The 66,826-nt window shown below is 36.8% G+C and overlaps 5 protein-coding genes, 1 long non-coding RNA gene and 1 pseudogene across 11 annotated transcripts; 5 read left to right on the top strand and 2 right to left on the bottom strand.

Moving 5' to 3' along the window:
- Nucleotides 1-1,194: 1,194 nt before the first annotated feature.
- LOC149002950 (putative aldo-keto reductase 2) lies at nucleotides 1,195-5,792 on the top strand (annotated as a pseudogene).
- A 5,029-nt stretch (nucleotides 5,793-10,821) lies between these two features.
- LOC149002949 (putative aldo-keto reductase 2) lies at nucleotides 10,822-12,804 on the top strand. Its single transcript, XM_089136138.1, has 5 exons — nucleotides 10,822-11,076; nucleotides 11,175-11,375; nucleotides 11,519-11,691; nucleotides 11,773-11,875; nucleotides 12,216-12,804. Exons 1-5 carry the CDS (start codon nucleotides 10,864-10,866, stop codon nucleotides 12,552-12,554), a joined length of 1,029 nt encoding a protein of 342 aa, XP_088992264.1. The 5' UTR covers nucleotides 10,822-10,863; the 3' UTR covers nucleotides 12,555-12,804.
- A 4,249-nt stretch (nucleotides 12,805-17,053) lies between these two features.
- Nucleotides 17,054-19,514, bottom strand: LOC149002948 (uncharacterized). The gene is made up of 3 exons (XR_016170105.1): nucleotides 19,392-19,514; nucleotides 17,726-18,064; nucleotides 17,054-17,634 (listed from the first exon to the last, which is right to left on the bottom strand). It is a non-coding gene; the product is annotated as an uncharacterized LOC149002948 (long non-coding RNA).
- Nucleotides 19,515-28,183: 8,669 nt separating this feature from the next.
- Nucleotides 28,184-28,612, top strand: LOC149002947 (S-protein homolog 24-like). Its single transcript, XM_089138786.1, has one exon. It carries the CDS (start codon nucleotides 28,184-28,186, stop codon nucleotides 28,610-28,612), a length of 429 nt encoding a protein of 142 aa, XP_088994912.1.
- A 4,681-nt stretch (nucleotides 28,613-33,293) lies between these two features.
- LOC149002946 (auxin-induced protein PCNT115-like) lies at nucleotides 33,294-35,416 on the top strand. The gene is made up of 5 exons (XM_089136139.1): nucleotides 33,294-33,753; nucleotides 33,853-34,053; nucleotides 34,178-34,350; nucleotides 34,441-34,543; nucleotides 34,874-35,416. The coding sequence occupies exons 1-5, from the start codon at nucleotides 33,541-33,543 to the stop codon at nucleotides 35,210-35,212; spliced, it is 1,029 nt and encodes a 342-aa protein (XP_088992265.1). The 5' UTR covers nucleotides 33,294-33,540; the 3' UTR covers nucleotides 35,213-35,416.
- A 769-nt stretch (nucleotides 35,417-36,185) lies between these two features.
- On the bottom strand, nucleotides 36,186-39,320 carry LOC149002945 (uncharacterized). The gene is made up of 3 exons (XM_089136140.1): nucleotides 39,103-39,320; nucleotides 37,551-37,885; nucleotides 36,186-37,459 (listed from the first exon to the last, which is right to left on the bottom strand). The coding sequence occupies exons 2-3, from the start codon at nucleotides 37,878-37,880 to the stop codon at nucleotides 36,893-36,895; spliced, it is 897 nt and encodes a 298-aa protein (XP_088992266.1). The 5' UTR covers nucleotides 37,881-37,885; nucleotides 39,103-39,320; the 3' UTR covers nucleotides 36,186-36,892.
- Nucleotides 39,321-50,549: 11,229 nt separating this feature from the next.
- Nucleotides 50,550-56,028, top strand: LOC149002944 (zinc finger CCCH domain-containing protein 18-like). Of its 6 annotated transcripts, XM_089136137.1 has the most exons (9): nucleotides 50,550-50,632; nucleotides 50,735-50,829; nucleotides 51,819-52,821; nucleotides 52,917-53,090; nucleotides 53,188-53,367; nucleotides 53,812-53,888; nucleotides 54,367-54,534; nucleotides 54,634-54,760; nucleotides 55,003-56,027. In XM_089136137.1, exons 3-9 carry the CDS (start codon nucleotides 51,833-51,835, stop codon nucleotides 55,070-55,072), a joined length of 1,785 nt encoding a protein of 594 aa, XP_088992263.1. In that variant the 5' UTR covers nucleotides 50,550-50,632; nucleotides 50,735-50,829; nucleotides 51,819-51,832; the 3' UTR covers nucleotides 55,073-56,027. The 6 variants fall into 6 exon arrangements, with proteins under 6 accessions (XP_088992263.1, XP_088992262.1, XP_088992259.1 ...); XM_089136136.1 differs by having other exon boundaries at nucleotides 50,565-50,829; XM_089136133.1 differs by lacking the exons at nucleotides 50,550-50,632; nucleotides 50,735-50,829 and adding an exon at nucleotides 50,836-51,721 and having other exon boundaries at nucleotides 52,923-53,090; nucleotides 55,003-56,028.
- Nucleotides 56,029-66,826: the final 10,798 nt, after the last annotated feature.

Below are 66,826 nucleotides of genomic sequence, written 5' to 3'. Positions count from 1 at the left end.
CATAAGACATTACTGCTTCATGATTCATGTTCTGCATTTCATGTTTCATGCTTCATGCCTGTCTCACTCTTATTTAATAACTTTTTACCCTACAAGCAACAAATGGAAAATTAATTAAACAAGAAAAAACTTACTCTTTGCTACTACAGAAATCGGCCTCCTTCATCTGGCATAGACAACAGGATCATTAGCTACATGAGAAAAAGGAAATCAAAACAGAGTGAATGTCTAATAAAAAGGCAAAGATTTCCCAAACCCATTTTAGAGATGTCTTTTTCAATCCAACTGAGTCCTCACAAACCGATACAGATTTCATTAATTCCATCAATGATCAAATCTTCAAGTTCTATAAGAATTATACAAGCAAATTGATAAGTACCCGAATGAGGCAACTTAACAAAAATTGAATAACTCAAGAAGATGATAATAATAATGGACTTTAAATAAAAGTTGAACGAGAAACAAAACACACTACTAGCAATAGCTAAATCCTACGGCTACCCAAGAGCAATAGCTCTCACCTAAACTTTCCCAATAACTCAAAAACCTCCTTTTTTTCATCTCTTCCTTCCCCCTATTTATATCAATTACGTTCCTACAGTATTAATCAACAGAATCATCCCAATTCAAATAGGACTCTTCAAATCTGATCCTAAAAAGTAATTCGAATAGGACTTTTCAAATCTAGTCCTAAAAAGTAACATAGAATGTAATATGACTCTTCCAATCTTCCAATCTTCCGATCGTTTCCTTTCCTAGATTTTAGGGATTTGCTTCCAATCGTTTCCTTCCCTAGATACAAGGGGCTTATCACAAATCTCTTTCCATGTACCAGGTGGAACTATTAGCATTTAGCAACACATCCCCATCCTGAAATCCAATTCAAAGTTGATTTTTTTTCAAATAGAAGTTGGACTAGTGCCCAAACTGTAGGGGTGGAAACGACCTCTATTTTTCTCATTTTTCTAAGCTTCTAGGATGCTTAGGGGAGGTAATGACGTAGGTGCTGGTGTGTTTCTTCTCATGCTATGTTCTGGCTTCTGTCATGCATTACAACAAGCAGCTAGTGAGTTGACCAAGTGTAGTGTTCCCCAACTTTATTTCTATATATAATGGAAGGTGGGTGCTCGAACAGAAGAAGAGAGTGTCAGTATCAGTTCTTTAGTAGTGCCTAAGATTACTGAAAACGAGACGATGGCAAGTATAAGGAGGATCAAATTGGGGTCACAAGGCCTGCAAGTCTCAGCCCAGGGACTCGGTTGCATGGGCATGTCATCAGCTTATGGTTCTTTAAAGTCTGAAGAGGAAATGATCACCCCTTGTCCACCACTCCATTAACAGTGGTGTCACCTTCCTTGACACCTCTGATGTTTATGGTCCACACACCAATGACATCAAGTCTCATTGTTTCTTTTTGTGATTCAAAAAATTAACCATTTGATCCATTCGACGGGAGCTAGTGATCAGTTGCTTACATTCCATGTATGACATCAAGGGATTCAAAGCTTGTGCTTTCTGTTTTGTAATTAAAAAATAAATATAAATTCAAAAAGAAACTTGTATATCATATTAACCATCTTTGGAAGAGCATGGCTGCAAGCAACTTGCACATCAGGCAGCTTGTTGGGAGCTTGATCTGGTCGATGGATGAGTCTTTGTTATCGTGTTGTTTTTTGTGCCTTTGTACTTGCTTTTAATCAGTAACTTGATGAGAAACCTTTAGAGTTTAGATGGGTCAAGATAGAATGATACCATAGTAAGCTTAAATCAAATCCTTGAAGTTGTTCAATTAACCCAGATTCACTTATGGAATTCGAATTCCTTGTAACTAGTTTCTTTCTATTGTGCATGATGTAGAAAACATACAAAGGGGCAAAGGGTTGGGCAAAGAGAAGTAACATAGTGTCTTGTCATATGCTTACTGTAATAACTTAGTAGGGTTTAAACTTTAAAATAGAATTACAAAAGACTAACCTTCAAAACGGTACAAAAACAGTATTCGGTAATTCGGTATGGTATACAAGATATACCGACAGTACACAGTTTGAAACCAAGACTGTAGCTTACCGAATTCCAGAAAACGGTTTCGGTACAAACCGTAGCGAATTTGAAACAGTGTGGTACGGTGCGATTTTAAGCGGCGCGGTTCTGTATTTTTAAACGATTTCGATACCATATTTATACCCTTATTAGGAAGTTTACAATTAGTATTTTGCATATCTTCAATTTTAGAAAGTCAATTATTGTAATTTGTATATATCTTACATTTAAGTAGATTACTCATTGTAATATTTTCTTAAAATCTTCAATTCTAAGTAGATTTATTACTCATTGTAATTTCTATTTTAAAAACATTGTTTTTCTTGGGGGAAAAAATCAATCTTCCATTCATGCATTTATATGCAATTTTTTTCCAAATCTAGTCTTAACACTTCCAATCCTATAGAGAAAGAATATTGCTATTTTAAGAAGGTTGTTTGTTTAAATGGAAATGTATTCTGAATTTCCATTTAAACAAAATGAAAACATACCTCTCTACCAATCATCAAAACAGATCTAATAATACTGCTACCAACAAAAATCAAACTTACAACTTCTTTATTAAAAGCTATTGATCCAACCAACTGAGCAACCATGCAATGGTATTCAATTTATGTATTAAATTTAAGCTTTAAGTAAACTTTAATCAAATTAAACTAACATAGGGTTAAGTTGGCCAAGGGCTAAACCCAAACCCGACCCAACCCTGTCAGGGCTCATTGTTTTATAACCCAAGCCTGCACTTCGGGTTGGAAAAACCAGGATGAGATTGGACCGGGTTCAAGGTGGGTTTAGCCTAGTCGGGTCAACATGGTTTCTTGACACCCCTAATATTATTCTCCATATCTTCAATATTAGGAAGTTTACAATTATTATTTTTCATATCTTCAATTTTAAAAAGTCAATTATTGTAATCAGTATATATCATATATTTAGGTAGATTACTCATTGTAATATTTTCTTGAAATCTTCAACTCTAAGTAGATTTATTAATCATTATAATTTTCTATTTTAAGAGCGTTATTTTTCTTGTGGAAAAAGTCAATGTTTCATTCATGCATTTATATGCAATTTTTTTTCCAAATCTAGTTTTAACACATCCAATCCTACAGAGAAAGAATAGGTTTGGAAAGAATAAGACTCATCTATTAATAGTTAGGAGGGGCGAAGAAGCTTAGACGGAAGAACAAATTAGATAGAGCAATGGGTAGTTTTACGAGAATCGTTCTAATTCTTGCTGTGATGATGGTGCACTTCTCTTCCTCTTGGGTTTCTGGGTGTTTCTTCGTTTCTAAAGTGCATGCAAGAATGCAGAACAAGATGGGCAAAGGAATTCAATTGCATGCGCACATTAGATCAAAGGAAACTGATTTCGGACCTAAGGTTATCAACAACAATGGTGTATTCCATTGGGTTTTCTGTTCAAATTTTGTGGATACTACTATGTACTGGGGTGATTTCTGGTATCAAGCTGGTGCCAAAAAAGGAGTTACTTATGCACATGTTTATGATGGATTTCGAGATAATTGCTTTAACTGCACTGCGGTTGTTAAACTTGATGGGATCTACATTATAGATGAAGCTAAACCAGAGCATCCATACCGGGTAGCAGTATGGCATTATTCGTAGAGAGAGAGAGAGAGAGAGAGCATGGATGGCTCGATGGATTGCTTTAAGCATTCATGTTATTGGATCGTTGGTCTAAACTCTTCTTTTTTTTTTTCCCAGCTACTTCGTGTGAATTTGATCCCCAAGTAATAAATCTTTGAATCTAATCTTGTGTTGATCCTTGGCATTTATGAATATACATCAGGACATGGTTTTCAAGTATTTTTAAAATTCAAAAGAAATATATTCATGCTCTAAACTCCACGAGGAGTGATGAGTCCTGATCCCTCCCCAGAGAGGAAATCAAAACAGAGTGAATGTCTAATAAAAAGGCAAAGATTTCCCAAACCCATTTTAGAGATGTCTTTTTCAAGCCAACTGAGTCCTCACAAACCGATACAGATTTCATTAATTCCAGAAATGATCAAATCTTCAAGTTCTATAAGAATTATACAAGCAAATCTCTTTCCATGTACCAGGTGGAACTATTAGCATTTAGCAACACATCCCCATCCTGAAATCCAATTCAAAGTTGATTTTTTTCAAATACAAGTTGGACTAGTGCCCAAACTGTAGGGTTGGAAACGACCTCTATTTTCTCATTTTTCTAAGCTTCTGAGGATGCTTAGGGGAGGTAATGACGTAGGTGCTGGTGTGTTTATTCTCATGCTATGTTCTGGCTTCTGTCATGCATTACATCAAGCAGCTAGTGAGTTGACCAACTGTAGTGTTCCCCAACTTTATTTCTATATATAATGGAAGGTGGGTGCTCGAACACAAGGAGTGTCAGTATCAGTTCTTTAGAAGTGCCTAAGATTACTGAAAACGAGACCATGGTAAGTATAAGGAGGATCAAATTGGGGTCACAAGGCCTGCAAGTCTCAGCCCAGGGACTCGGTTGCATGGGCATGTCATCAGCTAAGCTTCTTTAAAGCCTGAAGAGGAAATGATCAGCCTTATCCACCACTCCATTAACCGTGGTGTCACCTTCCTTGACACCTCTGATGTTTATGGTCCACACACCAATGAAATCCTTCTTGGAAAGGTAACTGTTTTTGGATCTTTTTCACCAAGTTTTTCAAATTTTAGTCTCTTTGTTATCAGATTTGAAGGATTTTTATGTTCTTTCATACCCATTTTTAGGCTCTAAAAGAGGGAAAATAAGAGGGAAGGTGGAATTGGCTAATAAGTTTGGGAATCAAATTTTAGATGGGAAATGGGAAATCAGAGGAGATCCAGCATACGTGAGAACTGCTTGTGAGGCAAGCTTGAAGAGACTTCAGCTTGATTCCATTGATCTCTACTATCAGCACCGAGTTGATACTCGAGTTCCAATTGAAGGCACGGTGGGTTATTTTTCTTGCATTTTCTGTATGTCTTTCAGACAAATTTGAGGTGTTATGGAGATAAACAGAATCCAAAGTGGATGGATTGAAACTAATTAACTAAACCTTCTTATCACAAACTGACTTTGTGTGTCAGATGGGTGAACTGAAAAAACTAGTGGAAGAGGGGAAGATTAAGTATATTGGATTATCTGAGGCATCTCCTTCCACAATAAGGAGAGCTCATGCTGTCCACCCTATAACGCAGTGCAATTGGAATGGTCCTTGTGGTCAAGAGATGTAGAGGAAGAAATAATTCCAACTTGCAGGTAAGTAGTTCAATTATGTTCAACTGTCATTCTTATTTATCCAATATTAAACCCATGAAATTTCTGATGTCATTTTCCTTGATTATCAGGGAACTTGGAATAGGTATTGTCTCTTACAGCCCTCTAGGTAGAGGCTTCCTCTCTTCTAGACCTAAACTTGTAGAAAGTATTCCTGACAATGAACACAACAAACACATTTTCGAGCGAATAACTGAAATTTCTGCAAGAAAAGGGTGCACTCCTGCTCAGCTTGCATTGGCATGGGTTCATCATCAAGGAGACGATGTCTGTCCCATACCAGGCACCAACAAGATTGAAAACTTCAACCAGAACATCGGCGCTTTGTCTGTGAAACTATCCCCTGAAGAAATGGCTGAACTGGAATCCTTGGCTTCAGGTGTTAGAGGGGATAGATATCCGTCCTCTGCATTAGTAAACACTTGGAAGTTTGCAAATACTCCTGAGCCATCAACTTGGACTGGTCAATGATTTTACTATTCCATTATCAGCTCATACCATGAAGCTACCAAAAGCTATTAAAATGTAACATCAATTTCTTTCTGAAGTTGGAATTTCAAAGTGTAATGAAATAAGGTTAATGGGCTGTCAGAATACTGATAATTAAAGTATCTCCATTGTCGCTCAAGATGCAAATCAGATAAGCTGTCCAATATATTTTGATTATTTTCAATGCAAGCAAAAGTCTGAGCATTCTTCAACCAGCTTGACAGGGTTCAAGGCTAGGAACAAATTGCAAAGCTTCTTAAAAAAATATCAAGATCTTCAAGCAAGATCCTTTAATACCCATTACAATAACATTGATTTCTCCAAATACCACCACAGCATTTGAACATACTAAGTAGAGTCCCCACATCAAACTTATGTTTCCCAATTCCCTCTCCACTTTAGCTTCAACGTCATCAGTTTGATATTGGAATTCAGAAGAAGACTAATATGATCTATGCAAGCAGAGTAACTTTTGGTAACAGGGTACAGAAATGATTCTGGAACAGAAGAATAACAGAAAAAACATTTGGAAGGAACACTGTAGTCACTACTACACTAAACTCTGACAATTATGAAAATCTCATTGTCACTTCTGGTTCTCATTGCATCGTAAAACTGCTAAAACAACAGTGCTGCACCCATTGCGTTCTGCTCATGCTCCCTAACGTCTTTGATAGAGGGTTTGTTTTTCCCTACAGTATTGGACAGTAATACTATCACATAATGACACTAACATAACCTTAACGTATACAAGGTTCCTATTTTAGTGACAACAAACTAGTGTACAAAATTGTTAGAGCTAGAAAACTGTTCGCAGCCAAAAATATTCAAAGTGCATTAAGTATGAAGGCATAAAGTTGATGAGTCAATACAATAAAACTACGGAATAAAACTACGGGAGAGGGTTAGTGAAACCCAGCTTACATAAGGAAGGCTCAGTAGTAGTTTTTTTTTTTTTTTTTTTTGTTGCCAACCCCGGTTTTCAAGGCTTTGCCCTGACTAATCGGGTGTTCGACCCGGGATCGCACAACTGGCTGTGGTGGGTGAGTCTCCCAGCAAGGGTTTTTTGCATCCACAAGGTTTTGATACCGGAACCTTGTCTTAAGCGAGCAAGCTGCTTACCACTTGGACCAACCCCCGTTGGTTAGTAGTATTTATTTTTTTATCTACTGAAAATACCATCCGGAAGTAACAACTAACAGCATCTCCCGAGTGCTGTAACCTTTCTTTCTTTCTTTTTTTTTTTCTTTTTTTTTGGGTAAACGCTTTAACCTTTCTTCAGTTGCCGTATTTCCAGCCTTCCCTTGACTTGCATGCAAAAAGATACCATAAGTTTTTGAGAAAAAATGCCACTCCATAAATTCTTCAGAATATCAGTTCCACACTATCCCATTTACCCATTCAACCCCTTGTTAGACTCACAAGGACAAACATTATGTAGATACGAATATACCTAGATTACAATAATTGACTTTCTAAAATTAAAGATCCTTGAATATTAGGAAGCTTACCGTTATTATTTTGCATATCTTCAGTTTTAGAAAGTCAATATTGTAATATGTATATATCTTATATTTAGGTAGATTATTCATTGTAATATTTTCTTGAAATCTTCAATTCAGGTAGATTTATTAATCATTGTAATTTTCTATTTTCCAAGTGATAAGCAGCTTGGTCCGCTTAAGCCAGGTTCCGGTATCGAAACCTTGTGGATGCGAAATCCCCGCTGGGAGAGCCAAGTGTGCGACCCAAGTCGAATACCGAATTAGTTAGGGCAAAGCCTTGGAAACCATGGTTGACAAACCAAAAAAAAAAAAGCATTATTTTTCTTGTGAAAAAAGTCAATATTTCATTCATACATTTATATGCAATTTTTTTCCAAATCTAGTCCTAACACTTCCAATCCTATAGAGAAAGAATATTGCTATTTTAAGAAGGTTGTTTTGTTTAAATGGAAATGTAATCTGAATTTCCATTTAAACAAACCGAAAACGTACCTCTCTACCAATCACCAAAACAGATCTAATAATATTGGTACCAACAAAAATCAAACTCACAACTTCTTTATTGAAAGCTATTGATCACCAACTGAGCAACCATGCAATGGTATTCAATTTTTGTATTAAATTTAAGCTTTAAGTAAACTTTAATCAAATAAACTAACATAGGGTTAGGTTGGCCAAGGGCTAAACTCGAACCCGACCCAACCCTCTCAGGGCTCATTGTTTTATAACCCAATCTTGCACTTTGGGTTGGAAAAACCGAGATGGGATTGGACCGGGTTCAGGGCTGCCTTTGGCCGTTGTCGGGTCGGTTCTTGCACCCTAATATTTTCTCCATATCTTCAATATTAGGAAGCTTACCGTTATTATTTTGCATAATTTTCAATTTTAAAAAGTCAATTATTGTAATCTGTATATATCTTATATTTAGGTAGATTACTCATTGTAATATTTTCTTGAAATCTTCAATTCTAGGTAGATTTATTAATCATTATAATTTTATATTTTAAGAGTTATTTTTCTTGTGGAAAAAGTCAATGTTTCATTCATGCATTTATATGCAATTTTTTTCCAAATCTAGTCTTTAACACTTCCAATCCTACAGAGAAAGAATAGGTTTGGAAAGAATAAGACTCATCTATTAATAGTTAGGAGGGAGAGAGAAGCTTAGACGGAAGCACAAATTAGATAGAGCAATGGGTAGTTTTACGAGAATCGTTCTGATTCTTACTGTGATGATGGTGCACTTCTCTTCCTCTTGGGTTTCTGGGTGTTTCTTTGTTTCTAAAGTGCATGCAAGAGTGCAGAACAAGATGGGCGAAGGAATTCAATTGCATGCGCACATTAGATCAAAGGAAACTGATTTCGAACCTAAGGTTATCGACAACAATGGTGTATTCCATTGGGTTTTCTGTTCAAATTTTGGGGCTACTACCATGTACTGGGGTGATTTTTGGTATCAAGCTGGTGCCCAAAAAGGAGTTGCTTATGCTCATGTTTATGAAGGATTTCGAGATGATTGCTCAAACTGCACTGCTACTGTTAAACTTGATGGGATCTACATTATAGATGAAGATAAACCACCTGAGTATCCACCCCGGGTAGCAGTATGGCATTATTCGTAGAGAGGTAGAGCAAGAGAGAGAGAGAGCATGGATGGCTCGATTGCTTTGAGCATTCATGTTATTGGATCGTTGGTCTAAACTCTTTATCTTTTCTTTTTTCACAGCTACTTTGTGTGAATTTGATCCCCAAATAATAAATCTTTGAGTCTAATCTTGTGTTGATCCTTGGCGTTTATGAATAAACATCAGGACATGGTTTTCAAGTATTTTCAAAATTGAAAATAAATATATTCATGCTCTAAACTCCATGAGGAGTGATAAGTCATGATCCCTACTCAAAGAGGTGTGTGTTCACTTTACGTGTTTTACCACACAATAGGGGTGGGGTCCATGTGAGATTTACTAAAATTCTCACCTATAATTCACATACCTTATCTTGACAAGTGGAGGATTTAGACCCGTACTTTCTTGCAAAAACAGTACTCATTGATAAAGCAATTAGAAGCATGGAACTTTCGAGAACTATAAAAAAAAGTAATTTTAGAGGATAAGAAATCAACGAGCATACAACAAACGCCTTAGCTCACCAATCATCCGCAGTTAATTTCAACCATTTTGACTTCTGTCACCTTGGATGGTCCATGCGCTAATTTAGAGATATACATAGATACCCCTTATCTATGTACTATCTCTAACACTACTTAAGCACAAGCTTAAAATACTATAAAGCCACATAAGTTTGGATCCTATCGAACATTGCATCTTCAGCATCTAGAACAACTCACATTTTCCCCCTTTGGTTGGGTGCGGAGGGGTAACAAAGACATCCAGCCAGCTTATGCACGCTTCAACTAATCTTCAGAAAGAAAGGGGAGAGATCAAAACTCATGAGCTCTCAATACTCGAATTTATTTGCTGATTCAATGATCTCTTACTTGGATTTAGTAGGAGGGGAAGAATTTCCATGTGATTAAGCTTCTTGATTGGAACTGACGACCTTGTCTTTGTCATTCATGCTGAACTGACCTTGCCTATGTGTTTTACAAAAGAAAATCCTAACTTGCTGTTAGGATTGAAAGTTCCAGCATAAGGCTTATTTAAGCTCAGGGTGATAGGGTAAAGGCTCCTAGTGCCAAGCTCTTCTTGTAAAATACCCAGAAGAACAAAGACCTGATTGGTGAAATTTAAGATAGACATAAGACATTACTTCATGATTCATGTTCTGCATTTCATGTTTCATGTTTCATGCTTCCTGCTTCCTGCCTGTCTCACTCTTGTTTATTAATTTTTTACCCTACAAGTCAACAAATGGAAAATTAATTAAACACGAAAAAACTTAATCTTTGCTACTACAGAAATCTGCCTACTTCATCTAGCACAGACAACAGGATCATTTGCTACATGAGAAAAAGGATATCAAAACAGAGTGAATGTCTAATAAAAAGGCAAAGATTTCCCAAACCCATTTTAGAGATGTCTTTGTCAAGCCAACTGGTCTCACAAACCGATACAGATTTCATTAATTCCAGAAATGATCAAATCTTCAAGTTCTTTAAGAATTATACAAGCAAATCTCTTTCCATCTACCAGGTGGAACTATTAGCATTTAGCAACACATCCCCATCCTGAAATCCAATTCAAAGTTGATTTTGGAGTATTCAAATAGAAGTTGGACGAGTGCCCAAGCTGTAGGGGTGGAAACGACTTCTATTTTTCTCATTTTTATTAGCTTCTGAGGATGCTTAGGGGAGGTAATGACGATGTAGGTGCTGGTGTGTTTTCTCTCATGCTAATTGCTATGTTCTGGCTTCGATCATGCATTAAATCTGGCTTCTGTCATGCATTACATCAAGCAGCTAGTGAGTGGACCAAGTGTAGTGTTCTCCAACTTTATTTCTCTATATAAAGGATGGTGGGTGCTCGAACACAAGAAGAGAGTGTCAGTATCAGTTCTTTGGTGGTGCCTAAGATTACTGTAAACAAGACGATGGCAAGTATAAGGAGGATCAAATTGGGGTCACAAGGCCTGCAAGTCTCAGCCCAGGGGCTTGGTTGCATGGGCATGTCATCAGCTTATGGTGCTTTAAAGCCTGAAGGGGAAATGATCACCCTTATCCACCACTCCATTAACAGTGGTGTCACCTTCCTTGACACCTCTGATGTTTATGGTCCACACACCAATGAAATCCTTCTTGGAAAGGTAACTGTTTTTGGATCTTTTCCACAAAGTTTTTCAAATTTTAGTCTCTTTGTTATCAGATTTTAAGGATTTTTATGTTCTTCCATCCCCATTTTTAGGCTCTAAAAGAGGGAATAAGAGAGAAGGTGGAATTAGCTACTAAGTTTGGGAATCAAATTTTGGATGGGAAATGGGAAATCAGAGGAGATCCAGCATACGTAAGAGCTGCTTGTGAGGCAAGCTTGAAGAGACTTCAGCTTGATTCCATTGATCTCTACTATCAGCACCGAGTTGATACCCGAGTTCCAATTGAAGTCACGGTGGGTTATTTTTCTTGCATTTTCTGTATGTCTTTCAGACAAATTACAAATTTGAGGTGTTATGGAGATAAACAGAATCCAAAGTGGATGGATTGAAACTAATTAACTAAACCTTCTTATCACTTATTGACTTTGTGTGTTAGATGGGTGAACTGAAAAAACTAGTGGAAGAGGGGAAGATTAAGTATATTGGGTTATCTGAGGCATCTCCTTCCACAATTAGGAGAGCTCATGCTGTCCACCCTATAACAGCAGTGCAATTGGAATGGTCCTTGTGGTCAAGAGATGTAGAGGAAGAAATAATTCCAACTTGCAGGTAAGTTGTTCAATTATATTCTACTGTTATTCTTATTTATCCAATATTAAAATTTCTTATGTCATTTTCCTCGAATATCAGGGAACTTGGAATAGGTATTGTGGCATACAGCCCTCTAGGTAGAGGCTTCCTTTCTTCTGGACCTAAACTTGTAGAAAGTATTCCTGACAATGATCGAAGAAAGGTTTGTATTTCTTTATTTATTTAAGAGACCCTATTTATTCATGAATCACACACTGAATGACAACCATATGGAAGCAATTTCCATGCCTTCACCAGAAAACAGATTGGCCAGCCCTGGAGGATAGGGCTGAAGAGAAAAAATGGAGAATGCCATGAGTATTGGCGCAGCAGAGTTGGGTTGGGTTGGGCTAGGCTAGGCTAGGTTTATGAGAATCAAGCTCTACCTGAGATACCCAGTAGAGATAAAATCAAGCCGAGCGCAGCTCAGCTGGAGAAACAATGGACAAATTTGATTTCAATGGAAACCTTTAACAAGAGAGTGCTTTTCTGATGATTTGTAGATGCATCCAAGGTTCCAACCTGAGAATGTTGAACACAACAAATGCATTTTCGAGCGAATAACCGAAATTTCTGCAAGAAAAGGATGCACTCCTGCTCAGCTTGCATTGGCATGGGTTCATCATCAAGGAGACGACGTCTGTCCCATACCAGGCACCACCAGGATTGAAAACTTCAACCAGAACATCGGTGCTTTGTCTGTGAAACTATCCCCTGAAGAAATGGCTGAACTGGAATCCTTGGCTTCAGGTGTTAAAGGGGATAGATATCCATCCTCTGCATTAGTAAACACTTGGAAGTTTGCAAACACCCCTGAGCCATCAACTTGGACTGGTCAATGATTTTACTACTCCATTATCAGCTCATACCATGATGCTACCAAAAGCTATTAAAATGTAACATCAATTTCTTTCTGAAGTTGGAATTTCAGAGTGCAATGAAATAAGGTTAATGGGCTGTCAGTATTCTGATAATTAAAGTATCTCCATTGTTGCTCAAGATGCAAATCATATAAGCTGTCCAATATATTTTGATTATTTTCAATGCAAGCAAAAGTCGGAGCATTCTTCAACCAGCTTGACAGGGTTCAAGGCTAGGAACAAATTGCAATGCTTCTTAAAAAATATCAAGATCTTCAAGCAAGATCCTTTAATACCTTTACAATAACATTGATTTCTCCAAATACCACCACAGCATTTGAACATGCTAACTAGAGTCCCCATATCAAACTTATGTTCCCCAATTCCCTCTCCACTTTAGCTTCAACATCATCAGTTTGATATTGGAATTCAGAAGACGACTAATATGATCTATGCAAGCAGAGTAACTTTTGGTAACAGGGTATACAAATGATTCAGGAACAGAAGAATAACAGAAATAACATTTGGAAGGAACAATTTAGTCACTACAACACTAAACTCGATAATTATGAAAATCCCATTGTCACTTCTGGTTCTCATTGCATCGTAAAACTGCTACAACAGTGCTGCACCCATTGCGTTCTGCTCATGCTCCCTAACGTCTTTGATAGAGGATTTGTTTTCCCTACAGTACTGGACAGTAATACTATCACATAATGACACTAACACAACCTGAACGTATGCAAGGTTCCTATTTTAGTTACAATAAACTGTACAAATTTGTTAGAGAAAACTGTTCGCAGCCAAAAATATTCAAATTGCATTAAGTAAGAAGGCATAAAGTTAATGAGTCATACAATAAAACTATGGGAAGGCATAAAGTTAATGAGTCATACAATAAAATTATGGGAGAGGGTTAGTGAAACCCAGCTTACACAAGGAAGGCTCAGTAGTAGTATTTGTTTTTATCTACTGAAAATACCATCTTGAAGTAACAACTAACAGCATCTCCTGAGTGCTGTAACCTTTCTTCAGTTGCCCAATTTCCAGCCTCCCCTTGATTTGCATGCATAAAGATTGCTATTTATCCAACAGAATCACTATCATGTAGCCAACTACAACGTTTCATTAGATACCATAAGTTTCTGAAAAAAATGCCACTCCATAAATTCTTCATAATATCAGTTCCACACTATCCCATTTACCCATTCAACCCCTTGTTAGTCTCACATCCTTGCATCGCTAGCTAGCATGGAGAAATTCAGAGAAATACGTAGCAACGAAAGCTTATTTACAACCTAATTCAGCAGTTCATATGGGATACCATAATCAATTTCACTTGCAATTACTGCAACATATCTAGGACTCAACACTAGTACAGTTAGAACTCATTGTATTATTACAAAATATATTACTCAAATTAATTTTTTTTAAAAAATTTATAGCAGTTCTTCATCAAGAAAATTTTAAAAAGAAATTAAAAAAAAAAATCCACATGTTTTAGAAATATCTAACCAATATGGTCATCAGTCATGAATTTAAAACATAGTAGGAACATCCACATGAATTTAAAACATAGGCAGTAACATCCCCAGATACAGAAAAACAACTACAACTACAGTCACCTATACTAAAGTATAAAAATCCACATTAGCTCACGATCATCTATTCTATGAACCAATGGCACACATCGGTTAGATACAGAAAAACAACTACAACTACAGTCACCTATACTAAAGTATAAAATCCCATTAGCTCCGATCATCTATTCTATGAACCATGGCCCTGCGGTGATAACCTCGTTTCTTCCACTGTCGACTCCGCCGCTGCGGTCGTTTGTTCTCTTCGCTTTCCCCACTCATCTCTCAAGCCTTCCATCAACATTATCAGCAAATTTTCTCCACACAACACATGGATTGTCCTGATAGTTATTTCTCCCCAGTTCAGGGTCGGGTCCCAAGTGCGGATTGCTCTTTTCTTCTTCAACCTGTTTCAGCTACGGAGATTAAGGCGGTATTCTTCCATGGCCTCGTCCCCCGGCCCGGATGGTTTCCCGGTTTTTCTTTCAACACTCTTGGGAGCATCTTGCTGGTGACATAGGCAACATGGTGCGGGTTTCTTCAATTCCACACTCTCCAAGCCAAGGTCACCCCTTTCATTGCCCCGATTCCGGGTTGTCCCCCTGGAGATTACCGGCCTCTGTAACCACCTATAAAATCATCTCCAAATATTGGTGACGGTACATATCATCCACATCTCATTTCCTTCCAACGAATGGATTTGTCAAGGCCCACTTCGGGACAATATTCTTATTGCCCCGGCTCATGCATAATCCGACTCATTCAGAGGCCTCTGCATCGCTCGATATGGCGGCTTATCGTTTGTGGAGTTTTGTCGCTTCTACTTTCGCCATTTGGATTCCCTCCACGTGGATAGAATGTGTCTGGTGTTTACTACCACACACTCTCGGTCTGGTTAATGGATCCCCCTTGCCGCCAATTACCCCATCACGGGGCCTTCGCCAGGAGATCCTTATCCTCCTATCTTTCGTCCTCGCGTTCGACGTCCCATCCGGATTTGGCCCTACACGCAAAGGCTCCATAGAATTCAACTATCGCGTGGAGGTGAGCATCTTTCCACCGGCCTTTGCTGATGACTTAATTTTATTTGGACATGCCACCTCCGTTGAGGCTCGTTGCTTCCATCGGCTTCGGAGGAATATTGTCATTATTCGGGTCACAACTCATATCCAACACGTGCCACTATAGTCCAAGTACATCAGCGTATGCGTACACTCTCCTCCCACTTCCACTTACCCCCTCACGGGCTGGACATCTATCTCGGGATTCCACTTTTCGGGAAGATCGAGAAGCTTGTGCCTCTTTGCTTACTCGGGTCAATAGCCGACTTCAACCTCCTCTCCTCGCGGGGAAAAGGTCCTTATCCAATCCACTCGGCTGCTATGCCCAATCCTTCTGTCGTGTTTTCGCTTCCTATCTCAATCACAATACTCTTGACAAGCTCTCTCGGGACTTCTTCCGGTCAGTGGCAAGCAGGCTGTTCCCTATCTCTTGGGATCTCATTTGTCGTTCGACTAGAGAGGGTGGTCTCAACCTTAACGGCAGCTTTACCTCGCTCTTCGTCTCAAGGCATGGATTCTTAACCCCTCCCAATCACTATGGGGCCGTTTGATGAAGCCGTCTTTAGGATAGTACCTTTCTCGAGCCCCTCCCCCCACGCTCGTGGGGTTGGAAATCGCTAATTGGCGGAACTTTCGTCGGACTTTCCTTCGGTTGGGGACGTTCCCAAGCAGCCCTTGGAATCTCAATTGGGTCTCGAATCCCCCCGTCCGGGATGCTTTCTGCAGCCTCCCTTCCTCTTAAGTTTTGACTTCATCTTTCTCCCTTCTGGAATAGGGATAGGTGTTGGCTTGGTGGCTCGTGATATCGCGCCAATATTCTCAGCATCCCTATCCCGCTCTTCTCTCGCGGATCGCCTCTGCCCCTTCCTCGGCTTTCTTGTCGCGCTTGGCACTTCATCTTTCTCCCCCTCCTCCTCAATCCCCGCCTTAATTGGCTTCGGTTCATCTCCCCTTCCCCCTAGAATCCTCCTTTTCCTCCGGAAATCTCTTCTAGGCAAATTCCCCGGCCGATCTACTCCATGCGAGGGCCGTCCGCTCCGGGGGGTGGGATCATCCTTTCTCGACATCATCTCTTTATCTTGTGCCCTTTCACTCCCATCTCCGGCATCCCTTACCTTCATCATGGGATCCCCCTCCTTTGATCTCCACTTCGACCTTGTCATCCTTCCGTTTGCCCTTCCCCTAACCGAATGTAGTTTGTTCATTCCCTTTCGCTCCGTAGGCTCTTTGGGGCTTTCCCCGTTATCCTCTTCCGAACCTCCCAGCTTCAGGATGTCTGCCGTTTACTCTGCGATCCATGTTCCCCCTCCCTCCGCTTCTCATTCACCTAGGAACACTTCCCCACCGTTCGGATGGGAACCTCCCCTCCGCAGGATCAAACTCGTGGCGGCTCATCTTTTATCGATCCCGCTCGGCATTGGTGGTCTCCCCCTCTTCTTCGGTTGTGTTTGCTTTTGGCCGGGCCGGGCTGTCGACTCCTTCATTGCCGAGGCACTGCCTCGTCTGGTCTTCGTCTTGCCCCGACCTCCGGATCCCCCATATCCGTGGAGAGCGACAACCATCGCTAATTCTCACTCTTTGTAGCCTTCATCATGCGGTAGCTGGAAAATCTCCCCTCATCCCGTTCCCGGCTTGCCTTCTTTCCGTCGTTCCTTCACCTCGTCCCACGCGGCCAATTTTGCGGCGCCTTGCTATCGCGGCTATCTCGGCCGTTTCTTGTCCACTTCTCCCCCCCTTTTCTTATCTTGGTTTACTTTTGACTCTCTAATGTGTGATCCCGCGTTTCGTTCTATTGTTTTTCTTTCCTACAAAAAAAAAAAAAAACTATTCTATGAAGGAGGGACAACCACATCATCACTCAAGCATCTCCACAAGCCACATTTTCTTGTCATGGGGACAAGCAATGAAGGCCTCTCTCCAATGAGGGTCATCCATCATCCTCTTGACTGCCTTAACAAAGAAATCCTTCCCAACCATAGGCAGGTTGCTCAGCACCGTCATACACCGAGTAATGCTGTAATCTATACTTGCAGGTTGAGAAGATGGAGATGTGGATGAGGTACTATTATACCTCTCCATCCTGGCTCTAGATGTATCAGGCATGGTTTTGTCGGCCATTGCACATTCTAAGGCCATGTTTCTCTTCCTAATGGTTCTAGGTGTTTTGTCAAGCCTTTGGTTAATAACTGGAGAATTGTCTTCTGCCTCCCCACCATTATAGTCATCCAACCCTCCATGAAAAGGACTATTTGGAAGAAACTGTTCAACAGCTTGATCAATTTCTTCAGCTGTGTTGGGAACATCATCAGCATTTATATTTGCACTGTCTCCTCCGCATGCAGAAGAACCACCAAATATCATGTGTAGTTCTGGCCACTGATGCAATCCATTCTTCCTAAACTTTGCCCAGCTTGGGTTCACCTGAAATTTTATAAGAGCCAACTATAAAAATTAGTACACGTTTTTTGTGATTACATCATGGCAAAAAGACAAGGATTGAGCACTCTATTACCTCAATGTGCTTGTCCCAGACACCATCATCTTCAACAGTTCAAACCCTAGTCACATCATTCCAACTAACACCTGATGTCTCCATCAGTTTTTTGAAATTGTGATAATCAATCCTCAGTTTGTTCATTTTGTTGCGAATCTGTGACGGATGAAAACTACAACCAAGTTTGGTTTCCAGTTGATTTTTAATATTGCTCCACCCTACCTTATTGAAGGTGGTGACTGTCTTGTTGCCTTTCTTAACTTCTTCTAGCATTACCATTACAAAAGTATCTAGCTACTTCTTTCTTTGTCCATTTTGCAGACTCATAATTGGGGCTTGAACTGTTAGACATATCCTCTAATATTCAACAAAACCAGATAATATAGGATTCAGTAAACTTAATCAAATTGATGTAGAGGCTCAAAATGATTATATCCCTGATCTCCTACCACATTGCAAGAGCTAGGAAATGATCAAGACCAACATGATTACAGAATAAGTTGTAAACAAGCATGTAAGAAATTTACTAAACAGCATCATCTTAATCAAAGGTCTTTCAGAGTGTACATCAACTATTCAAGTTCTTCATCTACAAACCACAACCACACAAAGACAGTTCTCAGGTAACACTAACCATGCTTGTATATGAAGCTCAACTAGCTGGAGTACTTTTGTTAATACAAAAAGAAACACTTGCTGCACTACTCTATTTCTCCAAATCATCATCTTGAGCAAAACACAACAGGATAACGTGATAACATATTAAAAATAAGCTATGCTGCCTGTATAAGTATGATGTTATCAGAAAGCTGAGGCAAAATTTAACTCCAGTAATTACCATGGCAATAAGTCATTGGAAAGAATAATATCACGTTTCAGTTTTTTCATTTTGAAGTTGGACCCACACCCACATATTGTGAAATTTGAGATTTTTGTTCTAGTTTTTGGGTGAGAATTTTGTAACACTGCTGGTGATTTGGATTCAGTCTCCACTGTAAAGTTTTTCCTTCATGGTGAAAGTTCTTGTTTCTTTGCACCTGGAGCTAACACACCATGTTGGCGGGTGAATGGCGTTAAGTCTCTCCATTCTTTCAATTTGTTTCTGTTTCTGTTCGTGATTTCTTAGTGTTTTTTTCTAACAATATGAGTTCTTTAAATAAACTTCAGACTCACCTTTACAGATGTAAAGTAGATTGCTTCACTCAAAAAGTTCACCGATTCTGAATTCAAGAACAACAAAAATGGCAATTGAAATATACAAGTAATCTAGTACTCAAGTATAATTGCATCATTAAAATCGAAATGGAAAAAAATTAAAACCTAAAAACTTTTCAATCACCAAGCTATCAATTGCCATAGGTTTAGAGACAGGATGAGATAGGAAAAGGTAAGAGGACCAGAAAAAAAAACCCGATAATGATTTTGTATAGAGGGAAAACAGAGAGAGAGAGAGAGAGAGAGGAGAGAGAGAGACAGATAGATGATGGATATCCAAGAACGGAAGCGAATTGCGTATCTGGTTGCGAATTTCAGTGAAGGGCAAGAAGTGAGAAGAACGGAAGCGAATTACGTATCTGGTTGCAAATCACAGTGAAGGGCAAGAAGTGAAGACGAAAGGAACGACGCCGGAGCCGGAGAAGGTGACGAACAAGCAGAGACGTGCGAGAGGAATACCATATCGTACCTGAGTTCTCCGGCGGTGGAAGAACGAGCTTTCAGTCGGTTTCTGTGTTCTCGAATGTGTTCTGGAAAAATACGTGAGAAACAGAACAGATGTTTTCTCGGAACAGGTAACGAAATCCCTAATTTTGACCACCCTCAGTTTCCTTGGTTCAGAATCCGTACTGATCCATTGAAATTGGATCGGGCTAGGAATCTGATTCTGTTATTTGTACCGATACAAGTTGATAACGATTCAATTCGACCGATGTGTCCGATCCATTTTTTTTCTTTTTGAGCAAATTGTACTGGTACCCTAAAATGTCTAGGTCCATTGAAATTGGACCGGCTTAGAAACATTGTATTTGTACCCCTCAAGCTTTATGTTTCAAAAGTGCCTGATCCATCTTTCTTTGAGCAAACACCCAAAATGTAGGCTTAAAACATTGACACAATGATTTAAATGGACAAACAAGCTAAAATTGGGGGGGGGGGTCCGTGTAGCCCTTTTGGGAGGCGCCTTTCCTTTTTTTTTTGAGGGGCTTTTTTTTTCTTTTGTTCAAAGGCGCTTCTATGTATAGGGATATTGGAGATGGGAATATTACAATATACTGCTTGCAGAGGTTGAGCTTATGACCTCTCCACTGAAAAGTGAGGTTCTCAACCACTCTACTAACCCTCCATTGACAAGTAAAAGCAAGTTATATTAACAAAGAGAGAAACCTTGCATAATATTACATCCTAGAGTATTAAAGGAGAAATCGTTTAATACAAGGTAGGGGAATGAAAGAGAGGAAAGAGTCTTGTTGAAGGGCAAAGTGTTTGGCTATTGAATCTACTCAAAATTTTTCTTTTTGATGAATTGCAGAAACTGAAGTTGTGGAAAGGATGGAAGCCACTGCCGAATATCATCAATTATGCAAGAGAATTTCCATGGTGACTAAAGAATAATTGTTAAGAACATTGATCAGAGATAGGTTATCGCTTTCAATTATAAGCTGTGTTATCTACATATTCTTTCCCCAGTATAAGGCTTTATGAATAGCTAATGCTTTTGTTACTGTGGCATCCTAATTTCCACGTCCCTCTCCAAAAGCAAATTGAAAGCAACCCTCTGAATCTCTTGCAAGACCTCCAAATCCAGATTTCTTCTTTTGATGGAAGGTATAGTCATCAACGTTGATTTGTATCCATCCTCTTGGCGGTGTGTTCCAATGAAAGGACTTGGTATCTTCTAATTTGGGTTTATTAGAAAATCCAAGTGTAATAAATTCAATGTCCACCATCACTTGGGTCTAGTTTGTCCAATGCGGAAGGTGATCTGGTCCAGTCCATTTCGATTGCTCATAGGAAGAAATAGGCCACCACACTTGGGTCTAGAGCCAACCAATGAAAGTTATGGTTTGTTCCTCTCTTTGCTGAGAATTTCTTAATGAATTTTAAATGAATTATAAGATTCTGCCACTTGTAATATGTAATGGGGAACTCATTAGATTTATCCCATTCTTTGGATTAGAATATTAGACGTAATTGAATCCTGTAACCCATTAGGCACTCATTGGAAGAATCCTTCCATGATAGGATACAAATGTGAGGTGAGTTCCATTAAATTATTCAAGTCCTTTGCTTAACCATCTTTATGAGGTCAATGCCAATACTCATAAGAGCTCTTTAAATCCGATAAAATTTTATTCCATACGACGGAAAAAGCACCAAATGAAAGAGACAAAAGGTGCTAGCTTGCTTTAAAGGCTTTGAGAATGTTATCCTTCTAAATTTTCAACTATTCAAAGACCGGAATCATTTTCTTACATGACCCTTTTCCCAAATGATTATTATGTTATATGGTGGAGCAATTGACCATGGAAAATCATGACATTCATAATGCATATGCCAAAGGTAACTTTATTGAGCCTGGTTCGAACTTGGGATTTGAATGTTGGCCCGCATTGGTTTATTACAAATGTCATAATTGAAAGTTGAAAATTACAGATTTAATCAATGTACCATGCTCTTTCTTCCTTTTTTTATTTACCAAAAAAAATCTTTCTTTTTCTTAAAAAAATTCATGTGATATGAAATATTGGTGACCTCTCCCCCACACTGGATTTTCTAATAGTCAACATAGAGATTTGACATGGGTGGAATTCACTTCTAAGTATCGATAAAATGAATCAAAGGTAGGACCTTCGCATAGAGATTTGATAAGGGTGGAATCCACTTCTAAGTATCGACAAAACGAATCAAAGGTAGGACCTTAGCAGGTCTATATAAGCCATCCCCTCCTGATATATGGTGGAAATGTGTATTAGGAACACAAACCTTTATCCTAACTAGGGGTGTCAAAACCTAACCCGACGTGAAACCGGACCGAACCGCCCGCTTCCAACCGAGCATGGGTGTTTGGGCACCTCACCCCGGCGGACCCGTGTGTGGCGGCCGCCCGACCGACCGCCCGTTAAACCCGTTAGGAATAAATTAATTAAATTTAAAGAAAAGATAGAAAACCCCCAGTATCCTTGTTTCCTAATTGTTTGCTTTGGATATGCAACACGCCATTTGGAAGATGGGCTTGAAATATATAGCAGTGTATTATTTTTGAAAATCTTTATGCTTCTTTGATCCATTTTAGATCGATGGGGAGGAAAATAACAAAGACACCCACTAAAATTCATCAAGATGCCCTTTCTTTTGTATATTGTTCTATGTTTTTTTTATTTGTAGAAACTTTTGGTTTTGAATACTCAACCAAGACTTGGAAATAACTTATGTTATTGTATTCATATAATCTTGATAAATTTCACTATCAACAAGATAATCAAAACATCCACTAATACCCAAACCCAACCCAACCGTTGTACCATTCTCCGTTGCCCCCGTTGTTGCCCGACCCCCGCCCCCGGTTTTCTTGGCGTTTGGGGGGTTTCGGCCGGGCCCGGCGCCCCGTTGCCCCCATCCTAACAAATACAGGATCCAAATTCCAATACATTGCAAATTTCTAATTTTGATTCTTAAATATAGTCAAGTGGGTCAGGTTGAGTTGTGTTTTGGGTTTTAATTTCAATTTCTAGGGTCGGGTTAGGGTTCAAGGTTGGCCCAGCCCAATCAGAGATAGGGGTTAGGGCCTATCAAGGCCAAAACCAACTATCTCGGTTCAATTAGAGACAAGGTTAGGGCCAGAGCCAACTCTCCCGGTCCAATTAGGGACAAGGTTAGGACCGATTAGGGCTAGGGCCAACTGTCCCGACTAGGCCCAATCAGGGATAATTAAGACGGAAATGGGCTTAATTTGGCCCTGTGGGACTTAGGGCTTGAGGACAAGAATTCTAGGCCTTGCATTAGGGTCAAGGCAGGTTCCTTGCCTCCTCCGTTATTTGAATCACCAAGTTCTATAGAAACTCCTCCTCCACTAATCTACCGCATATCAAAAAGGAACTCACACCTTTCTTCCTCGTGTCGGATGATGCCTCAGATATAGCAAAAGATTGGCAATTGCTCATATAAAATCTCATCTTCAATCCTTTCACATGATTTCCTTGTTAATGGAACTCTTGCACGCAGCAGTTGATTAAGGGGTTGTATGGTAATGATTCAGTGTCAAAATTCTCAATTCGGCACAAAATCCATTTTTTATGCTTCTATGCCGAATTGGACAAATTTGGCACAGAATCTGTACTGAAATCTTGTATGGTTGGACACAAATAGGCACATTTCTCTAGAAAATTTGGCACAAAATCTTGTATGTATGTACAAAGTCAGGGTATAAAATGGGCACTTTTTTAATAAAATAATTAAAAAAGTACAATACACATCAATTGATACACAAATGGTCACATAAAAAAAATTCATGTGGCATTATAATGTTTCAAGTGATTGGAGGGAGTCTCACTATTGCAGCCAATTGATTTGCAATTGTCTTCCTTTGATTTTCCATTTGTCTTGCTTCATTTTGGTTGTTTTCAGGGGGAATATAAGGGTCCGATATGACTTCTTGAGGTATTCAATTCGGGTCACTGTATTCTTAAAACTTTTTGTCAGCAACTTGCTCGTTATGGATATAGTTATGAATAGCATAACAAACAATGACAATTTTAGCTTAAGTACGTAATGTAAACCCATGACACATTTCAACCAAAATAGAAACTTGTTCTTTAGGCACCCAAAACACCTTTCTATAACATTCTTTATCGAAGAGTGCTTGTGGTTGAAAAGTTCAATTGTAGTCCTTGGCCCTCGACCTCTCCCCCGAAATCTCGTAAATAATACCTATTACCCATGAATGGTGTCATGAATCCAATCATAGTTGGGTATCCGGAGTCAACCATATAATACTTACCTACGACAAATTAAGATAATAAAAGATAGTCCCATAAGTTTAGATTTAATGAAGGGTTAAAAAGAATGGATGAAGTAGTTGTATTAAATTTACCTGGAGGAGGTTGAGGAAAATCTAAACTGGGGTCTACAATCGCTTGTCTAAAAACTCTACAATCATTTGCAGAACCTTCCCAGCCAGAGTAGACAAACGTGAATTTCATGTCAAAGGAACACGCACACATGACATTCTGTGTGGTGATTCCTTTCCTTCAAAATGGTACTTGTCTTTCAGCTGGTGCCACTACATGCACATGAGTGTCATCGATAGCACCAATATAGTCCTAATACAATGAACATTTTCAAGCCCATTAATAGATGTCGATGAGAAACATAAAATTAAATTGTCTACTATTGTATTCCAATAATGAAAGCGTGTATCATACCTTAAAGTAAGGGAAGTGTTTTGGATTCGTGAGGATCTCATTTGGAATCGCATTCAGGTTAGGAGGTTGGATGTTTTCTCTGCTTAACATCACAAAAGCATTTAACACTCTCTTGAATACTTTTGTGACTGTCTTCGGCGAACGTTGAAAATCTTCCGCAACATCCCTATATTTGAAGTCACGACCAAGTAAACACAAAAATATGCCAAGTTGTTCATCAACACGAATGTACCTAGTGTCACACCCCACCCGCCCAATAACTTGTGGGTGCGAACCGTCACAGGATCCACAGTCTTACCATCAATAATAATAAATGCAGGAAATAGATAATCAAGAGCAAGAACAAATTTAAATATTTAATCAAAAGAATTACAGGAGTCCAAATATTCCAATAATAAATCAAAGGAATAAATCAAATGAAAGTAATCAAGATTCAAAAGTTATAGAGTTCAACGGAAGCAAAATAAAATAAACTAAATCAATTTCTTTCCAGTTTCTTTCTCTAAAGCTAAAAGTCTTTTCTTCTAAAACAACAAGAAATGGAGTTCTCTAGTTCTTCTCCAAAGACTTCTCAAAATGCCTGGCAACCTACCTCCTTCTGCCCTCAATGGGTGCTATAAGCGCACTCCAAGCATCCACAGAAGGCTTTGTGAAATATATCTCTGTCTCCCACTGAGGGTACCACATCTTCTTCATAGATGAAGTTGCACTCACGCGGAACTTATCCTGATTATGTTGCATTATCATCTGTATAATATAATATAATATACAAAGAAATGAATGAGTTTTGACGGACTCAATAAGGATAACACATCTCACATACATGTCGACAATATATCCAAGTATAAATGAAATGAATGGTATTCAATATATGAATGCTACTAAGATCTAACTATGCAAGTCTCTAGATAGCTGACATGCTTTAAGATATAACACCAGCCCTCCTCTGGGTAGGTCTAGTCACTCTAATCCCTCACAGACTGGTTACCTCGGTTGGGATCCCTAGTAAAGGGGTTCAGTCCTCATTGGTCAACCATGGCTGGGATTTCGGTCAACCGTCTCTTACCATGACCATTGGCATGAGTGTTGGCGCATGTTGACGTTTCTAATCCAATGCAAGGTCATAAGGTAACATACTACATGAAGTCCAAATATTTCCCCTATGTCACCAACCAACTCGGTTTCGTATCCTTCTCAACCTAGAAATAAGAACTCTCATGGACTAGCTACTGCTATTGGACTCCATTCCCAAACCCTATGGTCATCCACATATTATTAGGGAGAATGCTCTCATGACCCCTCACGACTTCCTGGCCGCTCCTTGGATGTCCCTGAGCCCAAACCCTAACATATGCAACCCTACCATTACATAATCAACAATGGACCACTGAGTCTCTGTACTGACTGGTTATAGCTATAGGATGAAACAAAGTCACATCACTATCATCACGGGTCATTCAGCTTCAATTCCCCTACCAAAAGGGTAGTAGCATGTAAGGGAACCTAACCATGCAATCAAGACTCCCTAGGTATGTCATCCAACAGTCATAATAGTGTTGGGGGCATCAGTGAAGCATGTGTCCCATTCCACAGCCCTCTGATATCTCAATTAATGGATACCCTTCCATCACAACTACATCACATCATCAACCATCATAATATAATCAATCAATCTATATCACAAAGTGATAAAGTATATAAAAGCATCATTTACAGTATACATTCAACTATAAATCAATGACTAATACAACTACAGCAAGTTACATGATCAATGAATAATGTAGTAAATAATTGATTCATCATATAGCATATCATCATATATAAAAAGAAAGTGTGTCATTGCCTGTAAATATGTAAAAGCATACTAGAATCTAATTAAACTCCACCCACAATACTTCCCGTAAACTTAGAGAACACCTAAACATAAGGTTGCGAGAATTCATAGAAGTCACGAGTCAAAACAGAGCAAAGACAAACTTCACAGAGCTACTGTGACCCAACCGGTCGCTTGGGGCGGTTGGTTGGGTCAAGCGACTGCCCTCAGCGACTACCCATGTTACAGACAGTTTACAAATCTGAAATTCTAACTTTTGATCATCCAATTCCAATCCAATTTCGGGATGATATAAGTCCGAATTTCATTCTTAAGAAGTCTATAACAAAGATACGAATCAACAACCTAAAATTCTAAAGATACATAATTCAACTCATCTCCTTTGATTAAATCCATCCTTTATTCGAATGCAAGGATCCGTTTTCGAATAGGATCTTTTCAAAATCATTGATAGGGAATAGAACCAATACAATTTGGTCACTACCAATAAAAAGGAAATAGATCTACATCATTCCATAAGATGAGGGAAGAGAATGGAATGCAAAAATCATATATTCTATTTCTTTGTAGACTATCCTATTTCCATATCGGAGAAGATTTTAGTTCCATTATAAATATGTAATGAATAACTCAATAGAAGAGTTGAACTCATCTTGTCCTAATTCTCTTTCTTGTCTTGAATATATTTTTCCATTTTATAACAACAACGTCTTTATTGAAAGTTATTGATCTTACCAACTGAGCAACCATGCAATGGTATTCAGTTTGTATTAAATTTAAGCTTTAAGTAAACTTTAATCAAATTAAACTAACATAGGGTCCGGTTGGCCAAGGGCTAAACCCGAACCGACCCAACCCTGTCAAGGCTCATTATTTTATAGCCCAAGCCTGCACTTCGGGTTGAAAAAATAGGGTTGGGATCGAACCGTGTTCAAGGCGGGTTTGGGCCTAGCCGGATCAACAGGGTTTTATTGACACCCCTAATTTTATTCTCCATATCTTCAATATTAGAAAGTTTACAATTATTATTTTGCATATCTTCAATTTTAGAAAGTCAATTATTGTAATCTGGGTATATCTGTATACATTTTATATTTTAGGTAGATTACTCATTATAATATTTTCTTGAAATCTTTAATTCTAGGTAGATTTATTTCTTATTGTAATTTTCTATTTTAAGAGTGATATTTTTCTCCTGGAAAAAGTCAAATCTTTCATTTATGCATTTATATGCAATTTTTTTCCTAATCTAGTCTTAACACTTCCAATCCTATAGAAAAAGAATATTGCTATTTTAAGAAGGTAGTTTTGTTTAAATGAAAATATAATCTAAATTTCCATTTAAACAAAACGAAAATATACCTTTCTTTTTCTTTTTTTTTTGGTACAAAGAGGCTTATTAAGCCGGGGGATGTGGATATTAATATGCCTTAGCAAAGTTGAACCCTTGACCTTTTTCATTAAAAGGTGTTGGTTTCACCACTAGAACAGCTCTGTGTTGGCCGAGAATGTACCTCTCTACCAATCACCAAAACAGATCTAATAATATTGCTACCAACAAAAATCAAACTCACAACTTTTTTATTGAAAGTTAGTGATCTTACCAACTAAGAAACTATGCAATGGTATTCAATATTTGTATTAAATTTAAGTTTTAAGTAAACTTTAATCAAATTAACTAGCATAGGGTCAAGTTGGCCAAGGCTAAACACAAATCCGACCCAACCCTGTCAAGGCCCGTTGTTTTATAACCAAAGCCTACACTTTGGTTTGAAAAAATCGGGTTTGGATCCGACCAGGTTCAGGGTGGGTTTGGGCCTAGTCGGGTCAACAGGGTTTAATTGACACCCCCTAATATTATTATCCACATCTTCAATATTCGGAAGCTTACAGTCATTATTTTGCATATCTACAATTTCAGAAAGTCAATTATTGTAATATAAATGTTATACTTTATGTAGGTTACTAATTCTAATATTTTCTTGAAATCTTCAATTTTAGGTAGATTTATTAATCATTGTAACTTTCTATTTTATGAGAGTTATTTTTCTTGTGAAAAAAATCAATGTTTCATTCATCCATTTATTTGCAACATTTTTCCAAATCTAGTCTTAATCACTTCCAATCCTACAGCGAAAAACAGGTTTGGAAAGAATAAGACTCATCTATAAATAGTTAAGAGGGGAGAAGAAGCTTAGAAAGAAGCAAAAATTAGATAGAGCAATGGGTAGTTTTACGAGAATCGTTCTAATTCTTGCTGTGATGATGGTGCACTTCTCTTCATCTTGGGTTTCTGGGTGTTACTTCACCACAGGAGTATATGTAAGATTGCAGAACTGGATGGACGAAGGAATTAAATTGCGTTTCCATTGTAGATCAAAGGATGATGATTTCGGAATTAAGGTTCGCGATTACGGTGAGCAATTCGAATGGCATTTCTGTATAAATTTTACTTCTTCTACCTTGTACTATTGTGATTTCTGGTATGAAATTGGTGGTGTCACTAAAGGAGTTTCTAGTGGACATATTTTTGATGTAAAAAAGGATGATTGCATAGACTGCACTGCTGCTGCTCATCTTGATGGGATTCACCTTATAGATAAAGACAAACCAGAACATCCAAGGCTGGTAGCAGCATGGCATAAACCGTAGAGAGAGAAAAAGAGAAGGGATGGCTCGATTGCTTTGAGTATTCGTGTTATTGGATTGCTGGTCTAAACTTTTCTCTTTTGCTTTTTCCAGCTGCTTTGTGTGAATTTGATCCCCAAGTAATAAATCTTTGAGTCTCATCTTGTGCTGATCCTGGCGTCTATGAATAAAATATCTGGACATGGTTTTTGAGTATTTTCAAAATTCAAAAGATATATATTCATTCTTGTTTGCAAAAACAAATAAGCGCAAGTGCACAATATTGTGCAGCTAACAGTTCGATCTCTGGGAGATATGCCACTTAAAATTTAATCTCTTAATGATAATGCAAGAATGTAATGATAACGATCATAATCCATACATCTAATGCAATCGAATTTGAGACTTAAAATAAAGCAAATACAACCGACGCATAAATAATAGATAAGGAAAAAAAAATGCGAACAATCAAAATAAAAGGGAAGTAATCCGAGTATCAGATCTGGATCGTGGGAAGGGAAGTATAATTATAGTGACTTTGACCGTGGACCCTTTGCCGTAACTTACAGTCCACCGATCGGGGGAAAGGATATTAATTTTTTATCAACGATCTAAGGGGAAAGGATAACAATAAATAAATGCTGAAAATAAAAATAAATGAGAAAAATAAATCCTAAATAAAGAATACGGAGGGGTAGACAGAAATGGGAATGGAGGGGGGATCTAGAGAAGATTATCAGCAAAGGTTACTCACTTGCATCTTTGAATCTCTAAAAAAAACTTCAACAAACAATTCGAATCTTAACCAACCCTAACAACCAGATTTAGAATAATCAAGATCTGCAATTACTAAACCCAGAGAGCAAAACGAATCCTCAAACTTGAAACTTGAACTTGAAATTGTATTGATAAAAATAAAGGAAATACACTTGCATAAAATAAATTACACAACTTCAACATTCCTTGCATTACATAGAATATTAAAACCTAAACATTCAATCTAAAACTAGAACGGTAGAACCCACAAATTAATCAAAGAACTAGAGAAAACCTAGAACAAGCTAAAAAGAATAGAAAGTAAAAGACTAAAATAAACCAAAGAGAAAATAAAGTGTAAACTAGACTTAAAAGGAAGATAATATTTATAGGAGATGGAGAATGGTTTACAAATAAGGAAATAAAATAATAATAATAATAATAATAATAATAATAATAATAATAATAATAATAATAATAATAATAAGTATAATAAAAAGGAGTAAAATAAAAAAAAAAAGCTAAATTAATTAAAAATGCTAAATTAATTAGAAATTTTAAGTATTGAGAGAGAGAGAGAATAAGTGGAGAAAAAAATAAAAAATAAAAAAAACTTTATTTGACTTAAACGTGGAGAATGTGGAGAAGAAAGAGAAAGAAAATAAAAAATTATATAGTTTGTTAACAAAAATATAAGTGGGTTGGTTATTAAGGGAATAAGAAAGTAAATAAAATAGAAAGTGGAGAGAAGAACAATTAAGAAAATAAATAAAATTCAATTAAATAAAATATTCTAGAAAATCTAACCAAAAAATAGAAAATCCTAATCTTTGACCCTTGCAGGCCCATACATTTGTCAATCACAATAAAATAAAAATTCTAATATGATCTTAGCCGAAAATCAAAGTTGGCTTTTTTTTTTTTTTAAGATATTTTGGAGTTGGCCCATAATCACATCTCTAACCCATCATGCTTCAGATCAAGCTCATTTTTCGCACTTGAGAATTTGAACGGACATCTTGACGTGTAAAATTGCATGTTCCATACCCAAAACTCCAAATATATTCATTCAAGTCCTAAAAATTCATAAAATCATCAAAAACAACATAAAACCCAAGATAATTATACTCTACTCTAGTGTGTAAAATACATGTTTTATACCCTAAGATTTCACACATAAATGTGTTCATCAATGCTCTAAACTCCATGAGGAGTGATGAATCATAATCCCTCCCCAGATAGGTATGTGTTTACTTTGTGTTTCTTCACCACATAATAGGTTGAGGTCTATGTGAAATTCACTAGGGTTCCCACCTCTGGTTCATATACTTCTATCTTGACAGGTAAAGGATTTAGACTTGTACTTTCTTGCAAAAACATTACTCATTGATATAACAATTATAAGCATAGGAGTTCTGATAACTATAAGAAAAGTAATTTTAAAGGATAAGAAAATCAATGAGGATACAACAAATGCCTTTCTTTCACAAGCTCAGCAATCATCCATAGTTAATTTCAACCATTTTGACTTCTCTCACCTTGGATAGTCTATTACGTGTGCTAGCTTAGGATGGTCTACTTTAGGCACCTGTTTAAATTAAATACTCTAAAGCCACATAAGTTTGGGTCTTTTTACCATTGCATCTTCAGCATCTAGAAACAACTCACATTTTTCCCCTTTGGTTGGATATATCCAGCCAGCTTATGCACACTTCAACTAATCTTCAAAAAGAAAGGAGAGAGATCTGAACTCGTGAGCTCTCAATACTCGAATTTATTTGCTGATTCAATGATTTCTTACTTGGATTTAGTAGGAGGGGAAGAATTTCCATGAAATTAAGCTTCTTGATTAGAACTGACGACTTTGTCTTTGTCATTCATGCTGAACTGACCTTGCCTCTGTGCTTTACAAAATGAAAATCCTAACACTTTCTGTTAGGATTGAAAGTTCCAGCGTTAAGGCTTATTTAAGCTCAGGGTGATAGGGTAAAGGCTCCTAGTGCCAGGCTTGCCAAGCTCTCCTTGTAAAATACCCAGAAGAACAAAGATCTGAATGGTGAAATTTAAGATAGACATAAGACATTACGTCATGATTCATGTTCTGCATTTCATGTTTAAAGCTTCCTGCCTGTCTTTCTCTTGTTTATTAATTTTTTAACTCTGCAAGTCAACAAATGGAAAATTAATTAAAGAAGAAAAAAGTTGCTCTTTGCTACTAAAAAAATCTTTCTACTTCATCTAGCGCATACAACAGGATCATTTGCTACATGAGAAGAGAGAAATCAAAACAGAATGAATGTCTGATAAAAAGGTAAAGATTTCCCAAAACCATTTTAATGATGTCTTTGGCTCTTTTTTATATCTATTCTCATTCTCATTTCAACAGGATCAATAGAGCTCTTTTTGTATTAATTTTATTTTTTAATAAATTTTCATTTTGATATATCAAATTTATTTTTATTCTATAATTTATTCTCAAAAAAAGTCACCAAATCATTTTTTGTACTTAACCAAAAATAAATTCTTATATTCATTTCTTTTAAATAGGCATGCTTAATATAGAATGAGAATTAATACCACAAAGAACCTTTGTTAAGCCAACTGATTCCTCAAAAATGGATACAGATTTCCTTAATTCCACAAATGACCAAATCTTCATGTTCTTCTATAATTATAGAAGCAAATCTCTTTCCATAGCTGGTGGAACTATGTTGGGGTAATTGTATAACAAATTCTTCAAACATACAAGAATGAAATTGCAATACAATTGAGAGATGAAGATCTTTAGCAAATCCGAAGAGCTTGTAGTTGCAACCGATCGATGAAGTTGAGTCACACCTTGATGCTGTCTTTAAGGTAATTGATGCACCCTACTACTAAGGGTTCTTCGCACCACCACCTCCAAGATAAAGCAACCTCCAACTAGAAGATGAGGTAGTTCTTCTAATCCCTTCAAGGAGCCAAAAGCTAAAGCACAACACTTAGACAACTCAAGAAAGAAATGAACTTTGTAAAACAAACAATGTGAGTGAGGAGTGTCTCTATTGCACACCACAATTGCACACCACATGCAAGGAAATGTTGGGTTTATATAGGCCCAAACCTCACCTTACACCCCTTAGGATTCTTAAGGCAATGAATTGAATTTAATCCATTCAATAACCTCAACCCCACTCATGGTAATGACCATGAATGGTCATGAAGTTGAAATGAGAATTAATGGTCAAGAGTTAGAATTGAAGTAAATTCCACCCTTCAAGTAACCCCACCACACCACCATGATCAAGATCATTAAGACCCATTACCAATGTCATGAAGAGCCTCATAACTAAGGTCATGAAGGGCCTTCTTTATTCATGGTGCCTCATTACCACCCTTACCTCAAGGGTCCCACACACTACCAAAACAATTAAATAAAAAAAATACAAAATACTAATTTTGAAACTTAATATAAATTTTTAATAAAAAAACCTAACAAACTATTTGCATTTTGGTAACACATCTCCATCCTAAATTCCAAATCCAAGTTGATTTTGTAGGTATTCAAGAAGTTGGAGTAATGCTCAAGCTGTAGAATGGAAACCACCTCTATTTTTCTTATTTTTATTAGCTTATGAAGATATGCTTCAGGGTGGTAATGACGTAGGTACTGACGTTTTTGAATCCCCCTAGAACTAGCTTCTGTCATCCATTACATCAAAGTTGATTTTGGAGTATTCAAATAGAAGTTTGACTAATGCCCAAGCTGTAGGGGTGGAAACAACCTCTATTTTTCTCATTTTATTAGCTTCTGAGGATGCTTCAGGGAGTTAATGACGTAGGTGCTGCCTCATGGATCGAGCTTCAGTCCTGTGTATTTATGCCCAGAGGAAATTGCAGTCGTGGGATTGAAATTTCTGTCGAAATTTTGATCTCGGCCACTAAAACGGAGGAAATTGCAGTCGTGGGATTGAAATTTCTGTCTAAATTTTGATCTCGGCCACTAAAACGGTCAAACTCGCAGGACTGAAGCAAAATCCTCTTCTCATACTTTCTTCTGGCTTCTGTCATGCATTACATCAAGCAACTAGCGAATGGACCAAGTGTAATGTGTCCCATGTTTATTTCTATAAATACAAGAAGGTGATGCTCGAACATAAGAAGAGAGTGTCAGTATAAGTTCTTTGGTGGTGCCTAAGATTACTGTAAACAAGACGATGGCAAGTATAAGGAGGATCAAATTGGGGTCACAAGGCCTGGAAGTCTCAGCCCAGGGCCTTGGTTGCATGGGCATGTCAGTAGCTTATGGTTTTCCAAAGCCAGACGAGGAAATGATCACCCTTATCCACCACTCTATTAACAGTGGTGTCACCTTTCTTGACACCTCTGATGTTTATGGTCCACACACGAATGAGATCCTTCTTGGAAAGGTAACTGTTTTTGGATCTTTTCTACAAAGTGTTTCAAATTTTTATCTCTTTGTTGTCAGGTTTTCAAGGATTTTTATGTTCTTCCATCCCCATTTTTAGGCTCTGAAAGAGGGGATGAGAGAGAAGGTGGAATTGGCTACTAAGTTTGGGAACCAAATTTTGGATGGGAAATGGGAAGTAAAAGGAGATCCAGCATATGCAAGGGCTGCCTGTGAGGCAAGCTTGAAGAGACTTAAGATTGATTGCATTGATCTCTACTATCAGCACCGAATTGATACCCAAGTTCCAATTGAAGTCACGGTGGGTTATCTTTCTTGCCTTCTCTGTATGTCTTTTGAACAAGTTTGTGGTGTCATGGAGATAAACTGAATCCAAAACGGATTGAAACCAAACCTTCTTATCACTTATTGACTTTCTGTGTTAGATGGGTGAGCTGAAAAAACTAGTGGAAGAGGGGAAGATCAAGTATATTGGATTATCTGAAGCATCTGCCTCCACAATAAGGAGAGCTCATGCTGTCCACCCCATAACAGCAGTGCAATTGGAATGGTCCTTGTGGTCAAGAGATGTAGAGGAAGAAATAATACCCACCTGCAGGTAAGTTGTTCAATCATATTCCAATATCATTTCTTATTCATCCAGTACAAAACACACGAAATTTCTGATCTCAGTTTTCTTGATTATCAGGGAACTTGGAATAGGTATTGTGGCATACAGCCCTCTAGGTAGAGGCTTCCTCTCTTCTGGGCCCAAACTCCTAGAAAGTATTCCTGACAGTGACGGAAGAAAGGTTTGTATTTCTTTATTTATGAGACCCAATTTATTCATGAATCATAACCTGAATGACAAAATCATATGGAGCACTTGCCATGCCTTCACCAGGTACAGATTGGTAAGCCCTTCTAGGTGGGGCTGGAAAGAAAAAGCTGGGCTGCCATGTGTATGGAACACCAGAGTTGGGTTGGGTTGGGTTTTTTTTTAAATCAAGCTCAGCCTGAGAACCTTAGAGATCAGATCAGGTTGAGCTCAGCTCAGCCGAAAAACATTGAACAAATTTAATTTTGATTCTATTTTTGGAAACCTTGATTGATAACAAGAGTGTTTCTCTGATGATTTGTAGATGCATCCAAGGTTCCACCCTGAGAATGTTGAACACAACAAACACATTTTCGAGCAAATAACCAAAATTTCTGCAAGAAAAGGGTGCACTCCTGCTCAGCTTGCATTGGCATGGGTTCATCATCAAGGAGACGACGTCTGTCCCATACCAGGCACCACCAAGATTGAAAACTTCAACCAGAACATCGGCGCTTTATCTGTGAAACTATCCCCTGAAGAAATGGCTGAACTGGAATCCTTGGCTTCAGGTGTTAAGGGGGATAGATATCCATCCTTCCATTTGGCGAAAACTTGGAAGTTTGCAAACACCCCTGAGCCATCAACTTGGACTGGTCAATAATTTTACCACTCCATGATCAGCTCATACCATGAAGCTAAAAAAGCTATTAAAATGTAACATCACCTTCCTTCTGTAGTTGGAATTTCATAGTGTAATGAAATAAGGTTGACGGGCTGTCAGTATTATGCCTCTGTTCCGCAAGATGCAAATCAGATAAGCTGTTCAATGTATTTTGATTATTTTCAATGCAAGCAAAAGTCTAAGCACTCTACAACCAGCTTGACAGGGTTCAAGGCTAGGAACATATTGCAATGCTTCTTAAAAAATATCAGGATCTTTAAGCAAGATCCTTTAATAGCACTCATGTTTAATACCACCTTTCCAATAACCTAGATTTTCCAGATACCGCCACAGCATTTGAATACACTAACTACAGTTCCCACATCAAACTTATGTTCCCCAACTCCCTCCCCACTTTAGCTTCAACATCATCAGTTTGACATTGGAATTCAGAAGAAGACTGATACGATCTATGTGAGCAGAGTATCTTTTGGTTATAGGGTGTATAAATGATTCAGGAACAGAAGAATAACAGAAATAACATTTGGAAGGAACTATGTAGTCACTACTACACTAAACTCGATAATTATGAAAATTCCATTGGTACTTCTGGTATTCATTGCATCATAAAACTGCTACAGCAAAGTGTTGCACACATTGCATTCTGCTCGTACCCCCTAATGTCCTTTATAGAGGAGGATATGCATTCCCTATGGTACTCAACAGTAATACTATCCCATAATGACACTAACATAATCTTAATCTATACAAGATTCCAACTTTAGTTCTAATACACTGCACAAAATTGCTAGAAAAACAGTTCGCAGCCAAAAATATTCTAAGTGCAATAAGTATTAAGGCATATAGTTAGAGTCATACTATAAAAATAAGGGAAGACGGATAGTGAAACCTAGCATAGACAAGAAAGGCTGAGTAGTAGTTGTTTTTATATACTTACCATCTCCAAGTAACAATTAATAGCATCTCCTGAGTGCTTTAACCTTTCTTCAGTTACTCTATTTCCAGCCTCCTCTTGACTTGTATGCACAAAGATTGCAATTTATTCAACAGAACGACTATGATGTAACCAACTATAATGTTTCATTAGATACCATAAGTTTATGAACAAATGCCACTCCATAAACTACTCGTAGTATCAGTTACTTACCCAGACACAATCCCATTTACCCATGCAACTCCATGTTAGACTCACATCCTTGCATAGCCATTTAGCATGGAAAGTTTCAGAGAAATATGTAGAAACAAAAGCAAGTCTGAACAAATGCTCCCCCTCTGTTTTTGATGAATAAAAAACAACCTAATTCAGCTGTTCATATGGGATACTATAATCAATTTCACTTGCAATTACTGTAACATATCCAGAACTCAACACTATTACAGTTAGAACTTATTGTATTATTACTATAATACTCAAATTTATTAACAATAATCACTGTAGCAGCCTTTCATCATGAAATATTTATCAAAGAGATTATAAAAAAAGTTCCACATGTTTCAGAAATGCCTAACCAATAAAGTCATCATCCATGAATTTAAAACATAGTAGAAACATCCCCAGATGTATAAAAACAACTACAACTACAGTTACTTATGGTAAAGTATAAAAATCCACATTAGCTCACAATCATGTAACCTATGAAAGAAGGAACAACCACATCATCACTCTAGCATCTCCACAAGCCACATTTTCTTGTCATGGGGACAAGCAATGAAGGCCTCTCTCCAATGAGGGTCATCCATCATCCTCTTGACTGCCCTAATATATAAATCCTTCCCAACCATAGGCAGGTTGCTCAGCACCGACATACACTGAGTAATGCTGTAATCTATACTTGCTGGTTGAGGAGAAGGAGATGTGGATGAGGTACTATTATACCTCTCCATCCTGGCTCTAGATGTATCAGGCATGGTTTTGTCGGCCATTGCACATTCTAAGGCCATGTTTCTCTTCCTAACGGTTCTGGGTGTTTTGTCAAGCCTTTGGTTAATAACTGGAGAATTGTCTTCTGCCTCCCCACCATTATAATCATCCAACCCTCCATGATAAGGACTATTAGGAAGAAACTGTTCAACATCTTGATCAATTTCTTCAGCTGTGTTGGGAACATCATCAGCATTTATATTTGCACTGTCTCCTCCAAATGCAGAAGAACCACCAAATATCATGTGTAGTTCCGGCCACTGATGCAATCCATTCTTCCTAAACTTTGCCCAGCTTGGGTTCACCTGAAATTTTATAAGAGCCAACTATAAAAATTAGTACACGTTTTTTGTGATTACATCATGGCAAAAAGACAAGGATTGAGCACTCTATTACCTCAATGTGCTTGTCCCAGACACCATCATCTTCAACAGTGCAAACCCTAGTCACATCATTCCAACTAACACCCGATGTCTCCAACAGTTTTTTGAAATTGTGATAATCAATCCTCAGTTTGTTCATTTTGTTGCGAATCTGTGACGGATGAAAACTACGACCAAGTTTGGTTTCCAGTTGATTTTTAATATTGCTCCACCCTACCTTACTGAAGGTGGTGACTGTCTTGTTGCCTTTCTTAACTTCTTCTAGCATTACCATTACAAAAGTATCTACTTCTTTCTTTGTCCATTTTGCAGACTCATAATTGGGGCTTGAACTGTTAGACATATCCTCTAATATTCAACAAAACCAGAAAATATAGGATTCAGTTAACTTAATCAAATTGATGTAGAGGCTCAAAATGATCATATCCCTGTTCTCCTACCATATTGCAAGTGTTAGGAAATGATCAAGACAAACATGATTACAGAATAAGTTGTAAACAAGCATGTAAGAAATTTACTAAACAGCATCATCTTAATCAAAGGTCGTCCATCAAGTATTTAAGTTCTTCATTTAATTTACCAACCACAACCACAAAAAGACAGTTCTCAAGTAACACTAACATGCTTGTATATGAAGCTCAACTAGTTGGAGTACTTTTGTTAATACAAAAAGAAACACTTGCTGCACTACTCTATTTCTCTAAATCATCGTGTTGTGCAAAACACAACAGGATAACGTGATAACATATTAAAATAAGCTATGCTGCCTGTATAAGTATGATGTTATCAGAAAGCTGAGGCAGAAATCAACTCCAATAATTACCATGGCAACAAGTAATTGTGAAGAATAATATCACGTTTCAGTATTTTCATTTTGAAGTTGGACCCAAACCAACATATTGTGAAATTTGAGATTTTTGTCCTAGGGTTTTGGGTGTGAGTTTTGTAACATTGGATTCAGGTCTCCATTGTAAAGTTTTTCCTTCATGGTGAAAGTTCTTGTTTCTTTGCACCTGGAGCTAACACACTATGTTGGTGTGTGAATCGCGTTAAGTCTCTTTATTCTTTCAATTTGTTTCAGTTTCAGTTTCTGTTCGTGATTTATTAGTGTTTGTTCTAACAATATGAGTTCTTTAAATTTACTTCATAGCTTGCTTCACTCAAAAAGTTCACCGATTCTGAATTCAAGAACAACGAAAAAGGCAATTGAGAATATACTAAGTAATCTAGTACTCAAGCATAATTGCATCATTAAAATCGAAATGGAGAAAAATTAAAACCTAAAAACGTTTCAATCACCAAGCTATCAATTGCCATAGGTTCAGACACAGGATGAGATAGGAAAAGGTGAGAGGAACAAAAAAACCCGATAATGATTTTGTATAGAGGGAGACCAGAGAGACAGAGACAGACAGATAGATGATAAATATCGAAGAACGGAAGCGAATTGCGTATCTGGTTTCGAAGTACATTGAAGGGAAAGAAGTGAGAAGGAAAGGAACGATGCCGGAGCCGGAGAAGGTGACGAACAAGCAGAGACGTCCGAGAGGAATATCGTATCGTACCTGAGTTTCTCCGGCGGTGGAAGAACGAGCTTTCCGTCGGCCTCTGTGTTCTCCAATGTGTTCTGGAAAACTACGTGAGAAACAGAACAGATGTTTTCTCGGAACAGGTAACAAAATCCCTAATTTTGACCACCCTCAGTTTCATTGGTTCACAATCCGTATTGATCAATTGAAATTGTATCGGGCTAGGAATCTGATTCTGTTATTTGTACCGATACAAGTTGATACCAATTCACAATTCGGCTGATACATCCGATCCTTTTTTTTTTTTTTTTTTTTTTTTTGGTAAAAACTAGCATAATATTGCATTCTAGAGTATCTAACTCTAAAAGGAGAGACCAATTAATACAAGGTGGTGGAATGAATGAGAGGAAAGAATCTTGTTGAAGGGCAGAGTGTTTAGTTATTGAATCTGCTCAAAAATTTCATTCTCGATGAATTGCATAAACTATCGTTTTTTCTTCTCCACAAACCAATTGTTTAATACCTTTGTAAGCTTAAAGCCTCTTTGCCCATTATGAGTTTTTCTATACTCTAAGATTTACAAATTCTACAACTTATTTCTTAGCTAGGGTGGCTTTGTCTGTGAAGTTTCTAATAATGTTGGCCATCTTCTGATCCTTAGCTTAACCATCTTTATGAGGTTGATGCCAATACTTATAAGAGCTCTTTAATCCGATAAAATTTTATTCTATACCAGGAGAAAAACACCAAATGAAAGACACAAAAGGTGCTAGTTTGCTTTAATGGCTTTGAGAATGTTGCCTTAAATATTCAACTATTCAAAGACCAGAATCATTTTCTTACACAACCCTTTTCCAAATGATTATTATGTTACATGATTGAGCAATTGACCAAAACATTCATAATGCATAAGCCAAAGGTAACTTTATTGAGCTTGGTTCGAACTTGGTATTTGAATGTTGATACACTTGAAAATTTTGAAATTTACAAATGTAATCAATGTGCTTTGCTCTTTCTTTCTCTCATGAATTATCTTTTTCTATTTACCAAAAAAAAAATCTTTTTTTAACATTCATATAATATGAAAGATGGTTATCTTTCCACCACTGGGATCTTCTATTAGTTAGAGTAAAAATTTGTGAGTAGAACCCATTTTTAGATATCGATAAAATAAATCAAAGGTAGAACCCTAGCAAGTCCATATAAACTCTCCCCTCCTAATATATGGAGAAAATATGTGTAAAAAACCTTTATCTTATCAAATAAAGGATCCAAACTCCACAATGGCTGTGTAGAAAACCTTGTCCTAACATTTCACTAATTTATTTTATACGATTATTGCAAAAGATTATTAATTAACTAAAATGTATCCCCTTAACTTTAATTAAATGATGTCAGTAATATGATGAGTATCTTTAGCACTAGTATAAAACATATATATGCTTATATTGATTTGGACATCTCTATATTTCATGTATTGTCTTTATAAGTCAATTTGGATTTTGGACCGGTGTGTAGCCAATCTCGCACCACAAAATCCTGTCTCAGCCAATGGGGTGAGATTGATATAAGTATACATGTGTTGTATTGGGCCAAGGTGGTTTTTTCAAATTTTGTTCCGATTATTAATTTAGTGTGATGTGAAATTGTACTCAAAGGAGATGGACCTCACATTTTCATATTGGGTCATCATCATCAAATCAGTCACAAGGACTGGGGTCCATAGGTCTAGAGAATAGAAGGAGGGAAAAGTGCAGAGGGACAGAAGTTTGAACCCAAAACCTCTTATATCTTTCTGCCTCAATATAGAAAGTTATCGTCGCTATTTCAGAAGTACATGAACAAGATCTCACACATTCACCGAGACTCACACTATAGTTTTCCATCACTGTCTCTCAACCATAATAATTATGAAGATGATGATAGATACACCCCCCCTTCTGTTTCTGTATTTAATTTGACATTGTACAAAATGACATCCATGGAGGTCCAAGCAAGATTAACCACAATTGATTAAAGGTACCCATCTTGGTGACTAGAAATGTTCCTTAGAGACTATCCAAATCACAGAGAGCAACTGCCCCACAACACAGTTGTCCCTATTGTTAGCAATGTTTTTCTTTTTTTCCTACAAAGATATGAAGCTAAGGAATCCTTCCAGAAGTACTTTTTTTTTATTTTTCCAAAGCAGGGTAACTTTATACACTTGGAAAAAGTCTCACCCGTGAAAATTTGTATTTTTTATTTTTTACTTATGAGGTAATGGTCATTGTCAATTCACTCAATTCTTTGCACACGAGACATAATTAATTGATGCTTACAGCGATAGAACTACCCCCAGGTCAGGGGGTTCGTGACACCCTCCCCCCTTTTGAAATTTCTCCCTCTGCTTCTTAATGTTTTGAAATTTCTAGTCTAATTCTCTTTTCACGTGTGAAATATCAGCACTTGTCTCCCTTCTTTTCCAATTTTTTGAATTTTTCTCTGACCTTTTTTCATGTGTAAAATATCAATTTGGCCTCCAGATCAAGACAATAGATAGAAAAATCATTGTGTTTTTCACCCCTGAATATTTCAACGTTTACATGTTCAATGATCAACAATGGTGCTTCAATTGGTCGATTCAGATCGGGCCCACCAAATGTGGGGCAAATTATTGATACCCCTTAAACTCACCAACCAAAGTGATGCATTAAGCCAACGCAGATCTGTTCCAGTGATGAAACCAACATCTCTTAATGAAGAGGTCGTGGGTTCGACTCTTGCTAAGACATATTAATATCTATATCCCGACTTAATAAAGCCCCTTTGTACAAAAAAAAATGCATTAACAAACAAATACATCCAGGGAAATGACAAACCGTATAATCCGGAGCAAGTTCTGTTGGACGTAACCATGAAAACAAAAACTGTCTCTCGAGCCTGGCCCACTAAGGCCCGGCCCATGAGTCAAAATTTGGTATAGCCACATAGGTGCCTCTCAACCTTAAAAAATGGTTAATCAAATTTTATTCAAATAAATCAATCATTGCCCAGGCCACCTGGAAAATTAAGCCTACGTGGCAACTCAAATCATTGCCAATACAAGATTCCATTCCAACAACACTCATTGGATGAAGAAAAGCAAATGGGCCACGTGCTGTTTTAGGATATCATGGCCTCTAGGATAAACACCAATCTCCTCCACCAGCGAGGCCCACCAGGCCCACCACCACCCCCACCCATCGCTTTCCAGTCTCTTCATTTTTTTTTCTCTGTGGTCGATTGCTTTTTTCTTCTTTTAGCTTTGATAGTCTATGTGTTCCACATGTTGTCAAGAAAGCAAACAATGATTAGGTGAAAACATGTGATGCAGCTTTGCAAAAGGTTACCCTTTGAGATGAAAAAGAGGATGATGATTTGGATATTGGATACTCACCATTGCTTATAAATTAGGGTTTCTCTACAAAAATAACCCCTTTTATCTCTTCCTTTATTCTCCCAATCTTTCATGCTTTAATTTAAAAAATATTTCTTTTTAATAGTGTTTGATTAATTATATATTTGTATTATTAATTATTATTTTAATTATTTGATCCTTTTTATCATTTGATATAGATAAAAGCATAGCAGACCCCTTTGATTAGGTCATATCATAAATATAATATCTTGGATGACACCCTAACAAATTAAAATTAATATGTGTACATTATCAATTGATCAACCAATTTGTATCGGTCTATTAACGATATATTAGTCATGGTAGATTCCAGTACCTAGTTATCTATCATTGTATGATATAAATCTCTTTTTTTTTTTTTTGTTTTATTTTTTGTATCTGAAGTTCATCCGGGCCAACTTGCACACACCTCGATTACATGATACAAATCAAATTATTTTAAAGAGAATTTTGTTTAACCAATGAGGGGTTTGAAAATGGTATTACTTATATGCCTCAATTTAGTTTTAACAAATGAGAGAAATATTAGTGTATATAAGTACTATTATTTATTATATAAAAGGGTATAAAATATTCTAAACATGAATGATGACATAAGATAAAGACTTTTTTACGTTAATTAAAATATTTAAGACTATAATAAATACAAATTTACTTAAAAATAAATCTAACATTAGATAATGAATGACATGTAGTAGTGTTTTAAAACAAAAAAAAAAAAATTATTAAAAATGTTTCTCTAATGTGTAGGCATTTCTTTACCCCAAAAAATAATTTTATTTTGAAATGTGGCCCCATAATGAAAGTCATTATATCAAAAGAGCGAGTTTTGCACGACCTTCCACACCACATCAAGGATATTACAGAGTGCATGTTAGTGTGGTAGTGAAGATAAGTCATTGTCACAGATGTGAGTGTACGTACGTGATTGATTATGAAACATTAATGTAGAATTAATCAAAGGTATGTCCTACATGATGGTTTCTATTTAAATGTTTTACGTGTATTCATGTACGTAAAGATTCACTAGACTCTGCGACAATTTAGCGTCACAAAAGATTTACCATACATATATTATAAGGTCCATAAGCCAAAGGATGGGAGACAAGGTACAAAGAGACAGAAATTCGAACAGAATATCTTCGTTTTATTGCATCTACACAAAAGATTACTGCTACAACTGTGTGAGAAATACGTCTACCATCTTATATGATTAACGTATAAGGATTTTTTTAGATTACTTGTCAAAAATAAATTATAAAGTTGTTTATTTTAATTTAATGTATGATGATTACGATAAGCCTCAAAAAGGATCTATAAACCCTAAAAATATTCCGTATCATGAAATTAAGGATATATCTAATTATTTTATAAACCGTGAAAGGGACCTATCTGTAAATGAGGGTCTACTGTACTAACGTGACAGCCATGGAAACATATAGAAGATTTATTTATTTATTATTTTTTTTAAATAATTTAAAATTTTGTAGAAAACCAGTGGGTAATATTTTTGTTGACTATTATTGGGCGAGAACCAAACAAAGTGAGGTGACGTCAGCTTATTCTTCATTTATTAATTTTTTTATTTTTTTTTTTTTATTTTTTTTTTTTTTCTCAAACCTTTATGTTACGTTTGTTTGCAAAGGTGGGGGTGGTGAGACAAGTTAAACAACTAGAAAGTCATTTGAAATGTGGTGAAACCAGCAATCATAAAGTAAAAACAGACTATAGTTTGGGATTAATGCTCCTAGGATCCTTGATCATGCCCTCACTGTGTAAGTTAGATACAGAATATCTAGTGTCTCACATACTTCTAGAATGGATTACCTATAAATGGGATAAGATAAGGTTTTAGTTTGGTAATCATGAGATAAGGTGAGTTATTATCACAAATTTGGTAATCTTATTGATAAATACTAGTAAGTACTAATTATGGATGAGAGAGAAGTTTAGGTGGGGGTGGGGATTGAGCTTAAAATATAAATATGAAAAAAGTTTTTCAAGAGATGGGATTTGCTATATCCCTTATATGAAATATCTTTGTTACTATTTTTTTTCTTTTCCTAACAATAATGAATAAAATATTTCACATGGGCCTAAGAAAGTAAAATATGAATATTAAGCATGTTTGGAGGATCTAAATTTCAACTCCTTCGTATGCGTATGGTGAATGTGTGAAATATGACACAAATTAGTGCTTAGGAAAAGACTACACATGATGGTGTTGTATATTAATATTTTATAGTGTTGCATCCAAACTGACACTCTCGTTGAATCTTAGGGATCAATTCAAAATTTGTTCCTAGACACAAATAGTGAGAGCAGGTTAATTGTAGTAATCGGGTAGCCGTCTTTGACAATTAAGTTAGACAATGAATGTAACATTTCCTGGCACATAGAGTGTAAAGAGTTTAAAATTAAGAAGTTGCAACCAAAAAGGGAAATAACAAGCGCATGTAAACTGCAATGAGTTAATTTCAATCATATTTAGTAGCCTTTAGTGGAGGTTGGTAGAAGGTTTATCTAAAGCAACTAGAGGTATGCTGGATTTTCCATGTTAGCCTTAGATCCCCTCTTTTCCTGATAAATATGATCACAATTGGCATAGGTCTCAGCTAGATATTCAATTATTATGATTGTACAGTGAATTCCTCAGTTGGTGAGTCGTTCACACTAACATTGCACCAAGTATCATGGAAGGTGGTTATGATGCTAGTTTCTCGAGCCATTTCCAGTTACGACTCTGAGTGTTTCCGAGTAGTAGTCTTACTTGGACTTCATCCCCATGGGGGTGCTCTTGAGAAGGGTACAAGTCTTCTTCATTGGGTTGATGTCTCGATCTCTTGTCTCCAACTTCCTTTATCTTCTCTCTAAGATGTGGGGTTGAGCCCCTCGGTCGACTTAAACTTTCCTAGTCAAAAGGCATGAAGCCGATTTTAGGACCACGTCGAGATTGCACAACATATCATTCTCTCTTTTCTCTTGTAACATATTCTCGAGTACGGATCAACTAATAAGGAGAAAGTAATGGACTAACCCTTGTTGAACATGGGATATATAGAATCGACCACTAAGGTGTCGGACACATGTCCATGGATATTTGGCCCCACCCTCCAATTGGGTCCTGGTTCTAAAGAAATTTGACTTTTGACCTCTTATATATAAGGGGCCCAACTCTAGATTTTTATCTAATGTTTTAACATCAAATCAAAAGATTGTGATTAAATTACAAAAAAATGGGAAAATTACTTGATTAGCTAGTTTTATGTTTTCATTTACAAAAGTAATCACTCAAAGTTTTACTTAACAAAAGTAGTTAAAACTGAGTTTAGATTTACAAAATTAGTCAAAATATTGATTTTTCATCCATTTGGACATTTTTACCCCTAAAAATAATAATACCAATAAAGGGGTAAAAATGTTCAAAGGGAATGAAAAATTAATGATTTTTTTCTTTTGAACAAAATAGTGATTTTTCCTTTTTAATGTGGTTAATTTTAGGGGTTAAAAATGTCAAAGAAATGAAAAATTACTATTTTGGCTAGTTTTATAAACCCAAATTTAGTTTTAACTAGTTTTGTTAAGTGGAACATTGAGTGGTTATTTTTTTAAAAGAAAACCTAAAAGTGACTAATCATCTAATTTTCCCAAAAAAAATTGATGTGTTTTGTAAATGGACCTCAACACTTTGATGTGATGTTAGGACACATGTCATACATCCACAAGAAAACGGATAGTCCAATTATGTCAAGATATTAGTCTGCCCAACTTTCATCTATTTTGTCCGTGCTTATGGGTAAAAAAATGATAAATAAATAGAGAATTGAAATTAATTTTCTAAAAATTTCAACACTCTCTCGGACAGTGATAAGGATAGAAAAATAATAATAAAAAATAAAAAATAAAAGTAAAAAACTTAAAGACAAAGGCAAAAAGAGTTGAGAATTTACCCAAAATAAATGAATAAATAAAATAAAATAAAACACAATAAAGAGTTGAGGAAGATTAAGGTTGCGGTTGTTTGCTAGAATAAAGGTGATGGAAATGGATTTTTTTTTCTTCCCACTTTTCCTTTAAATTCCACAAGTACAAATTGTTTGGTTACTTAAGTGGAAAAGTGAGAGACAAGTTTCTTTGAAATCAAGATAAGTTTAAGGAAACTTATCTTGTGAGGTGACAACCTAATTTTCTCACCCCAAGTCTTTTTAAAATCCAACAAAAAAATGTGAAATTTTGTGAAAAAATATGGAAAAGTTAATATTTTTTCACACTTTCCTTTCCTTCTCTTCTCTCATCACCTCACTACACATGGCACCCACATGTAAGAGTGTCAATTGCTTACCGAAACCGTTTAACCATACTGAACCGCGCCGTCTAAAATTGCACCGTACCGTACCATTCAAAATTTGGTACGATACGTACCGAAACCGAATTTCTTCGATACGGTTCCGGTTTTATACCGAATTGGTACCTTACCAAATCAAGGGATATAAATTGTAATTTTTACAATAAAAACACTTTACATTTACCCTATCCCTAATTTCCTATTTCAATTTTTCATTTCATCATTCACTCATCTTCTTAGATTTACTTGTTTTGTCTCTATTAATTAGATTTACTTGCTTTATCTTTATTAATATCAAATTCTATCGATTGATCGATCACAATTTCATTAGGATCTTAATGAACTAATAACAAAAGTGGTATAAGTTTCATTCTTACCAAATTGTACCGCACTAGATACCGTGTTTAAATCTTTTCCCGCTCCGATTTAATACCAAAACCATACCGAACTGTTTTTGTAAATACCGAAACCGTACCATACCATGTAAATTTGATGCTATACGGTTCTAGTTTTCGGTATTCAAAGTTGGTATCGTACCAAATTATCGAAACCATACCGATTGACACCCTTACCCATTTTTTTTTTTTCCCCACCCAATCTTTGTAAACAAACGCAGCCTAACGGATAAAGGCCAGGTTCTGACGGAGATGCAAAAACATAATACCCTTCTGCCCTCTTCTGCCCTCTTCTGCCGGTAATCCCCTCCTTTCTGCCGGTTGAACCGGTCACCTTCTTCACCCTAAGAAATCTCACCCTGTCACGGTGTCACCCATAGTACCCTTCTGCCCTTTTCGTTTGATTAAAAATAAAAAAGAGAAAAAAATAAAGAAAAGGAAAAAATTGATGTGGGGTCATGATATGGTGGATGATGAGCCATGCATGTGGGACATGTGTGCCCTTAATTTCGTAATCAGAGGATGAATGTAGTCCCTTGTGTCCTACACAACAGAACAAAATCTGAATATCTCATAAAAGTGTGGTTCCCACCACGTGCAATTGGCCATGCTATACCGTAAAGGGTTTTTGGTTTGATTCAACTTTTATTATCTAAGATGAGTACCTTTGGTTTTACCCCTCCACCGAATCCTCACCCCGTTGGGGTAGCATGGTGTTTCCTCTATGGTTCCTGACCACACAAAACAGTGGGGCCTATAGATGGAATTTTAAACTTTTTTTAGTTTTTCCAAAAAATGTTTTTCATCGTAAGTCCCACTGTTTTGTGTGGTCGAAAACCCGTTGGGTAGCACTTTGATCCGGACTCATAACTCCCCCAGTCCAAAAAAAAAAGAAAAAAAGAATTGAGTATCTTTGTCTTAAATGAACAACTTGCTTACGTACACACACTTATTTACTTATCCTTCTCTCACACTCACGTCCTTACTCTCTTCCAATTGGAGTGTAGTTTTTTGAAATCCTATGTTAGAACCAGAAAATCAAAGGCAGAGTATAGATAAACCAATATTAGACAAAGAGAAACTGAATATAAAGTAATATACCTTATGTTAGAACCACTTACCCGAATGAAGTAGAAGAAGCGAAAACAAACCAAAACGAACTCGAACAGGGTGAATTGAGATGTAAGTACAATACTTTTCTTTAAGGTATTTGAACGCCCCCTTTAATGCAGATTGGGTTTGACCTTGATGTTCTCACATCAAAAATACAATAACTCCTTAGTTCTGAAGACTAGCACTCTAACAGATATTACTTGCTAATGAGATACGGAGGTAGTATACAGCACATGAAGGAAGAAAACAAAAACGAAATTTTTTCTAACAAAATTTTTTCTAACTTTTTTGAACACGAAAATTTTGTTTTTCCAAAAAACCAGAGTCTCAACTCTTGTTCTTAAATTCTCACCTATATCAGCAAGACCCAAAAAAACAGGTTTTATGAATCATAATCTACGATCCAAGTCCCATCATAGACATTTAAAAGTCTTGTTATTCAAATAATAATATTATAATGTCCTATGGCCTGGTTAGACTAGGGTCCACGAACCACAATTGCAACCACGCCCGACTCGGCTCAGTTCGGTGCATGCGTGTGATCCATATTTAACTCTCTACCAGCATACATCCTACTTATGAGCAATCAACGTATATATAATTGATATTCTCATGAGCTCCAATTAATGTGGGACTAAATAAATATGGTAAATTAAATTACCTTATATATGCTGAATTACCAAAATCCTTCGATCGAAAAGTAAAAGAGTCCTATGAAAGCAAAAATCAAACAAGAGTCTTAAAACAACACTATAGAGTTTTAATATTTTGAAACTTAACTAACTAACTTATATTAAATTATATATATATATATAATTTTTTATTTTAAAAAACAAAATCCGACATCCTATACCACTCATTCTGGTTTCAGCCATGAATCCAGCAGCTTGAGAGAAGAAAAAAAAAAATCTCTATGTTAAAGGTGTTCTCAACTTTTTTTTTTTTTTTTGCCGAAATGGTGTTTTTTTTTTTTTTTTTTTTTTTTGGCCAAACACAGACAAACTTTATTCAAATAAACAAATCTGGAGAGATTCTCCCAGCAGAAACATTGTACAAATTTTGAAGCCCAAGTAGTGGCTGCATCCACCAAACTTTAAACATACCCAAACAACGGGTTCCTCTAGCTAACAAATCGGCAGAAACATTTACTATGCGAGAAATATGTAATACAACATAATTGTCAAACCCTATCAACAGATTTTTAATAAGCTGAACTAAGTTAGCACAAGGCCAATCCAGACCATCAGGATCACCATGTAAACTGTAAACCATTGCCTTACAATCAGAGAAGACCTTGATATTCTTTATCCCTATAGTAGAAGCAATTTGAAGAATTTCATACAACGCTTCTAGCTCCGTTTGTGATGCGGATAGTGCCCAACCTGTTTTCATGTGAGCAGCAATAAAAGATCAGAGGATGTCTTGATAACCCATCCACGACCACTTGAGAAATTATTGGATCCCATGAACCATCTGAGAAAACATGAAAAAAATGGTGTTCTCAACTCACTTGGTTATGATTCTTTCCTTAACTCTACCACTTGAAAACTTTATAGGGTACCAAAAAAAAAAAAAAAAAAAAAAAAAAAAACTTTTTATAGGGTTTCTCTGTAAGTCACTTAAAAGTTAAAACTATTGGTGAATAAAAAATAAAAGTGTTTTTGAATACCCTAATGAGAAGGAAAAACTAAAAAGATGTTCAAAAGAAAATTTTGAAGCAACCCAGGTGACCAGGTAACTGTAAACCCAGAAATAGCAATTGGGTATTTTATAATAAAAAAAAATGAGTAGATTTGTTAGGTATTATGGGACTAAATAAGGGTACAATGGTCAAATTAGGAACCACGCAGTTCTGCTTAAGTTCGAAAATCCAGGACCATTTATAATTTTTTTTTTTTTGGGTAGAAGGACCATTTATAATTTAATTCCCGCAATTTTCTGTAACGACAAAGACAACCTGTAAATCGTAATTTCGCAGAACAAAGAAATAGTTTTTTGGAAAATTTCGAAATGGGGAAAAACTGTTGGGATGGGAGGGTTAATTATAAATTAAAAAAAGATTGTATAAAAACAATCTAATATTTTTCGATTTCTGGAATTTGGATGATTTAATTTAATTTATTATTATTTATTTATTTATGTCTTGATTTAAAATTTCAAACTCAAGACAGGAGCGTTTAAAGCTGTCTTTCTTTCATTTTACCTTTTAAGATGGTGTCGTTTTGGTTGAAGATGGATGTGTGAGGGAAAAGATACAGGGATATAATAGAGAAGGTAAAGAGGGAGAAAAAAAAGTTTGAAAAAAAGATAGAGTAATCATGGACTTTGAGGCTCTGGATTAGTTCTGCTGACTTTTCCCCCTTCTATCTGAAACAGGAGTCTGAGAGATTTGTTGGATATCATAGATCTGTGCTCATATGTCTCAAAAATCTGGTTTATCAGAAGTTATTTCATAGTCAATCCATTTAGAGGTCAGTTTCTGCTTCTGGGTTTGTTTAAATCTTCTGAATTTTATGTTTCAACATGGAGCTTTAAACTACTAACCGTACGTAGCTCCGTGTAAGCTTCTCTTATAGATTTACAGGAAAATATGTGTTTCTGCATATGGGTCTTCATTAAAATGTCTGAAAAATCAATTTTAGGTCAGTTTTGTTCAACCGGCTTTGGATATGGGTTTCATCTTCAAACATGCATAACAAGAGTTTTCTCTTTTCTTGTTGTCTGGAAAATGTATTTTTCCTTTCCTGGAGAGAGTTCATTTGGTTTTTTTTCTTTCTCATTTCTGAGTATGGTTATATTTGCTTATTTCTGCTACCGGGAAAGAGTAAAGATTTTAAACTTATTCTTTTAATTTGGTTGGAGAAAAAAATCTTTTAGTGGGTTTTTCTGCTCAAGTATAAATCCAATCTCTGTGGCTCCTGAGTAGGGAAATAAATTCCCATTTAGGTTCTGTTACTGTTCTGATACTGATGATTCCAGAGCTTTTCTGGTATTTCCTTTCTGCTTAATATTTTTTTGGGTGGGGGATTTTCTTTCTGCTTATTGAGAGTGTATTTCCTTTTCTGGTTTAAAAGGCTAGTTGTTATGGGTCGCGTATCTTGGGAAGGCCATACTTCTCAAAATTCTGGAGATATCAATTTGAAGGATTTAATTGAACGAAGAATAAGGAAAAAAGAAATAAGAAAATGGAAAAGGGTTTTGTTTTATGAGAACTATTTTTTGGTTCTGTGGTTTCCAGTGACTTCTCTTCAGAAGGATGGATCTGTTGTTCATTTATAAATAAAATGAATCTAGGGTTGTTGACCTGTTGTTCGGCTTCTTCTTCTTCTGAATTCCTAACCTTGTGGATTATCTCCTTTAAAAGTAATTTTTGTGTCTGTCCTCATGGTTTTAGTTAAATTACTTTGTTATTTTTCCCGGGTAGTCACTGATCTTTCTTTTATACTGAATTGACTTGCAGAAGTTGGGCGGTTAATGGATCTTTTGGAGTCTACAAGGGTTGTCTTCAACAGAATACGAAAACTAGAACCAGAAAATGTTTCAAAGATTGTTGGGTATCTTCTAATGCAAGAGCATGGAGATAGGGAGATGATAAGATTGGCTTTTGGTCCTGACAATTTGATTCAGTCCCTAATCAGTACTGCCAAAGAGGGACTTGCCAAGGCTGAACTTGCCAAAGCTGAACTTCATCTATCGATTAAGCAGCAAGTTTCAGGACCAATCTCACCTGGTTCTGGGAACCCCTCACCTATATCAGATCTGTCTCTGCAGTTGACTCCTTTTTCACCTGCTTCTTCACGGCCATTCTCATCTCCAGCTACATTTAGGGTAGCTGCTCCTTACTGGGATCCTCAAGTGACAACTGAACATCAACAACTGCACAACATAGATTTCCTCCCACCCACATATGGAAATTCAATCTCTGATGATTATCTTCACAATCAAGCTCAGTTATTGAGTTTGGAGGATCAGTTGGAACCTGTTAATTCTCTGGGACCAGATTTTTCAAGCAGCTATTACTATCCTGAACCTGCATTGGGCAGTCTAAATGCAAGAGCCACTAGGAGATCACCAAGTCTTCCTGAATTCCCAGTGAAAGCTTGTCATTACTTCAACAAGGGGTATTGTAAGCATGGAAGCAGCTGTAGGTACTTCCATGGCCAACCTTTTCCGGATAGCTTCTCTCAGATCTTTAGCCCAAACCCAAATGAACTTATTAATGAGGATCATGTGTTCTTACCGGGCTCCCTTGAGAAATTAGAGTTGGAGCTTACAGAGCTCTTGAAATCTAGGCGGGGCATTCCTGTATCCATTGCTTCACTACCACTGATGTATTATGAGAAATATGGTAGGACCCTTCAGGCAGAGGGTTACCTCACAGAGAGTCAAAGACATGGGAAGGCTGGGTACAGTCTGACGAAGCTTCTTGCTCGATTGAAGAATAGCATTCGACTTATTGACAGGTGCAGTGATGATCGCTTTTGAATCCTGTTTATGAATTCTCGAGTTAACTCCTAACAGTTGGTATTTATAATGTTTGGATTTTATGTAATTGAAGTTACAGACCTCACGGGCAGCACTCAGTCATCCTAGCGGAAGATGCTCCAAAATACATGGAGTATAGGAGTGAGAGGAGTGACCCAGGTGCAATTGTTGCTGGATCTCGACAGATTTATCTGACATTTCCTGCTGAGAGCACCTTTTCTGAGGAAGATGTTTCCAACTATTTTAAGTATGAGATTTTGACACTATTGCTTGTTTTATTTCATTTTGTTCTGGTCTTCCTTTTAGTATTCTTATTATGTTTCTCCCAAAATTTTCTTTTATAGGACCTTTGGGCCTGTTCAAGATGTTAGAATTCCGTTTCAGCAGAAGAGAATGTTTGGTTTTGTGACTTTTGTCTATCCAGAAACAGTGAAGATAATTTTGACCAAGGGAAACCCCCACTTCGTGTGTGGTGCTCGTGTGCTGGTAAAACCTTACAGGGAAAAATCCAGGCTCGTTGACAGGTAAAAAAATACTCAAATGATTTGAAAGGTTTTCTGTTGGCTCTTCCAGTAAATTATATAATGGGGTATCATATATGATGAATTGAGTAATCTTAATTTGTACAGAAGCTTTGGAATTGGCTGGAGTTTCGATAGTTGGAAATCATTAGCATGGGTTGCTGAAGATTGATTTTCTGTTTCTTTCATTTCTTTTTCTTGTTCTCCACAATTGTAGCATGAGGTACCATTTTAATCATTTTATGGTTTTGACATATATGGTGATGAATTGGGAGATGTTGCTTGAGTTAAAATTTCATTAGTTGGCACCATTGTTACGGGTTGCCTAAGATTGCTCTTCTGTTTCTTTGGTTCTTTTCTCCATCCTCTTTATTGATTATGAAATCTCTTATGATTGAAATTAAATTATTCATATTTATTATGGCATTTTTCCCCTTCTTATTGCAGGAAGTATGCTGAAAAAATTGAACCCCTTCCCTACTACCCGTCTCACTTCTTAGAAATGGATCCTGAGCTTCAGTCAAGTAAGTAAATCATCTGATGAACTTACTTTGTGTCTTCTGTAGTTCTGATAAAATACATAAAAGAAAATTTATTGCTTGCAACGAAAAAGATTAGCGAAGAACATGTAGGGCATGTGGCTTGAGTACAAAATTTTCTTGGTTTTTTATTATCTGTTTGGCTGCTTTAGAGGCTGGCCTTCCTTCTTACAATGGTATTTTTTGATTATTCATTGGTGAAGGAAAAAGGTGAACTCCTTGGTATCTAATCCATGCCATTCAATTTCATGATCGAAAGCATGCATTGTCTGCAGTGACAGGAAAAATGATTTTGAGTGATTAGATGATTAGGAACACTTGGGTTAGATTAATGCCTAGGAGATCATCGTGGATCAATTGGATTAATAGATAAACCTTTTGTTTTTCACTCATGTCCAAGTGGTGCTTGTAGTCCCTTTCAAGTTCTTGTTCTAATAGAATATATTTTTCTTCTTCTTTATAGTGCCCAGAATGTGTGATAACTCTAGACTGCCAAGGAAGCAGCTTATGGAAGAGCATGAACAGGCTCTTGAATTTGAGAGAAGGCGTCTTGCCGAATTGCAGTTGGCACCGAAACAATTGACTCAGCAATACTTTGGTTACAACATGGATGGATTGAAGCTAGCAGAAGGTCAATCCTATTTCCGTTTCATTTAGTTTGTACTTTCTTGTCAGTGCCTTTAATTGTTTATTTGCTTGCTTACATTGCTTTTTCTATTTTATGCCAAAGCTTGTGCAGATCATAATGAGTTTCCTTCAATGGATCGGTTCAATTACTTATTGGATGTTTTAAACCATGGCTCAACTAGTGATGACAACACCAGGCACACAAGCTCAATTTACACTGACCAGGAGAGGTAAATTCTCCTTTTGTGGTTTCCTTTTTCCTATATGGGCATGTTGGGGGTGGAGGGGGATTCATTTATTTTAAAAAGGTTGTAAAATATTTCATTTGTTTCTCAATATCCCTGTTCTCATTGACTGCATTTTATACTTCAGAGGGATTAGAAGCATTGGGTAAAATTTTCTTTTCTTCTTATTATGCTGTTTATTGTCATCTGATGCTGAATATATCTAGTCATTCTGAATTTTGTTACAGCCAAGGAATTAATCTTCCGGAGAGTCCATTTGCATCTCCGATACCAAGCAGCATTTCAACAGTGATATAGATTCAGAAACAGAGAAGAAATAGAGGTAGAGTGCTGGATTTTCAAGTCTAATGCAGCCCCCACCAACAGAAAGAAAAACCCTTTCCACCCCAAACTCCATTTTAAACTTTTTCTCCCTGCTACCTTCCTTCTCTCTACATACATTCATCTCAAGTAATTGTTCAAGCTTCGCGCAAGTTCATACTGAGGAAGAAAGAAACATAGAAGCTTCTTCTCCCTGATACATTGGGTGGAGTAGCAGGTTTTCAAAGAGGAATCAGTCATACAGAAAGCTAGAAAGAAAACTACATGTAACAAGTTTGTACACTTTTTTTTTAAGGAAGCAAAAAAGTCTGGATCTTAGAAGAGATGTATTATAGTCTGCCTTAGTGGAAAAATACTATAGAACATGCAGGGTTCAAAGGAAAAAAAGAAGTGTAGAATCTCTGCAAAAGTTAGAAACAGATGGAAATAATTTTTACTTAAACAAAGGGTTACTTAGAAGTTTTATACCATAAAGTCTCTTAGCATATTCTATAGTTATCCTTCATTTAACTTGATTCCCCCCCCCCCCTCCTCCCCATCCCTTCTTTTTGTCTCTGAAGATAACTTGGTAATGAAGACTGTTAGGTTGTATGATTGAAACATCCCAACTTTATTGATAATCAGAAAATGACACCATTTGCTTTGCTTACTCTCTCTGGTTGTTACTCTGTGGATTGATATGGAAAAGAAATGATGACTTACTGGCCTGGGTTAGAACTCACTACTTTTGAAGTGGCAGATTAGGACATTTGAACTGTAATTTTGTATTATCAGCTGTTTGAAGGAATCTCTAAGTGGCCCAGTGGAGGAAAAGAATGGTGCTTTAAATCTCACCTGAGGGGACCATTCACAGGTCTGTATGAACATGCTCTGCATTACTTTTGAATCCATATCCCTTCTGTTGTTCTATTTGTTGATCTTGTATTTGGAAATTGCTTTTATGCCAGAAATGTCACAGAAGGCAAGGTTTCAGGAGAGGGGGGGGGGGGCTTTTTCTGTTTTCAAATTAAAAATAGCTTAAAACAGTGACCATTGAGAGATCCTCTTGGACGTGCAGTGCTGTGCGGGTTCATGAGAAATCAAAATATTGGGTTTAGTGATAAAATAATTTAAGGGAAGTGAGGGAGTCAAGGAATTTTTTTTATTTTTCACATGGCCTGCAAACCTGAAGGGGAACAGAGACAATTAACAGAGATTGGTCGTATCAGTTCTGCTCTGTTCGAGGCTTCAAGCTCCATTTATCACACTCTTCTATAAAATCATATCCCATTCAGTCTTTTCCTTACTCTTATTTCTGTGTTCTGCTTCTAGTCAAAGTCAAGCATACCTTGACTTGGTGGACATGGAAGAAAGATTTGCATTTAACTTGCAGAGTTGGAAATCACCAAGTAGTTCATTATGTTGCGAATCTGTGATGGATGAAAATTACGACCAAGTTTGATTTTTAAGATTGATGTAGAGGCTCAAAATGACTATATCCCTGTTCTCCTACCATATTGCAAGTGCTAGGAAATGATCAAGACAACCATGATTACAGAATAAGTTGTAAACAAGCATGAAAGAAATTTACTAAACAGCATCATCTTAATCGAAGGTTGTACATCAAGTATTCAAGTTCTTCATTTAATTTACCAACCACAACCACAAAAAGACAGTTCTCAAGTAACACTAACCATGCTTGTATATGAAGCTCAACTAGTTGGAGTACTTTTGTTAATACAAAAAGAAACACTTGCTGCAGCATCTCTGTGCAAAACACAACAGGATAACGTGATAACATATTTAAAATAAGCTATGCTGCCTGTATAAGTAAGATTTCTTAGTGTTTGTTCCAACAATTTGAATTCTTTAAATTAACTTCATAGATTGCTTCACTCAAAAAGTTCACCGATTCTGAATTCAAGAAGAACGAAAATTGCAATTGAAATATACTAAGTAATCTAGTACTCAAGTATAATTGCATCATTAAAATCGAAATGGAGAAAAATTAAAACCTTAAAACTTTTCAATCACCAAGCTATCAATTGCCTTAGGTTCAGACGCAGGATGAGATAGGAAAAGGTGAGAGGACCAGAAAAACTCGATAATGATTTCGTATAGAGGGAGACCAGAGAGAGAGACAGACAGATAGATGATAAATATCGAAGAACGGAAGCGAATTGCGTATCCGGTTGCGAATTACAGTGAAAGACAACAAGTGAGAAGGAGAGGACGACTCCGGAGGAGAAGGTGATGAACAAGCAGAGACGTGCGAGAGGAATATCATATCGTACCTGAGTTTCTCCGGCGGTGGAAGAACGAGCTTTCCGTCGGTTTCTGTGTTCTCGAATGTGTTCTGGAAAACTACATCAGAACAGATGTTTTCTCGGAACAGGTAACGAAATCCCTAATTTTGACCACCCTCTGTTTCCTTGGTTCACTATCCGTATTGATCAATTGAAATTGGATCGGACTAGGAATCTGATTCTGTTATTTGTGCCGATACAAGTTTATATCAATTCAATTCGGCTGATATGTACGATCCATTTCTCTCGTTTTTTTTTTTTTTTTTTTTGGGTGGGTAAAAGCTACTTATATTAAGAAAGAGAGAAATCACGCATAATATTACATCCTAGAGTATCTAACTCTAAAAGGAGATTAATTAAAAAAAAAAAAAAAAAAAAAAAAAAGAGAGAGAGAGAGACCATTTAATACAAAGTGGAGGAATGAATGAGAGGAACGAGTCTTGTTGAAGGGCAGAGTGTTTTTTTATTTTTTATTTTTTTTATGAAATAAAAATAATATTAATAAGTTTAAAAGCACTTACAAATATTAGATATTGAAGCATTGGGGTTGAAAATTTATCATACTTCACAGTTTTTGTTATCTTAGTCGGTTCCATAAACATAGATAATTCCTCAAGAGACCATGTTTCTCTTGAGGGTTATGGTAATACAGCTGCCACTTGTCTGTTGTACATTATTAGTCCATATTTCTTCTATCTGTTGCCCACTTCTTGCTGTTTTATCCATTCTCAATTGTAGCCCAACTAGCATTACCTTCAAAATACCTTTTGTTTTTCCTTTACGAAAATTAACAAACTAATATGTCCATCCATGCATATACCAGTACTCCATCCTGTTTCTTCTAGTTGTTGGTTAGAAACCCTTGTACAAATTAAAACAATTTTGTTAACTTTTGGTATGTTCTTGCACCAATTCTCTCATTGTTCAAGGAGATTTACATCATTAAGGTGACTAGGTAAATGTAAAATTTCTTCCACCCTTTATAGTTTTATAGCCTTATTCCAATGATTAAGGTTTCATAACACTTTCATGGGGTTAGGTATTTTCTGATTAAACACCCTTTCATTCCTTTCTTTCCAAATGAAGTAGCTTGATATTATGAAGACAAATATAAACAATTGGAAATTATCCTTGTTTAATTGTTAGCACATGTTGTAACACCAGCTTAGAAAATATGTATCCGTCCAATTTTTGTACGTAGCCCCAATGGTCCTACCGCATGCACTCTTTTTCCCCAATCACATGAGATTAAGATATGCCATGTTGTTTCCTCTCCCTTTTCGCATAGTGCACACTCTAACTGAGTATGCGACCATTGAGCTAGTTTTGCTCGTGCCGGTAATCCTGCATTTATCACCGGCTTCCAAAAGTTCATTGAAGTCTCCCATAATTACATACAGATCCGAGACCTTTTGTAAATTGGAAGCCAAGACAGACCAAAAGCCTTTCCTATTAGAATAACTGGGAGGGGCATAGATGAAACAAACAACATGGCTGCTTCCTTTCCATCCGGCATTTAATAAAGAATATCGACTTATCCGACAGAACCACCTCAGCTTTGCAGTTAATAGAATTAAGAACTAAAAACCCTCCCTTCAACCCTTTAGAGCCTATACTTCCTTCTTGGCAAATCACTAAGTACTGGTTGAACACACTTTTTTTTTTTTTCCTACAAGAATTGAGGGATCCCAACATTTTGTTTCACACAAAAAACCAGATCGGGTTTATGCTTTTTCAGGGTTTTTTTTTAAGCATTGTTGTGTAAAAGTTCCATTATTTCCCCTCACATTCCACGTCATGAACTTCATTACAACCAATAAAACCGACCCCAATCTAAAGATGGAACTCCATATCACACAAAAGCGTTTCCACCTCCTATCTACCCAAGAGAGTGACCGAACAACAGTAATTTTGACAAGAGTATACACAAACAAAATGAACCATAAAGGGGCAAGGAAGAATGAAAGGCTCAACAGTTTCCAACTAAGTACTTTCATATTCAATGGCCCAGCAGTTTCAAAAGAAAGATAGGACAAATAAACTTATATTAAGCATAGAACCTATTCCTAGATTTTGGGTTAAGCTTCTTCCTCCAACTATTAATCACAACACGAATAGAAATAAAAAGCACAATGCATAAATCAAAGAACTTAGAGTAGCTTATGGTATGGAAAGACCTGGGAAAGCCAACCTGTCAGCTTCTGGTTCCTCCATCGATTTTGGAAACAGAGCATCAGGTATTTGTTGAGCTTGGACCATTGATTGCATAGGTACCTCAGGATTTGGATTGCAAAGATAATGAGCCTCCATAGATCCCCACACATCCCAAAACAGAGTTTTAGGGTCAGAAGAGTCCCTTAACAGTGCATCCAGAAAGATATTGAAGCGTTCAATGGGACTAAGCAACATGAAGTCAGGGATTTTGGGTGAGTTCCTACTGTGCTTCCTGCTTGGGGAGGTAGTCATTGCTTTAGGTAGCGTTGCTTGATCCTCCTTGGAAAACAACTCATCGGTTTGTGTTTAAGCATCAGAGAGTTTAAGGACATGCTTTTCCATTTTCTCTTCTTTGTTTGGGCAATCGCAGTTAGATATGAAAGTTACTAATTGCGTTTTGAGTGCCTTGATTGACACACGCTCAAATTTTTCAATCTTCTCCATGATCTTTGTTACTTTTTTTAGAATCCTTGAATCACCTTCCTTCAGATCTTCCTTCACTCTGCTATTTCCAAATGAATTCATTATTTTCCCCTCAACTTATCATTCTACATCTCACATTCCATCACTTTCTTCCCTTTATGTTTTTGTTTCTGTTTTTTAGAAAACAATTGGTTTCTATCATCTATTTCATTTGTTTCATTTGTTTCCATTCCACTTTCGATTTCACTCTAGCCCTTTCCTTCCACGACCTCTTTTTCATTGCCATCATGAATCCAATCATCACACTGCTTCCCCCTGTTCATCCCTTTTTTCCCACCAGTTTTTTCCTTATTAAGAACAATCACATTTTTTGAAGTCTCTACATCTTCCGCCATGCCTTCTTCAATTGAAGACAACCCTTGTCCTTTCACCATCTTCTTTTTATTTTTTCCAGCCTCCCTTCTTTCTTGATTTTTCACCATTTCTTTACCCGGTTCTTCATTATGCCAACCGACGTTGCTCCCCTCATTTTCATTGGCACAACTTCTTGCCATCTCCTTCTTCACCAACAAAGGAAACATAAAGAGATTTTGCAAAGCTTTTGTAGTCAACAACCAATTATACCCAAATTTGATTGGTTTAGCAACAAGATCTTTATATATCTTTTCCTCAAAACATGACACAACTTCCCTTGCTTCCCTTGCTGGATCTAGCGTCATGAGTCGCCCAGTGGGGTGAGTAATCTTCCCACAAACCTCATATAACACAAAAAGTTCATATTTCACCTTATCATGAACCCACTCATCCCCATTGCTTTTGATTTGTGCGAATAGCTTCACTAGGTGATTGATATTCAGCATCACCTTCACTCTAGCAGACCCTTCAGGTAACTTCATCCCCTCCACCTCTAATTGAATTTCCACCACTTTCCCCAACTCATTAGCATCCTTTAAAATCAAACCGTATTCAAAACTGTTGAACCTTATACCATGGAGCTGAACCCAAACTGGTAATGGAGGAAGAACTGCGCCCCCTCTTGCCTCTAGTATAGGCTCCATTGCCAACTGCAACATACCATTGCCTATCCACCAAGGGGCCCTAGACAACACTTTGTTCTGTTATTTTCCATCCCAAAGATTGCTTGAAAGCCATCTCTGCTAACAATCGATATGTCTACCGCTCCAATAGGCACCCGTAGTTCAACAAGCACTTGACAAGTCTCAGATATGGCTTCATTTTTTTTAGACTTCGCTCCGGAAAAGTAGAAGGCCCTGCTTCTTTCCATCCCTTGTTACTCGCATATCCCTTGTGACCATCCTTGCTCCACATTTGATCCCTCCCTATAGAGTTGAGAGCATTTCCCACAGAAGGACTCGGCTGAGCACGATAACCCCTTGCATTCAATTGTTCCCCACATGCACCATAGTAACCCTTTGCCCAACAGATCACCGAGAAAGAAAGAAGAAGGCGACAACTAACCCTTGCAGAGCCAATTTCAACCAAAAGAAACAAGAGAAGATCCTAGAAAAACTTTGAAAAAACTTGGAAAAAAGACACAAACTCAACCGACAAAGAGGAACTTGAAATCCAAGTGAGATAAAAGCCCCGTCAAAAAAGCAGGCAGCATCAAGAGACGTTGGGGTGTGGGAGTAAATGTTGTTCATCATGGGATCTTTTGAGATTTGAGAAAACCTGAGGATTATGGTAGTTGTTCATAGTCACTGTAGTTGAAAGGTTTCATTAAACCATCCCTACAAAGGCTCGTTATGCTCTCAATCCTATTTGCTCAACTCTACCTTTTGTGTTTCCTTACCTTCGTGGATTCACCTTGACTAGGATTCCCCAGCGCAAGAATTAACTTACATAGACTTGTTCACCCACAGCGAACAGAAGAAACATATCAGAGAGATAAGGAAGGGCTAAGTGTTTGGCTATTGAATCTGCTCAAAATTTTCATTCTCAATGAATTGTAGAAACTAAAGTCGTGGCACCGCTGAATATCATCAATTATGTGAGAGAATTTCCATAGTGACGGAGAATAATTTTTCAGAATATTGATCAGATATAGGTTATCACTTTCAATCATAAGCTGTGTTATCTGCATATTCTTTCTCCAGTATAAAGCTTTACAAATAGTTAATGTTTCTGTTACTATGGCATCCTGATGTCCACATCCCTCTCCAAAAGCAAATTGAAAGTGACCCTTTGAATCTCTTGCAGGACCTCTAAATCCAGAGTTCTTCTTCTGATGGAAGGCACAACCATCAATGTTGATTTTTATCCATCTTCTTGGTGGTGTGTTCCAATGAAAGAATTTAGTATCTTGTAATTTGGGTTTATCTAGAAAATCCCAATATAATAGATTCAGTGTCCAAGTTCCATATATATTGGAGACAGTTTGTTCTAAAGACGGAAGGTGACTTGCTCCGATCCATTTCTAATTCCTCAAATAATGGACAAAATAAATCAACACCATCACTTGGGTTTGAATCCAATGAAAGATCCAGAGGGAATGGCCTTAGGGCTGTTTGGTTACATGAATCCAGAGATTTCAAATCTCTGGATTCATGAATCTGAGAATTATACCCGTTTGGATGTAAAAATCTCTAGATTCATGAAATCTAGAGATTCACCTTTTTACACTAAAAACGTGAATCTGTAGATTTATGGGTAAGAGGTGAAATCCAGAGATTTCAAAAAAAGCTATATATTTGCACATTCACAAAAATCACGCCGATCAAATAGTTTTTTAGGATGAATCCACATATTTCATTCCCAACCAAACATCTAATTTTCAAAATTATAACTCCATAGATTTGAAATCTATAGATTTGAAATCTCCAGACTCATGTAACCAAACAGGCCCTTAGAAGAAGTGCTTGGAAGAGGAAAGTTATTGTTTGCTCCTCTCTTTGGAGAGGATCTTCTAACGAGTTTCCAATGGGTTATAGGATTATGTCACTTGTAATATTCTAATTTAGGGGCACTCATTAGATTTATCTCATTCCATGGATTAACATATTACACGTAGCCGAATCCTATATCCCATTAAGCACTCAGTGAGAGAGCCCTTCACGGAGAGGATCCAAACCCGAGGTGAGTTCCATTAAATTATGCTAGACCTAAAATGTGAGGAGGTAATAGAATTGAATGATCGTATTATTATTTTTAATTGTTCATTTCAAGAGCCATGTGTTTAGCTTCATTAGTGGCTATCTTTTCTTTATACTCACATACTCTTACTTTGCATTCGGAGATCTTCCAAGTAATTAAAAATGAAGTCAAGAACTTACTAGTGGACTCGAATTGTCAAGACTTAATCAAATCGTTTTTTCTTCTCCACTTCGAGATACAACCAATTGTTTAATACCTTCGTAAGCTTAAAGCCTCTTTGACCGTTATGAGTTTTTCTATATTCTAAGATTTACAAACTCTGCAACTTATTTCTTAGCTAGGGTGGCTTTGTTTGTCAAGTTTCTAATAATGTAGCCATCTTCTAATCCTTAGCTTAACCATCTTTATGAGTTTGATGCCAATACTTATAAGACATCTTTAATTCGATAAAATTTTATTCTATACAAGGAGGAAAACACCAAATGAAAGACATAAAAGGTGCTAGCTTGCTTTAATGGCTTTGAGAATGTTGCCCTAAATATTCAACTATTCAAAGACCAGAATAATTTTCTTACATGACCCTTTTTCCAAATGATTATTATGTTACATGATTGAGCAATTGACCAAAGCATTCATAATGCATAAGCCAAAGGTAACTTTACTGAGCCTGGTTCGAGCTTGGGATTTGAATGCTGACCCACATTGGTGTATCTACAAATGTCATAATTGAAAGTTGAAATTTACAAATGAAATCAATGTACTATGCTCTTTCTCTCTCTCTTGAATTATTTTTTTATTTACCAAAAAAAATTATCTTTCTTTTTGTTAATATTCATGTGATATGAAAGATTGGTGACCACCCCCACCCCCACTTTGGATCTTCTATTAGTTAGTGTAGAGATTTGTGCTCTTTTTATAATTTTTTTTTATATAATAAGGGTGGAATCCACTTCTGAATATCAATAAAATAAATCAAAGGTAGAATCCTAGCAGGTCCATATAAGCCTTCCCCTCCTAATATATGAAGAAAAAAGTATGCATAAAACTTTTATTTTAACAAATAGAGGATCCAAACTCTACAATGGCTATGTAGAAAACCTTCTCCTAACGTATATAACGGTGCACCAATTTCTTTTATACGATTAATGCAAAAGACTAATTATTAATTAACTAAAATGTATCACTTGTCAATGTAGGATTGGTAGAGTGGTAGAGATCCATACTTCTCAGTGGAAGAGATTGTGGCTTTGATCCTTGCAAACAACGTCTTTCTCCCCGAGGATGTAATCAAGGTATGCACCAAAGCTGGCCCGAATGAACCTCAACTTCCAAAAATAATAATAATAATAAAATAAAATATATCACTTAACTTAATTAAATGCCGTCAATCACTATTATGATGAGTATCTTTAGCATTGGTATAAAACATATATATATGCTTCTGTTGATGTAGACATCTCTATATTTCATATATTGTCTTTATAAGTCAATTTGGATTTTGGACTGGTATGTAGCCAATCTCCCACCACAAAATCCTGTCTCAGGCCAACTTAGTACAACCTTTACTGTTTCAAATAGTATATGGTTTTATTGAGGATCCAAATTGATAGATTTAGTTCACTTATCAAAATTAATGTTGATTAAGGTGAGATTGATATAAGTATATGAGTGTGGATCATCTCCCTTGACGGAGTGTGGATCATCTCCTAAATACATTATAACCACAAATTATGTAAGGGCACAAGTAAAAAACAAAACTCATCACCCTAACCTTGTGGGACCCCCTGTAATTCGTGATCAACAGCCATCAGGGGGACGATCCAGACTCTAAATAACATGTGTTGCATTGGGCCAAGGTGGTTATTTTAAATTTTATCAGTGTGATGTGAAATTGTATCCAAAGGAGACCTCACATTTTCATGTTGGGTCATTATCAAATCAGTCACAAAGACGGGAGTCCATAAGTTTAAATAATGGGAGGAGAGAAAGGTGCAGAGTGACAGAAGTTTGAACCCAAGGCCTCTTAGGTCTTTCTACCTCAGTATAAAAAGTTACTGTCACTATGTTAGAAGTACACGAACAAGATCTCACACGTTCACCAACACTCACACTATAGTTTTCCATCACTATTTCTCAACCACAATAATTATAAAGATGATGATAGATACACCCCCTTCTCTTTCTGTATTTAATTTGACATTACACAAAATGACATCCATGGACCTCCAAGCAAGATTAACCACAATTGATAAAAGGTACCCCATCTTGGTGACTGGAAAGGTTCCTTAAAGACTATCCAAATCACAGAGACCAACTGCCCCACAACTCAGTTGTCCCTATTGTTAGCCATTTTTTTTCTTTTTTCTTACAAAGATATGAAGCTAGAGAATCCTTCCAAAAGTACATTATGTTTTGTATTATGAAAGGTAACTTTATTTTTCTTGCCAAAAAAAGGTAACTTTATACACTTGAAAAAAAGTTTTACTAGCAAAAATTTGTATTCTTTATTTCTTACTTACAAGGTAATGGTCTTTCTCAGTTCACTCAATTTTTTGCGCATGAGACATTTATACTATGCAAGTCAATAATTAATTGATGCTTACAGTGATAGAACTACTCCCAAACCAGGGGCTCGTGACCCCCTCCCCCTTTTGAAAATTTTCCCTCCGCTTTCTAATTTTTTAAAATTTCTAGTCTAGTTATCTTTTCACGTATGAAATATCAACATTTGCATTTCCTTCCTTTCCAGTTTTTGGAATTTTCTCTGGCATGTTTTTCATATGTGAAATATCAACTTGACTTTCATATCGGAAAAAAAAAATTTAACAGTAAAGACAATAGATAGAACAATCATTGTGTTTTACTTGAAATATCAAAATTGCCCCGTAGCTCCACCCCTGAATATTTCAACTTTTAACATGTTCAATGATCAACAATGGTGCTTTCAATTGATCGATTCAGATCGGGGCCCACCAAATGTGTTGGCAAATTATTGATACCCCTTAAGCTCACCAACCAAAGTGATGCATGAACAAACAAATACATGCAGGGAAATGACAAACCGTATAATCCGGAGCAAGTTCTGTTGGACGTAACCATGAGAACAAAACCTGTCTCTCAAGCCTGGCCCACTGAGGCCCGGCCCATAAGTCCAAATTTAGTATAGCCACATAGGTGCCTCTCAACCTTAAAAAATGGTTAATCAAATTTTATTCAAATACATCAATCATTACCCAGGCCACCTGGAAAATTAAGCCTACGTGGCAACTCAAATCATTGTCAATATCAAGATTCCATTCCAAAGACACTCATTGGATGAAGAAAAACAAATGGGCCACGTGCTGTTTTAGGATATCATGGCCTCTAGGATAAACACCAATCTCCTCCACCAGCGAGGCCCACCAGGCCCACCACCACCACCCACCCATCGCTTTCTAGTCTCTTCCTTTTTTTTTTCTGTGTGGTCGATTGCTTTTTTCTTCTTTTAGCTTTGATAGTCTATGTGCTCCACATGTTGTCAAGAAAGCAAACAATGATTAGGTGAAAACATGTGATGCAGCTTTGCAAAAGGTTACCCTTTGAGATGAAAAAGAGGAGGATGGCTTGGATATTGGATACTCACCATTGCTTATAAATTAGGGTTTCTCTACAAAAATAACCCCTTTTATCTATTCCTTTATTCTCCCAATCTTTT

This window comes from Hakea prostrata, chromosome 10, assembly GCF_041222555.1.
Source record: "Hakea prostrata isolate BN-2017 chromosome 10, UWA_Hpros_2, whole genome shotgun sequence".
In the NCBI taxonomy this organism is placed as follows: domain Eukaryota; kingdom Viridiplantae; phylum Streptophyta; class Magnoliopsida; order Proteales; family Proteaceae; genus Hakea; species Hakea prostrata.
The sequence above is the reverse complement of the archived record's forward strand: the minus strand, read 5'-3'. Positions and strand labels throughout refer to the sequence as shown.

Excerpts from the sequence above, each read along its gene's own strand:
- LOC149002944 (XM_089136132.1), top strand. The coding sequence starts at position 51,643 with ATGAATCTAGGGTTGTTGACCTGTTGTTCGGCTTCTTCTTCTTCTGAA. Across the intron at positions 53,091-53,187 it reads GATGTTTCCAACTATTTTAA|GACCTTTGGGCCTGTTCAAG; the intron begins GTATGAGATTTT and ends TTTCTTTTATAG. Across the intron at positions 54,535-54,633 it reads TGGATTGAAGCTAGCAGAAG|CTTGTGCAGATCATAATGAG; the intron begins GTCAATCCTATT and ends TTTATGCCAAAG.
- LOC149002946 (XM_089136139.1), top strand. The coding sequence starts at position 33,541 with ATGGCAAGTATAAGGAGGATCAAATTGGGGTCACAAGGCCTGGAAGTC. Across the intron at positions 34,054-34,177 it reads AAGTTCCAATTGAAGTCACG|ATGGGTGAGCTGAAAAAACT; the intron begins GTGGGTTATCTT and ends TTTCTGTGTTAG. Across the intron at positions 34,544-34,873 it reads CTGACAGTGACGGAAGAAAG|ATGCATCCAAGGTTCCACCC; the intron begins GTTTGTATTTCT and ends GATGATTTGTAG.
- LOC149002945 (XM_089136140.1), bottom strand. The coding sequence starts at position 37,880 with ATGTCTAACAGTTCAAGCCCCAATTATGAGTCTGCAAAATGGACAAAG. Across the intron at positions 37,460-37,550 it reads TCTGGGACAAGCACATTGAG|GTGAACCCAAGCTGGGCAAA; the intron begins GTAATAGAGTGC and ends ATAAAATTTCAG.
- LOC149002947 (XM_089138786.1), top strand. The coding sequence starts at position 28,184 with ATGGGTAGTTTTACGAGAATCGTTCTAATTCTTGCTGTGATGATGGTG.
- LOC149002949 (XM_089136138.1), top strand. The coding sequence starts at position 10,864 with ATGGCAAGTATAAGGAGGATCAAATTGGGGTCACAAGGCCTGCAAGTC. Across the intron at positions 11,077-11,174 it reads ATGAAATCCTTCTTGGAAAG|GCTCTAAAAGAGGGAATAAG; the intron begins GTAACTGTTTTT and ends CCCCATTTTTAG. Across the intron at positions 11,876-12,215 it reads CTGACAATGATCGAAGAAAG|ATGCATCCAAGGTTCCAACC; the intron begins GTTTGTATTTCT and ends GATGATTTGTAG.